The sequence below is a fragment of the Bufo bufo genome, chromosome 4 (genome assembly GCF_905171765.1).
Source record: "Bufo bufo chromosome 4, aBufBuf1.1, whole genome shotgun sequence".
NCBI lineage: Eukaryota > Metazoa > Chordata > Amphibia > Anura > Bufonidae > Bufo > Bufo bufo.
Genome location: NC_053392.1, coordinates 618,114,514 through 618,183,913, shown reverse-complemented (window position 1 = coordinate 618,183,913; position 69,400 = coordinate 618,114,514). Strand labels below are relative to the sequence as shown.

The following is a 69,400-nucleotide window of genomic DNA, read 5'->3' as shown; positions in this document are numbered from 1 at the left end:
AGAGAACTCACACAGGACAGAAGCTGTATTCATGTCCTGAATGTGGGAAAGGCTTTAACAATAAATTTAATGTTTCTAAGCATCAAAGATCTCATACAGGAGAGAAGCCATTTTCATGTCTTGAATGCGGAAAATGCTTTAGTTCGAAATCAAATCTTGGCGCCCATCAGAGAACTCACACAGGAGAGAAACCATTTTCATGTCTTGAATGCGGAAAATGCTTTAGTTCGAAATCAAATCTTGGCGCCCATCAGAGAACTCACACAGGAGAGAAGCTATATTCATGTCCTGAATGTGGGAAAGGCTTTAACAGGCAATTAAATTTTATTAACCATCAAAGAATTCACTGTAATATGTCTCCAAATGTAAAATATTTATGTATAAAAGATATATCAACCTGATTTGGTAATCCTCCAAATCTAGTGTATGCTTATTTGGAGTAAAGAACACCTGGAGGAGCTCATCACCAGGATTCAACAAAAGTTATATAAAAAAATGAATAATGCAATTTATTTTCAGTCTTCATAAGAGTTGATTACTTACAGAAATAGTTTAGGAAACGTCTTAATCTATTGTCTATGAGTGAATGTTGATAGTCCTTGAAGTATCAAGTATTGTTGAAGGTCAGGAATCCTCTTCTCAAGGCTCCATGTGTCTTCTCTTCTGTAGCCAGCAAACAACAACCCCCAACGGACTTGAGAGTGAGTGTAAGAAGATCACCCCTTGTCTGTCCCTGCCAGTCATTTATACCATAGATACAAGTGTGTCTTTACTAATGTATGGGCTAATACAATGTCATATATGGTAGACTTCAAATATAATTCTTGATGTTCCCATACAGATCTCCCATTGCCAAGTGTATTACTATAAATTGTGTCACTATGTAGTGTAATGTAAGGCTGGGTTCACACGGGCGTTGCGGGAAAATGTGCGGGTGCGTTACGGGAACACCCGCGATTTTTTTGTGCGAGTGAGAAAAATCGCACGTGTTTGGTACCCAAACCCGAACTTCTTCACAGAAGTTCGGGCTTGGGATCGGTGTTCTGTAAATAGTATTATTTTCCCTTATAAGATGGTTATAAGGGAAAATAATAGCATTCTGAATACAGAATGCATAGTAAAACATCGTTGGAGGGGTTAAAAAAATAAAAATTAACTCCCTTTAGTCCACTTGTTCGCGGCCCGGCATCTCCTTCTGGCTTCATCTGATCTCTGTGCAGGACCTGTGGTGACGTCATTCCGGTCATCACATGGTACGTCACATGATCTTTTACCATGGTGATTCACCATGGTAAAAGATCATGTGACGTACCATGTGATGACCGGAGTGACGTCATCAAAGGTCCTTGAACTATAATTAATGCTCACCACAGGTCCTATTTAGTAAAGGGGACAGAAGGAGATGCCGACATCGCGATCAAGTGGATTAAGGTGAGTTAAATGATTTATTTATTTTTTTAACCCCTCCAGCGCTGTTTTACTTTGCATTCTGTATTCAGAATGCTATTATTTTCCCTTATAACCATGTTATAAGGGAAAATAATAATGATCGGGTCTCCATCCCGATCGTCTCCTAGCAACCATGCGTGAAAATTGCACCGCATCCGCACTTGCTTGCGGATGCTTGCGATTTTCACGCAACCCCATTCATTTCTATGGGGCTTGCGTTACGTGAAAAACGCACAAAGAGGAGCATGCTGCGATTTTCACGCAACGCACAAGTGATGCGTGAAAATCACCGCTCATGTGAACAGCCCCATAGAAATGAATGGGTCAGGATTCCGTGCAGAAGCAATGCGTTCACCTCCCGCAACGCATCCGCGCGGAAAACTCGCTCGTGTGAAAGGGGCCTAAGTGTAAGTCAAACTGATCCGTCCTGACTTACATTAAAAGTCAATGGGGGACGGATTCGTTTACAATTGCACCATATTTGTGTCAATGTAAACAGATCCGTCCCCATTGACTTACATTGTAAGTCAGGACGGATCCGTTTGGCTCCGCACCGCCAGGCGGACACCAAAACGCTGCAAGCAGCGTTTTGGTGTCCGCCTCCAGAGCGGAATGGAGGCTGAACGGAGCCAAACTGATGCATTCTGAACGGATCCGCATCCATTCAGAATGCATTGGGGCTAAACTGGTCCGTTTGGGGCCGCTTGTGAGAGCCTTGAAACGGATCTCACAGGCGGAACCAGAAACGGCAGTGTGAAAGTAGCCTAAGTTAGACTAAAGTTTATTGTAAAAAAAAATTATAATATTGGGGACGTCAGTACTTGTCTCCGATTATAAATACTCAGTTTCAACCCCCCCCCCCCCATACCTACGAACCTCTATCTTCTATCTGTGACCAGTCCTTGTCACTGATTTTGTCAGCAGTGACAAATTTTTGTCACCCAGTGATGTAAAGCTCCGCTGCTTTTGGAGCACTTTAAAAAAAAAAAAAAATTCTGAATAAAAAAAAATATATATATACACTGCTCAAAAAAAATAAAGGGAACACTTAAACAACACAATGTAACTCCAAGTCAATCACACTTCTGTGAAATCAAACTGTCCACTTAGGAAGCAACACTGAGTGACAATCAATTTCACATGCTGTTGTGCAAATGGGATAGACAACAGGTGGAAATTATAGGCAATTAGCAAGACACCCCCAATAAAGGAGTGGTTCTGCAGGTGGTGACCACAGACCACTTCTCAGTTCCTATGCTTCCTGGCTGATGTTTTGGTCACTTTTGAATGCTGGCGGTGCTTTCACTCTAGTGGTAGCATGAGACGGAGTCTACAACCCACACAAGTGGCTCAGGTAGTGCAGCTTATTCAGGATGGCACATCAATGCGAGCTGTGGCAAGAAGGTTTGCTGTGTCTGTCAGCGTAGTGTCCAGAGCATGGAGGCGCTACCAGGAGACAGGCCAGTACATCAAGAGACGTGGAGGAGGCCGTAGGAGGGCAACAACCCAGCAGCAGGACCGCTACCTCCGCCTTTGTGCAAGGAGGAACAGGAGGAGCACTGCCAGAGCCCTGCAAAATGACCTCCAGCAGGCCACAAATGTGCATGTGTCTGCTCAAACGGTCAGAAACAGACTCCATGAGGGTGATATGAGGACCCGACGTCCATAGGTGGGGGTTGTGCTTACAGCCCAACACCGTGCAGGACGTTTGGCATTTGCCAGAGAACACCAAGATTGGCAAATTCGCCACTGGCACCCTGTGCTCTTCACAGATGAAAGCAGGTTCACACTGAGCACATGTGACAGACGTGACAGAGTCTGGAGACGCCGTGGAGAACGTTCTGCTGCCTGCAACATCCTCCAGCATGAACGGTTTGGCATTGGGTCAGTAATGGTGTGGGGTGGCATTTCTTTGGAGGGCCGCACAGCCCTCCATGTGGTCGCCAGAGGTAGCCTCACTGCCATTAGGTACTGAGATGAGATCCTCAGACCCCTTGTGAGACCATATGCTGGTGCGGTTGGCCCTGGGTTCCTCCTAATGCAAGACAATGCTAGACCTCATGTGGCTGGAGTGTGTCAGCAGTTCCTGCAAGACGAAGGCATTGATGCTATGGACTGGCCCGCCCGTTCCCCAGACCTGAATCCAATTGAGCACATCTGGCACATCATGTCTCGCTCTATCCACCAACGTCACGTTGCACCACAGACTGTGCAGGAGTTGGCAGATGCTTTAGTCCAGGTCTGGGAGGAGATCCCTCAGGAGACTGTCCGCCACCTCATCAGGAGCATGCACAGGCGTTGTAGGGAGGTCATACAGGCACGTGGAGGCCACACACTACTGAGCCTCATTTTGACTTGTTTTAAGGACATTACATCAAAGTTGGATCAGCCTGTAGTGTGTTTTTCCACTTTAATTTTGAGTGTGACTCCAAATCCAGACCTCCAAGGGTTGAAAAATTTGATTTCCATTTTTTTATTTTTGTGTGATTTTGTTGTCAGCACATTCAACTATGTAAAGAACAAAGTATTTCAGAAGAATATTTAATTAACTCAGATCTAGGATGTGTTATTTTTGTGTTCCCTTTATTTTTTTGAGCAGTGTGTGTGTATATATATATATGTATATGTGTATATATATATATATATATATATATATATATATATATGTATGTGTGTATATATATATATATATATATATATATACACACAGTACAGACCAAAAGTTTGGACACACCTTCTCATTCAAAGAGTTTTCTTTATTTTCATGACTATGAAGGCATCAAAACTATGAATTAACACATGTGGAATTATATACATAACAAACAAGTGTGAAACAACTGAAAATATGTCATTTTCTAGGTTCTTCAAAGTAGCCACCTTTTGCTTTGATTACTGCTTTGCACACTCTTGGCATTCTCTTGATGAGCTTCAAGAGGTAGTCCCCTGAAATGGTCTTCCAACAGTCTTGAAGGAGTTCCCAGAGATGCTTAGCACTTGTTGGCCCTTTTGCCTTCACTCTGCGGTCCAGCTCACCCCAAACCATCTCGATTGGGTTCAGGTCCGGTGACTGTGGAGGCCAGGTCATCTGGCGCAGCACCCCATCACTCTCCTTCATGGTCAAATAGCCCTTACTTTCAAAGTTTTGCCAATTTTTCGGCTGACTGACTGACCTTCATTTCTTAAAGTAATGATGGCCACTCGTTTTTCTTTACTTAGCTGCTTTTTTCATGCCATAATACAAATTCTAACAGTCTATTCAGTAGGACTATCAGCTGTGTATCCACCTGACTTCTCCTCAACGCAACTGATGTCCCAACCCCATTTATAAGGCAAGAAATCCCACTTATTAAACCTGACAGGGCACACCTGTGAAGTGAAAAACATTTCAGGGGACTACCTCTTGAAGCTCATCAAGAGAATGCCAAGAGTGTGCAAAGCAGTAATCAAAGCGAAAGGTGGCTACTTTGAAGAACCTAGAATATGACATATTTTCAGTTGTTTCACACTTGTTTGTTATGTATATAATTCCACATGTGTTAATTCATAGTTTTGATGCCTTCTGTTGAGGAAGGGTTGAGACGTATGCATATATACCCATGCATGCATGCAATCACGTGCGGCCATGTATGGTATATATGCATACATTTACTACCGCATCCTGGGATGATGTGCACAGATGTGCCCAGCATCTGTGCACGTTTGCCCATGGGTGCCCACAGGGACTCGTGGTGGCCCCTGTGGGAAATATATGCCCCCTTAACATATATACTGTGGCCCCTTGTTATATATATATGTATGTATTTCTATGATCCCCCTTTATAATATGTATAGGGCAGTGGCCCCTTGTATACATGTGTATACATGTATATAACTGGGCCCCTTATGCCCCCTGATGTGTATGTATATATATTCTTATGTTTGTCCCCTATGTTGGTGTATACATGTGTATGGATGTTCCCCATACATCCATACACATATATAGATATATATATTATATTCCCCCCCCCCCCCTCCATACATCTGAAACCAGATGCATCGGTGTGAATGTCCCCCAAGCATAAAGTCCGGTCATCCTGATAACTTCAAAGGACTCAGATTCCACAGAATCTGAGCCCTTTGATATAATTGTCACCAGCGCCGCTGGAGACAATTATACATGATAGAAGAAGGGGAGAAGCCTCCTCTCCTTCTATTATGCGCATTCCGGCAGCGAAATTAACATCTCGCTGGCCGGAATGCTGAATACCACAGGCGGGAGATCAAAGGCTTCCCCCGCCTGTTGGCATATAAGCGCGGCCCCGATGCGCGCGTTCAGGAGACGCACGGGCCGGCGCAGTGACATCATCTCACTGCGCCGGCCCACGTGTCTCCAATGGTGGTGTGCGCGCGTGCGCGCCACCCTGTGGGCGGTGCGGCAGTGCGGGCCGTGGGATATAAATATCCCACAGACCCAGCACTGGAAAAGAAGAGCCGTGCCGCCCCCCCCCCGCCGCTGAAGGAGATCCCCCTTAGACGAACGAGCGACCCCTGGACAACGAGCATTAATCCTAAGTATCATTATATCTATATACCCTCCAGACCCCCCCTGCATTATCTGTATACCCTCCGGACCCCCCTGCAATATACCCCACTACTCTCTCTCCCTATATACCCCCTACCACTCTCACCACTACTATATACCCCACTACTATATACCCCACTACTATATACCCCACTACTATATACCCCACTTCTATATACCCCACTACTATATACCCCACTACTATATACCCCACTCTGATATACTCCCCTGGTAACCCTATACTCTCCTGGTAACCCTATACTCTCCTGGTAACGCTATACTCTCCTGGTAACCCTATACTCCCCTGGTAACCCTATACTCCCCTGGTAACCCTATACACCCCTAATAACCCTTTAATGCTTTGAGGTCGGCTTACACCCTTGTAAGACCACCGTCAACCTTCGTCTACCCCATAGGGATAGTTTATAGTACTAGGTGGGTGGGCTGTTAATATTGAATGTGTGTATCGTATAGTTAGTTTATGGGTGGAATTGGGAACGTGTAGTGTAGTTGAGTACTGTATAATTAGTGCTGTATTGTTAGTGTATTGCGCAGTGTATTGTTAATAAATACTGTTATATTTTTCTATCTGTGTAACGTGTAGTTATTGGCGATAGTAAGGCGCATGCAGCTAGTGTAGCGATCAGTGTAAGGCATAGTGAAAATATTGTTATTGTTATATAAAGGCATAAATAGGTGGAGTTATCAATAGTTGACTCCTCCTGTTTATGAATATTAATTACCAATATTTGCATAAATATTGGTGATTAATATCCCCCCTTTACACCTTCAGTGTGAATCTACAATTTTCATAGTCATGAAAATAAAGAAAACTCTTTGAATGAGAAGGTGTGTCCAAACTTTTGGTCTGTACTGTATATGTGTATATATATAAAAATTTACTTTCCAAGTTAGTATTAGGGTTACAAAATGTCTCAACGGGTGTGCAGCGCCGAGGAGGCTTATGCCATACTAGCCTCAGAGTCTGACTCTGACAGTGGAGAAGAAGAATCTTTTCTTATGTATACCTCTTCTTCTGATTCATCAGTTGACAACCCCTCTCACAGACGCAGTAGAGGCGCATCAGCTTCTACAAATGACCCCAGCTGGACTTCTGCTACTAACTTTGTACCTCAGGTGCCGGACTTTACGGCCACTACAGGCATTCATGTGAACACTGCAGGGTTCACGGAAGCTGATTTTTTTCCACCTTTTTTTTCTCTGATGAATTGATAGACATGATGGTGGAGCAAACTAATCTTTATGCCAATCAATTTTTAGCTGCCCACCCCAACTCATACTATGCAAGACCCCTTCAGTGGACTCCCAAAACCCCTTTGGAAATGATTTTTTTTTGGGGTCTAATACTTAATATGGGGATAATTTAAAAACAATCACTACGGTCATATTGGAGTAATGACCTTTTACATCACACGCCAATATACCGCACCATTATGTCCAGGACCCAATTCAAAGTTCTCCTAAAATTTCTACATTCTAACAATAATGCAGATTGTCCACCCCCTAATGATTAGGAATATGATCGTTTATACAAAATTCGGCCCATTATAGATTATTATAATCTCAAGTTTGCCCATGTCTACACCCCCAAAAGCATCTGTCCATTGATGAATCCCTTGTGCACTTCAAGGGCAGACTGCATTTTCGCCAATACCTGCCAACAAACAGACCAGATATGGCATCAAAATTTACAAACTATATGAAAGCCAAAGTGGCTATACACATAAGTTTAGAGTTTATGAGGGACAATATAAAAAAATTTAACCACCAGAGTGTCCCCCCTCTCCTCGGAATAGCAGGCAAAATAGTATGGGACTTGATTCACCCCCTGCTAGTTCAAGGGTACAACTTGTACCTTGACAACTTCTACACAAGTGTCCCACTACTGAAATGCCTGTTTTCCAGAGACACTGTTGCATGCGGAACTATCAGACGAAACCAAAAACATCTGCCTAAAAATTTTATAGACCAAAGAATAAGAGTGAGGGAAAGCAGGGCAGTTTGCAGTGATAACATAATGCTTGTTAAGTACAAAGACAAGCGTGACGTCTTTGTACTTACTACCATACATGCAGACAGATCCACCCCTGTTCCAGTTCGTGGATCCACAGAATCAGTCCCCAAACCTGTGTGCATCCAGGACTATAATAAGTTTATGGGAGGGGTGGATCTGTCAGACCAGGTACTGCAACCATACACTGCCCTCCGCAAAACTCGAGCATGGTATATAAAATTGGCATTGCACCTGACGCAAATTGCTCTCTATAATAATGCTTTTGTAATATACAGAAGTGCAGGAAACAGAGGAAAATTCCTGCACTTTCAAGAAAAAGTAATAAAGACCTTTTTATTTGGGGAACAGGAAGAGGAAGGGAGCAGGGCCACAGGAAGTGAGAGCAGGATAATACGAGGACAGCATTTCCCTGGGGTAGTTCCCCCCACAGAGACACGGAGAAGGCCACAAAAAAGGTGTCGGGTATGCTCCAGAAATGGAAGCAGGAAAGACACAATTCATCATTGTGAGACGTGCCCCTCAAAGCCGGGTCTTTGCATAAAAGATTGTTTTAGAATCTACCACACCTCTGTTGACTTTTAACTAAACCTCCTTTGATCATTTTATAAAACACCCCCTTGAAACTGTATGCTGGTAAAAAATCTAATTTCCCTTTTCTCCACATTTCAATTGGCATTCTAATAAAACCCATAACAAAGCTAAAAATTCCCATTACACCGCTAAAAGAATACCTTGATGGGTGTTGTTTTACTGTATAAGGGCTCTTTCACACTTGCGTTATTGTCTTCCGGCATAGAGTTCCGTCGTCGGGACTCTATGCCGGAAGAATACTGATCAGGATTATCCTAATGCATTCTGAATGGAGAGTAATCCGTTCAGGATGCATCAGGATGTCTTCAGTTCCGGTACGGAACGTTTTTTGGCCGGAGAAAATACCGCAGCATGCTGCGCTTTTTGCTCCGGCCAAAAATCCTGAAGACTTGCCGCAAGGCCGGATCCGGGATCAATGCCCATTGAAAGGCATTGATCCGGATCCGGCCTTAAGCTAAACGTCGTTTCGGCGCATTGCCGGACCCGACGTTTAGCTTTTTCTGAATAGTTACCATGGCTACCGGGACGCTAAAGTCCTGACAGCCATGGTAAGTGTAGCGGGGAGCAGGGGAGCAGCATACTTACCGTCCGTGCGGCTCCCCGGGCGCTCCAGAGTGACGTCAGGGCGCCCCAAGCGCATGGATCACGTGATCACATGGATCACGTCATCCATGCGCATGGGGCGCTCTGACGTCATTCTGGAGCGCCCGGGGAGCCGCACGGACTGTAAGTATACCGCTCCCCCGCTCCCCGCTCCTACTATGGCAACCAGGACTTTAATAGCGTCCTGGGTGCCATAGTAACACTGAAAGCATTTGGAAGACGGTTCCGTCTTCAAATGCTTTCAGTACACTTGCGTTGTTACGGATCCGGCAGGCACCTCCGGCAACGGAAGTGCATGCCGGATCCCAACAACGCAAGTGTGAAAGAGGCCTAAAAGGGGACTAGAACTTTGTATGTTCTGGTAGCTCAGTGCCTCGGCAATGTGATGACATATTATACAACATATTTCTTTGATATAATTTGAGACACTTGTTTCTTTTATCTGCTATATTTGTCGACTATGCCCTACCATATAAAGTGTATGTATATATATATATATATATATATATATATATATAATTTGTAGGATACCGAATACATAAGCTGTTGCTTATCAGTACACTGAACTTTACAGTGTGCCCATACAGCAGTTTACGGCCAAATTTTAAGTGTTGCCATATTCAGGAGAGAATGGGTAACAAATTGTGGGTGTAGTTTACTCTGTTACCCCTTGTGAAAATAAATAATATGGTCCTAAAGAGACATTTTCTTGTAAAAAATAAAAAAAATTGTTTTCACAGTCAAATATTTCTAAATTCTATGAATCGCTTGTTGGGTCAAAGTGCTCGCTACATGCCTTGAAAAATTCCTTGGGGAGTGTAGTTTCCAAAATGAGGTCACTTCTTGGGGCTTTCCACTGTAGGGGTACCTCAGGGTGTCTTCAAATGTGATCTGGCACCTGAAAATTATTCCTGCGAATTCTGCCCTCCAAAAGCCATATGGCAGTCCTTGCCTTTTGAACCCTGCCGTGTGCCCATACAGCAGTTTACGGCCACATATGGGGTGTTTCTGTAAACTACAGAATCAGGGCAATAAATATTGAGTTTGGTTTGTCTGTTAACCCTTGCTTTGTTACTGGAAAAAATTGACTAAAATGGAAAATCTGCCAAAAAAGTTAAATTCTGAAATTTCCTCTCCATTTTCCATTAATTCTTGTGGAACACCTAAAGGGTTAACAACATTTGTAAAATCAGTTTTAAATACCTTGAGGGGTGAAGTTTCTAAAATGGGGTCATTTTTGGGTGGTTTCTATTATGTAAGCCTCACAAAGTGACTTCAGACCTGAACTGGTCCTTAAAAAGTGGGTTTTGGAAATTTTCTGAAAAATTTCAAGATTTGCTTCTAAACTTATAATCCTTCTAACGTCCTCAAAAAATAAAATGGCATTCACAAAATGATCCGAACATGAAGTAGACATATGGGGAATGTAAAGTAATAACTAATATATGAGGTCTCACTTTAAAAGCACAGAAATTTAAATTTGGAAAGTTGCGAATTTTTGGTAAATTTGGTATTTTTTTATAAATAAAAATGAAATATTTTGATTCAAATTTACCACTGTTTTCTCGTCACATATTGTACTTCATGACAATCTCAGAATGGCCTGTATAAGTAAAAGCGTTTTAAAGTTCTTACCACATAAAGTGACACATGTCAGATTTTGCAAAAATCAGTCCGGTCCTTAAGGTGAAAAATGGCCCGGTCCTTAAGGGGTTAATTTGAATTGTATCGTATTTTCCAATGATGTTCATGTACAAGATTTATCACCTTTTACTATTTGTGGTAACACAGCTTTCCTGGACACAGATTTTAACTTACAAACATATCAGGAATTCCTTGGTCTTCTTCAGAAGCATCTGTAAGCACCTATATATAACCAGTTATAATTTGGTACTTTATAAGGAATTTTAAGTAACTGTCCATTCAGCCTCATATGAAGAATTTCCCGCTCTCAGCATGATTGTTGACAATCAAGTAAAATGAATGTAGTCCTTTAACAAAGCTTTTAGCTTTAGTATTACAAGTAGCAGATTCCTGAACCCACAGAGGTGTTTATGGCAATCCAATGGAATAGGCTCTAAAATATCTCACTTCTGAAAACCCAAGCTAATCTAACTCTAAATTACTTACTGAAGCTCTTCAGCACTCGCTCTCCTTTGAGCTCAATTCTCCATTTTGGATGCCAGTCCTTCTGTCACAGACCTCCTTTCTGTGTGGACAGAACTTTCTTTCTATGAACTTTACCTCTGGAGTTGTTTATGGACAGGTGTGCTTCAGGTGCTCTTCACCCTTGTCTTGGGTCACTCTCCAGTGCCCCTTATCTTCACACCTTTCCCAGAATATAACACAGATTTCTTTACCTCCAAGTCTTTTCCTGGCACTCTGTGCACATCAGTCTTTATGTTTATAGACTTCATGAATATCACTCTAGACAACTTTACATTTCCTGTTGACTTTAGTCTTGATTGAAGATATCTTCTTCTTCTTCTTTCCTATTACTACACCAAAGTTGGTGATTATAGCTAACCTCTATTATCACAGTGTACCATGCCATTCATTTATTACCATATTATATTTCAACATAATATAGATGTTTATATATTATTGAAAATATTTTCCTAATATAAAATCCTTTATGTAAGTGTAATCTTTTTATCTTTATTCCTTCAGCCATATATCTTTGTGTATGTTTGTGTAATTTTTATAAATAAAAATTATATTGATTAATTTAATTGACCACACAAAATATGTCTTTCTACAGTAAAACAAAATATTTACCTTTTTTAATAAAGTAATATTCTGCATGATATGATATATTACTCTATTAAATATCATTGTATTCTTCTTCAACCACTTGCCGTCACGGTAACGCCGATAGGCGTCCGGACGGCAGCGCTCTCGGGTCTCAGTGACGCCTACTGGCGTCATCTCGTGAGACCTGAGATTTCCTGTGAACGCGCGCTCACAGGATTGCGCAGTATTCAAGTTGAACTACAGCCTGCCAGCGCTGATCATTGGCTGGCAGGCTGTAGATTTTTAAGAGAACCAATCAAATAGGTATATCAGACGCTATTTTGTAAATAGCGTCTGATATACCTGCTACCTGCTCCTCTGGTGGTCCCTTTTTGCTTGGATCGACCACCAGAGGACACAGGCAGCTCTGTAAGTAGCACCAAGCACCACACACACATTACACAACCCCCCTGTCACTTATTAACCCCTTATTAACCCCTGATCACCCCATATAGACTCCCTGATCACCCCCCTGTCATTGATCACCCCCCTGTAAGGGTCCCTTTATCACCGCCAGTTAGTTAGCTACTTGTTAGGTAGTTAGCGCCCAGCCCACCGCACCGCAGTCACTGATTAGTCGCTGATTAGCGTCATTGCTGTCGCTAATCAGCACTAGTACTATATAGTATCTGTAAGTGATCAAGACTGATCGCAATCAGATCTATATCAGTACATTAGGGTCACCTTAGGCTCTACAAAAAACGCAGTGTTCGCCCGATCAGGCCTGATCTTGTGCGCACACTTGCGTTCAGTCCGCCCCACCGCAGTGACAGAATTTTTTTTTCTGATCACTGCAAAAACACCGTAAAATCGCTGCGGCGCTATAAAGATCACTTTTGAGCTTTTTGGATCTTTATTAGCGATCGCAGCTTTACTTCGCAAGCACTCCTTGTTACTAGGCAGGTGTGCTCTTTTTCCTGGGTAGTCTCAGAGGAATACCCCCTAAATTTAGTTAGCCCATGTGGCGAAACCAACCTCGCCACTGGGTTTTGGAGGGGCCTGGCTACCAGCCTCTTGCCCCAGGATTATGGGCCCTCTCATCAGCCCATGCAAAACTTAAACCCCATGGCGATTTGACTGTGTTTGGGGCATCTGAGCGCTCAGATCCAAGCCATATGGGGACATGTGGGGTTTTGAGATGTGTGACAGAACCATCTGTCTGTGTAATTGTATTGTATGTTATGTGAGGGTACCCAGTTAGCTCATGTTATTGTATTCATGTTGTCTGAGTGCCATTCACCTAATAAGATGCACTCAGACTTGAGCTGTCTGGGAATGTGTTAAATGTCTATGTTTAATGTAAAGGGTGGGACATTGTATGTTTGAGTAAGTGATGTCTGTTCCATTGTCTCTCGGTGTGTATTGGCGATGTCCTTTGTCCTGAGAGATATTTGAATTACTTCTCGGTTGTCTCCAGAACAGAGGATATTGTGTATTCGTCTGTCTGTGATGATTGCATCAACCCAGTGTGAGGTAATTCTATCACGGACAGAGGGGAGGATTTTGTGTGGGAGTGTCTGAGTGTATTGTACGTGGTTATTGGCTGTTTTTACAAAACCCTGGGGTGGTAACTTTGTTGGAAGATGTGTATAAAATGCTTGTGTGTTAAAATAAAGGGAGTTCCTGTTTTATACCTTCATGAAGTCTTGGCTCATGTTTGGGGGATGGAATAACTACACTCTTGGGGATTGCTATATCACAATACTCCCCTGAGTATAAGCTCTTGTAAGAGCTTGCTCCTGGTTCCTGTGTCTGGATTTAGGAGAGGTTCACCCACTGGAAGCTGAAGCCCAGTCTTGGGTCCAGCGTGGGTGGAGGACGGTGAGACCCCAACCAAGCTGCGGCGGTTCGTGGGGTCTGCAGTGCTGACGGTGTCGAGTGGAGTGCTTGGAGTCCTCTGGAAGCACAAGGAGCATCTATCGACGGAGGTACCCGGTCGGGGTGCTAGGCGTTCCGTTACAGCCCAAAATGTCAAAAAAGGGGTATTCTGCTGAAGAGGCCTACAGGATTCTGGCCCTGATGGATGAAAGAGATGGGGACGCCTCACCCGCTGAATTCAGTGGTTCAGAATATGAACCTGTAGACAGCAGTGGCACTCTAACCGCTAGTGAAGATGACGAGGTTGAGGTCCCTGCTATGGTCAGGCGTACCCGACCCCATGTCAGTGTTCTGCATACCCCGCGTTATGAGCCTCATTTGCAGCAGAGTGGTGCTAGCGCTGATCTTTTTTATGGTGCGGCATACACCAGCAGCGCAGCACATCCTGGACCTTCTACCAGCACTGCCGTATTCCCTGGTGAAGTGGTGAGTACTAGAAGGGCAGTTCGAGCTGGTGCGGTGGCACGTGCAGTAACTCCCCCGCCGCAGCCACCACGTTCACAAGCCCGTAGAGCCCTTAGTCTCCCAGAGGTGCTGGCAAACCCAAATTGGCAATTCCCTGGTTCCGCCGCACCCGTATTGCCCCCTTTCACCGCCCAGTCTGGAGTTCGCATGGAGACAGCTCATTTAGGATCAGCCCTTGAGTTTTTTGAGCTGTTCTTCACCACGGATCTCTATGAAGATCTCTAGAAGAGGGGATACTGTCATGCCCCGCTCTGATGATGTGCGGAGGTCGGCTAGGATAGCAGCACGAGTTTAGTGTTTGTTTTGGAGCTGTGCTGGATCCGCCTCTCATCAGGTGCACTGGGTGGAGTCATTAGTTTAAATAGCACACCATCCAAGTGCTCTGAGCGGATTATAGGAATCATTGTGGTCTTGGAAGCTAGGAAGGAAGGAAGGTTGTCTGTTCCAGCTCAGAAAGATAAGTGTGATTTCAAGTTTGGTTGTTTTGTGTCATCTTTCCCATCCAGGTTCTGTGCGAGCAGGCTGCTCCTATTTCCCCTCTTCACCATCTTAGGGAATTTAGGGTATTTCAGCCCAGGCACGGGGACACATTATACCTACCATTAAGGTCTACATGTGGGCTGAGCAGTGCAGGGAAAGAGGTCAGGGATTAGCTAGGAGGTGGCCCTTCCTCTGTCTCTCGTCCAGAGCCTGGTTGGTGGGTTATCTGTGAGTCTGAGCGTGTGGCGGATAAGAGACGTGTGCCTGGTCCAGACCTGAATGTGGGGGAACTGGTGTGGTTGTCTACAAAGAATATCAAACTGAAGGTTCCCTCCTGGAAGTTGGGTCCTAGGTTTATTGGGCCTTACAAGATCTTGTCCGTCATCAATCCTGTTGCCTTCCGTCTTGATCTTCCTCAGACTTGAAAGATCCATAATGTTTTTCACAGGTCCCTATTAAAACCTTATGTCCAACCCACTGTACCCTCCTCTTTGCCTGCTCCTCCGATTGTTGTTGATGGTAATCTTGAATTTCAGGTCTCTAGGATTGTGGATTCTCGCATTATTCGCGGTTCTCTCCAGTACCTCGTTCATTGGGAGGGTTATGGTCCTGAGGAGAGGATGTGGATCCCAGTGGCGGACATTAAGGCCACTCGTCTCATCAGGGCTTTCCAAAGGTGGGCTCTTGCATGACGTTCTTTGTTTTGGTTTCACTTTGTCATCTCCTTTCCTTCTCCCAGCTGTCACCTTTGCACTGATTGTCTCCCTTTATATTCCCTCCCATACTGCCTCACTTTGCGGTTTATACTTCTTCCTGGATGATTTGTTCACTGCTGGATGCTACTTCTGCTGATTCCTCAGATAAGTCTGTTTCCTTTATTTGTGTGTTCGTTGCTGGCTTGATTGTAGGTGACCCTGACTCCGTCCGTATTAAGTGCAGGGAGCCGGTGGTCGTGTCCCCTCACTATTATAGGGTTTTCAGGTGTCACATAGTATAAGGTACGTGGGCATGCCATCGTCTACCATAAATACCTTTGCATGGGCATAGCAGTCAGGGAGAGCTCTAGGGGTTTTATAGGGCTCACCCATATGCTCCTTAGTTTGGGATCAGTGTGCCCTCGACACCAACAATTGCCTAACAGACACGCACATTACACCGACCTGCTGATCCGTGAGGAGCAGCGTTTACTGCTACAAGGGGACTCCCTGTACAATGCTTTAACCCCTTCCTGACCACCCAACGTAAATATACCTCGGTGGGTGGGTATTTAAATATGGCGGCTGCTCGCGAGCACCATAGCTGCTTTGTGCTGTTTTAACCCCTTAAGGACCCATGACGTACATGTACTTCATGAGGTCTGCGGGTCTTTGGGGGAAGATCGGGGTGGAATCTCTGCACCATGGCTGCTCTTATCGGCAGGCAGCCATGCCAGGAAAGAGCAGCATGGTGCCGATCCACCCCCTTGCAGCTCCAAGCGCTGTGATTGGCTGATCAATGTGTTAGTCACATCGCAGCGCAGGAAGCTGTCAGCAGCTGCGGGGAGGGGAACAGGGGCCAGTGGCCGGTGCTGAACTGGTCAGCACCAGTCACATCCAAGGTGAGGCAGGGGACACCAATATTTTGGGTCCCCTGCCAGCGCTGCGATTGGCTGGAACAACGCTCCAGCCAATGGCAGCGCTATAGCTGCACAGGAAGAGGCTGAACTTCCCTGCAAGCAGCCATTCTAGCTGGTGACTGCGTGCAGAGAGGTTCTGTGCTGCTGTGGCTTGCTGGGACTTGTGCTGTACCACCACTACGAATTTAACCCCTTTGCTGCTGAAAAGAAGAAAGAAGAACAGCATCTGGAATAGCTGCACAGACTTTTTTCATTTGCAGCTGTTCCAGATCCTCCGTCCCTGTCCCTTTCCACCCCCCGCATCCTTTTTTTACGGACACCATTTGGTCCGTGCACTTTTTTGGGTATTTTATTTTACTTTTTTTTACCATTTTCCAGCTCTGCATCACTTTTTCTGCGTGCGAGCTGTGACCGCCAAGTGCTTTTCAGTGCGTACCTGCCTGATCAGCACCTGCGGATTATTTGTGCTGATATTTTTTGCCAATTTTTCATATATATTTTTTTTGTTGAAAAAGAACTGGTAGTTAGGGCTTTATATAAATATATATATAGAGTTTTACATATATATATATATATATATATATATATATATGTGTATATATATGTATATGTGAAATTTTTTGCCAATGTAGTAAAGTTTTATTCGGTCTGTGGTGCACACACAATCAGTAGTGTGCTCAGTAGCATCTGCACATTTGAGTTGTTGTTTTTTTCACATTTGTGTGTGAAAAAAAAAAACTGCAGTTAGTGGTAGTTAGTTTTAGTTAGTTAGATATATATCTATCTCAATTTCAGTTAGTGTCAGTTTAGATTTTTGCACGAACGCACAATCTGCGTACGTGCATTTTGCAACCACTGAGCACCGATCAGTAGTGTCCATTACTGATCGCGTCTGCTCAGTTTGCGCTGCAAGTTTTTATTTTACAACTTTTCTTCTAAATTTCTAATTTATTACAAGCCCCTTCACGTGTGAAAACACTACATACACATCCCTCACACTAAATAAAGGTTTACACGTTTCACACATCACACACCAATAAAATAAAAATGTCCCATTCATCCCAACGACTATACTCAGCTAAAGAGGCATACGCCATGCTTGCCTCCGATACCGAGTCTGCCAGTGAGGAAGGCTACGAGCACATATGGGGTGTTCGCAAAATGGGGAACGTATACTGGGGTGCATTTTCTCCTTTAACCCCTTGTGAAAGTGAAAAATTGGGGTCTGCTAGTAATTTTTTATTTTACAAATGTGTGCTTTGAAATCCTCTCTCTAGTATTTCTGCCTTCTGTGAGACACCTGTTTGGTAAAAAGTACCCTTTCCACACTTAAAATGTTTGTACGGGGGTGTAGTTTCCGGAATGGGGTGACTTTTGGGGGTTTCCACTCTAAGGCCAAACCTGGGTGTCTTCATATGTGACATAGCTCCCAATTACCATTCCAGCTAAATCCTCCGTGCACCCATACATCATTTTTTGAGCACATATGGGGTATTGGCGTATTCGGGGCGAAATGGGGAACAAAATGTGGGGTGCATTTTGTCCTGTTACCCCTCGTGAAAGTCAAAAATGTGGGTGTAAAGCAACTTTTTGGGGATTTTTTTTAAAAAAATTTAATTTTCACAGCCAAGCGTTTCCTAATTCTGTGAAACGCCCGATGGGTCAAAGTGCTCACTACACACCTTGAAATATTCATTGAGGGGTGTAGTTTCCGGAATAGGGTCACTTTTTGGGGGTTTCCACTGTAGGGCCACCTCAGGGTGTCTTCATATGCGACATAGCTCCCAATTACCATTCCAGCTAAATCCGCTCTCCAAAAGCCATATGGGGCTCCTTCCATTCTGAAGCCTGCTGTGCGCCCATACTTCGGTTTTTGAGCACACATAGTAGTTTCTGTAAACTCCAGATTCAGGGTAATAGATTTTGAGTTTTGTTTGGCTGTTAACCCTTAACGTGTTGAAGAAAAAATTTATTTAAATGTAAAATCTGCTAAAAAAAAAGGTAACATTTTGAAATTTCATTCCTATTTTCATTTATTCTTGTGGGGCACCTAAAGGGTTAACAAAGTTTGTAAAATATGTTTTGAATAGCTTGAGGGGTGTAGTTTCTAAAATGGGGTGAATTATGGGTGGTTTCTAATATGTAAGAAAAAGTATGTGAACCCTTTGGAATGATATGGATTTCTGCACAAATTGGTCATAAAATGTGATCTGATCTTCATCTAAGTCACAACAATAGACAATCACAGTCTGCTTAACTAATAACACACAAAGAATTAAATGTTACCATGTTTTTATTGAACACACCATGTAAACATTCACAGTGCAGGTGGAAAAAGTATGTGAACCCCTAGACTAATGACATCTCCAAGAGCTAATTGGAGTGAGGTGTCAGCCAACTGGAGTCCAATCAATGAGATGAGATTGGAGGTGTTGGTTACAGCTGCCCTATAAAAAAACACACACCAGTTCTGGGTTTGCTTTTCACAAGAAGCATTGCCTGATGTGAATGATGCCTCGCACAAAAGAGCTCTCAGAAGACCTACGATTAAGAATTGTTGACTTGCATAAAGCTGGAAAGGGTTATAAAAGTATCTCCAAAAGCCTTGCTGTTCATCAGTCCACGGTAAGACAAATTGTCTATAAATGGAGAAAGTTCAGCACTGCTGCTACTCTCCCTAGGAGTGGCCGTCCTGTAAAGATGACTGCAAGAGCACAGCGCAGACTGCTCAATGAGGTGAAGAAGAATCCTAGAGTGTCAGCTAAAGACTTACAAAGTCTCTGGCATATGCTAATATCCCTGTTAGCGAATCTACGATATGTAAAACACTAAACAAGAATGGAATTTATGGGAGGATACCACAGAGGAAGCCACTGCTGTCCAAAAAAACATTGCTGCACGTTTACAGTTTGCACAAGAGCACCTGGATGTTCCACCGCAGTACTGGCAAAATATTCTGTGGACAGAAGAAACCAAAGTTGAGTTGTTTGGAAGAAACACACAACACTATGTGTGGAGAAAAAGAGGCACAGCACACCAACATCAAAACCTCATCCCAACTGTGAAGTATGGTGGTGGGGGCATCATGGTTTGGAGCTGCTTTGCTGCGTCAGGGCCTGGACGGATTGCTATCATCGAAGGAAAAATGAATTCCCAAGTTTATCAAGACATTTTGCAGGAGAACTTAAGGCCATCTGTCCACCAGCTGAAGCTCAACAAAAGATGGGGTTTGCAACAGGACAACGACCCAAAGCATAGAAGTAAATCAACAACAGAATGGCTTAAACAGAAGACAATACGCCTTCTGGAGTGGCCCAGTCAGAGTCCTGACCTCAACCCGATTGAGATGCTGTGGAATGACCTCAAGAAAGCGATTCACACCAGACATCCCAAGAATATTGCTGAACTGAAACAGTTCTGTAAAGAGGGATGGTCAAGAATTACTCCTGACCGTTGTGCACGTCTGATCTGCAACTACAGGAAACTTTTGGTTGAAGTTATTGCTGCCAAAGGAGGTTCAACCAGTTATTAAATCCAAGGGTTCACATACTTTTTCCACCTGCACTGTGAATGTTTACATGGGGTGTTCAATAAAAACATGGTAACATTTAACTCTTTGTGTGTTATTAGTTTAAGCAGACTGTGATTGTCTATTGTTGTCACTTAGATGAAGATCAGATCACATTTTATGACCAATTTGTGCAGAAATCCAGATCATTCCAAAGGGTTCACATACTTTTTCTTGCAACTGTATATATAAATCAAATTCAAATCACACTATTTTCCCAAAATTAAAATACATAATAAAAAAAAATGAACATCATAGCTATCACTGCATGCAAAAACACCCATACTATTAAAATATAAAAATATCCCATTTGGCGAATGGTATAATGGGGAAATAAAAACATCAAAATGACTTTTTGACATCTCACCTTCCCAAAAGAACAGGTCAGTTTTATCTCATAGGGAACGCCGTAATAACAAAGCCCAGAAAACTGTATAAATGTGGTATCGCTGTAATTGTACTGACCCGGAGAATGAAGAGAACAGGTCAGTTTTATCTCATAGAGAACCTTGTAAATAGAGATGAGCAAATTTCCGCTTATGAAATTCGTTCACACTTCGTTTGGTAGTAAAAGGTGAATTGCGTTATGGATTCCATTACCACGGACCATAAGGCAATTCTATGATGGAATGCATTTAGAGGCATTCCGTTATTGCTTCCATCATAATGGGATTCTATGGGCTGCAAAACGGGTCCGTCCTTTCATTTTCCAAAGGAGCGGTCAAAAATGAAAGGTGGAATCTGATTGCTATGGGCGACTGAGCCAGTTCTACTTTACACCAGATAAATGACCCCAAGTGTTAGGGAGAGAGGGGAGTCTCAGTCATTTACACTGTCACCCCTGCAGTTTCTGCACAGTGTGCCAGGCAGGGTCATAGCAGCCATTTACACAGGCTGTGTGTCACTGACTGCTCTGCATCAGTCACAGATTCCCGCACAATCTATCTGCGCAAAAGAAATCTCACCCTGTACTGACTGCGCGCGCTGTATTTAGTGCAGTGCCGGACAACATTGGCTTTTTCTAATTTTTTTTTGTACATTTTATACAGCAGGTAATCATCACACGCTATTTTGGTGAGTATTTGAGAAAACTTACATTTCGAAATTGTATTTTCAGTAGTAATTAAATTTCTTGCCTCAGGCTGTGAACAAACCCCATTTATGTGTGTATTTAAAAAAGGCCCACGTCTTGCATCACAGACAGATTTGGTGTGTGGTAGACAGAGGTATATTTGGTTAGCAAATGTTTGGCAAAAGAAAATGACAGTCATTTCTAGGTTAATCAACTAGTAACATGTCCGCTCCTGCCGCCACTGCAAACCCACCACAGCCAGACATCTCCTGCACCTTGTCCATCATGTTCCATACTGTACTGCCACCAACTACTACCACCACAGCCAGACATCTTCTGCACCTTGTCCATCATGTTCCATACTGTACTGTCACTGCTGCTGCCACCAACTACTAGCACCACACAGCCAGACATCTCCTGCACCTTGTCCGTCATGTTCCATACTGTACTGCCACCAACTACTAGCACCACACAGCCAGACATCTCCTGCACCTTGTCTGTCATGTTCCATACTGTACTGCCACCAACTACTAGCACCACACAGCCAGACATCTCCTGCACCTTGTCTGTCATGTTCCATACTGTGCTGCCACCAGTTACTACTATCACCACAGCCAGACATCTCCTGCACCTTGTCCGTCATATCCCATACTGTGCTGCCACCAACTACTATCACCACAGCCAGACATCTCCTGCACCTTGTCCGTCATGTCCCATACTGTACTGCCACCAACTACTATCACCACAGCCAGACATCTCCTGCACCTTGTCCGTCATGTTCCATACTGTACTGCCACCAACTACTAGCACCACACAGCCAGACATCTCCTGCACCTTGTCCGTCATATCCCATACTGTGCTGCCACCAACTACTAGCACCACACAGCCAGACATCTCCTACACCTTGTCCGTCATGTTCCATACTGTACTGCCACCAACTACTAGCACCACACAGCCAGACATCTCCTGCACCTTGTCCGTCATGTTTCATACTGTACTGCCACCAACTACTAGCACCACACAGCCAGACATCTCCTGCACCTTGTCCGTCATATCCCATACTGTGCTGCCACCAACTACTACCACCACACAGCCAGACATCTCCTACACCTTGTCCGTCATGTTCCATACTGTACTGCCACCAACTACTACCACCACACAGCCAGACATCTCCTGCACCTGTAGTGTACGGGAACTGTAATACCCGTCACTACCAAAGTGTCACTTGGTGTGCTGTCGTCCCTCCTTAATTATGGAGAAGTTGGTATATGTCAGTTTTATAAAATGTCATGTAATGTAATGTTATGTATTTCCCTGTTACTTGAAACTTGCATGTACAGGCCTGCTAGGGGTGTCATTCCAGCTTCTAGTCACTAGAGGGAGCTAGGGAGCCCTAGTTTATATAAGGCCCAGTCAGGGAAGTAGAAGTGAGATGGAGTCTGGTGTCTGTGATCTGCAGTTGGAGATTAGACAATGTCAGAAACCAGTCCAGGCCTGAAGCCTGCCATCAGGAGAAGGTTCTCCTCCTGAATTCCCTTATGCAGAAACAGGAATACTTAAAGGAAAGAGCCTAAGGAAGCCGAGAGAGACCGAGGCAAAGTGCAGAGAAGCAAGAGGTACTAAAAATAACAGAGGAGGTACTTTCTAAAGCTATAGCCAAGGATATAAAGCCAGAACTAGGTTATTGGGCCTTGGTGAAGATTTGCTATATTCCAGGATCAGACAGAAATAGAGTGCAAGCTCCTGTACTGCAAGTCCTGTGTTCAACACTCTGTAATCACCTTGCTCAAGCTGTAATTGCCTGCATCAACCGTATTACAAAATCGACTGTATGCCAAGGAACTGCGATTCCAATATTGTCTCTGCATGAAAACTACTAAAGTTGGAGTTCTGCTTTAATACCACGTGTTCCTCAATTTATTCCTGCTATCCGCAAACGGCGTGCCACCGTTTACTTGGCACTGGCGTCACGAACTATCTATATCATCACCTGCCCTTGCAGAGAGTCAGCCGTACCAGGTTAGTGTCTATTGCACTACATCACCCAGAAACACCTATTACACACAACTTGAGTACGCTGCACACCTTGTCCGTCATGTCCCATACTGTGCTGCCATCAACTACTACCACCACAGCCAGACATCTCCTGCACCTTGTCCGTCATGTTCCATACTGTACTGCCACCAACTACTACCACCACAGCCAGACATCTTCTGCACCTTGTCCGTCATGTTCCATACTGTACTGCCACTGCTGCTGCCACCAACTACTAGCACCACACAGCCAGACATCTCCTGCACCTTGTCCGTCATGTTCCATACTGTACTGCTGTCACCAACTGCTACTACAACTGCAAGGCCAGACATCTCCTGCACCTTGTCCGTCATGTTCCATACTGTACTGCCACCAACTACTACCACCACAGCCAGACATCTCCTGCACCTTGTCCATCATGTTCCATACTGTACTGCTGTCACCAACTGCTACTACAACTGCAAGGCCAGACATCTCCTGCACCTTGTCCGTCATGTTCCATACTGTACTGCCACTGCTGCTCCCACCAACTACTAGCACCACACAGCCAGACATCTCCTGCACCTTGTCCGTCATGTTCCATACTGTGCTGCCACCAGTTACTACTAGCACCACACAGCCAGACATCTCCTGCACCTTGTCCGTCATGTTCCATACTGTACTGCCACTGCTGCTCCCACCAACTACTAGCACCACACAGCCAGACATCTCCTGCACCTTGTCCGTCATGTTCCATACTGTGTTGCCACCAGTTACTACTACCACTAGTGCCTCTACCATTCTCACTACACAGCCAGACATTATTTGATATTCAAATCCAGCCTTGTCCATGATGTTCCATACTGTGCAGCCATTTATGTTGAAGCACCACTGCTGCTTCCACCACTACACAGCGAGACATCGGCTGCTTTGCCCGCATCATGTTCCAAACTGTATTGTTGCTGATGACAACTCGTCACTGCCGCTATCACCATCACACAGCCAGTTATCTGTCACAGTTATGTCTGCCCTGATCTCTTCTGTATTGGAAATGTAGCCAACACCCATTTAGCACCTGCGCCTCATAATTGAATACATTTTTAAAGGCCATTTAAAGAAAAAAAAAAAAGGCACTTCTTTTTTACATAGAAAATGTCCGTCTGGTGTATGGGAAATAGACAGTTTACTGTGAGCAGGCTAAACTCCATGTCTGAAGAGGACCTCACTAGCAGGAGAACCTCTCTATAACACATAGAAAAGGTCCATCTGGTGTATGGGAAATAGACAGTACACTGTGAGCAGGCTAAACTCCATGTCTGAAGAGGACCTCACCAGCAGGAGAACCTCTCTGTATATAACACATAGAAAAGGTCCGTCTGGTGTATGGGAAATAGACAGTTCACTGTGAGCAGGCTAAACTCCATACCTGAAGAGGACCTCACCAGCAGGAGAACCTCTCTGTAGATAACACATAGAAAAGGTCCATCTGGTGTATGGGAAATAGACAGTTCACTGTGAGTAGGCTAAACTCCATACCTGAAGAGGACCTCACCAGCAGGAGAACCTCTCTGTAGATAACACATAGAAAAGGTCCATCTGGTGTATGGGAAATAGACAGTTCACTGTGAGCAGGCTAAACTCCATGTCTGAAGAGGACCTCACCAGCAGGCGAACCTCTCTGTATATAACACATAGAAAAGGTCGTCTGGTGTATGGGAAATAGACAGTTCACTGTGAGCAGGCTAAACTCCATATCTGAAGAGGACCTCACCAGCAGGAAAACCTCTCTGTATATAACACATAGAAAAGGTCGTCTGGTGTATGGGAAATAGACAGTACACTGTGAGCAGGCTAAACTCCATGTCTGAAGAGGACCTCACCAGCAGGAGAACCTCTCTGTATATAACACATAGAAAAGGTCCGTCTGGTGTATGGGAAATAGACAGTTCACTGTGAGCAGGCTAAACTCCATGTCTGAAGAGGACCTCACCAGCAGGAGAACCTCTCTGTATATAACACATAGAAATGGTCCGTCTGGTATATGGGAAATAGACAGTACACTGTGAGCAGGCTTAACTCCATGTCTGAAGAGGACCTCTCCTGCAGGAGAACTTCTCTGTAGATAACACGTAGAAAAGGTACATCTGGTGTATGGGAAATAGACAGTTCACTGTGAGCAGGCTAAACTCCATGTCTGAAGAGGACCTCACCAGCAGGAAAACCTCTCTGTATATAACACATAGAAAAGGTACATCTGGTGTATGGGAAATAGACAGTTCACTGTGAGCAGGCTAAACTCCATACCTGAAGAGGACCTCACCAGCAGGAGAACCTCTCTGTATATACACATAGAAAAGGTCCGTCCTGGGGTATGGGAAATAGACAGTACACTGTGAGCAGGCTAAACTCCATACCTGAAGAGGACCTCACCAGCAGGAGAACCTCTCTGTAGATAACACATAGAAAAGGTCGTCTGGTGTATGGGAAATAGACAGTACATTGTGAGCAGGCTAAACTCCATATCTGAAGAGGACCTCACCAGCAGGAGAACCTCTCTGTATATAACACATAGAAAAGGTCCGTCTGGTGTATGGGAAATAGACAGTTCACTGTGAGCAGGCTAAACTCCATGTCTGAAGAGGACCTCACTAGCAGGAAAACCTCTCTGTATATAACACATAGAAAAGGTCGTCTGGTGTATGGGAAATAGACAGTACACTGTGAGCAGGCTAAACTCCATATCTGAAGAGGACCTCACCAGCAGGAGAACCTCTCTGTATATAACACATAGAAAAGGTCCGTCTGGTGTATGGGAAATAGAGAGTACACTGTGAGCAGGCTAAACTCCATACCTGAAGAGGACCTCACCAGCAGGAGAACCTCTCTGTATATAACACATAGAAAAGGTCCGTCTGGTGTATGGGAAATAGACAGTACACTGTGAGCAGGCTAAACTCCATGTCTGAAGAGGACCTCACCTGCAGGAGAACTTCTCTGTATATAACACGTAGAAAAGGTACATCTGGTGTATGGGAAATAGACAGTTCACTGTGAGCAGGCTAAACTCCATGTCTGAAGAGGACCTCACCAGCAGGAAAACCTCTCTGTATATAACACATAGAAAAGGTACATCTGGTGTATGGGAAATAGACAGTACACTGTGAGCAGGCTAAACTCAATGTCTGAAGAGGACCTCACCAGCAGGAGAACCTCTCTATAACATATAGAAAAGGTCCGTCTGGTGTATGGGAAATAGACAGTTCACTGTGAGCAGGCTAAACCCCATGTCTGAAGAGGACCTCACCAGCAGGAGAACTGATAGGGATCATGCTGAGCTTTCCTTTGACAATGATGACGGTGAAATCACAGGTTACCGGCAAAGTCCTGCAATCTGAATGTATACTTTGGTGGGAGCAATTCACGGATAACTGTTGATAAATAGAAAATTTGAGCCGATACTTTATTTTTCTCCTGCACTGAAAGGCGGACATTTCTCAGTGATTAGAGGCTCCTCTGCAACATCATCTGAGCTCAGACCCTGTTCTCACAGGTCTCGGGGTGAAGTGCGTCCAGGGGCGGGCTGGGCCGGAGGGCAGGGAGGTAATTGCCCCCCAGGCCGCCCTAAAAAAATGGCTGCTGGGCCATCTTTAACAAATATTTTTTTATTTATTTTTTATTCCTCGGGGCCGCACCACCAATCACCACAGGCGGCGCGGCCCTGGATGTAATTGCGGCGGGCAGTAGGAGATGAGCGCTTCCATTGTGGAAGCGCTCATCTCCATATCCATCTGTATCGCCGTCCTCAGGACAGCGATACAGATGGCTGTGCTGTGGGGCAGGGGAGGGAGAGGCGTGTCCCTCCCTGTTCTTCTGATAGGCCGCAGGCACTAATGCCTGCAGCCTATCAGAGGCCGTCTCAGGCAGTGCAATGACGTCATTATCATCGCGCCGCCTGAGCCGGGCAGCACACAGCAGGGACACAGGGATAGGCCTGCATCGCTGCTGATGGAGGTAAGTATTAGTGTTTTTTTTTTTTCTTTCTTTGCGGGGGGAGCTGTCACTATGGCTATGGGGGGGGGGAGCTGTCACATATGGCTATGGGGGGGGGGGAGCTGTCACTATGGCTATGGGGGAGCTGTCACTATGGCTATGGGGGAACTGTCACTATGGCTATGGGGGGAGCTGGCACTATGGCTATGGGGGAGCTGTCACTATGGGGGGGAGCTGTCACTATGGCTATGGGGGGAGCTGTCACTATGGCTGTGGGGGAGCTGTCAATATGGCTATGGGGGAGCTGTCACTATGGCTATGGGGGAGCTGTCACTATGGGGGGGAGCTGTCACTATGGGGGAGCTGTCACTATGGCTATGGGGGGGAACTGTCACTATGGCTATGGGGGAGCTGTCACTATGGAGGGGAGCTGTCACTATGGCTATGGGGGAGCTGTCACTATGGCTATGGGGGATATGGCACGAAGGCTATGGGGGGGGGGGCTGTCACTATGGCTATGGGGGAGCTTTCACTATGGCTATGGGGGAGCTGTCACTATGGCTATGGGGGAGCTGTCACTATGGCTATGGGGAGCTGTCAATATGGCTATGGGGGAGCTGTCACTATGGCTATGGGGGAGCTGGCAACTATGGCTATGGGGGAGCTGTCACTATGGCTGTGGGGGAGCTGTCCACTATGGGGGAGCTGTCACTATGGCTATGGGGGGAGCTGTCCACTAAGGCCTATGGGGGAGCAGTCAACTATGGAGGGGACTGTCACTATGGCAAGTGGGGAGCTGTCACTATGGCTATGGGGGATATGGCACGATGGCTATGGTGGGAGCTGTCACTATGGCTATGGGGGGGGCTGTCACTATGGCTATGGGGGGGCTGGCACTATGGCTATGGGGAGCTGTCACTATGGCTGTGGGGGAGCTGTCAATATGGCTATGGGGAGCTGTCCCTATGGGGGAGCTGTCACTAGGCTATGGTGGGGGAGCTGTCACTATGGCTATGGGGGAGCAGTCCCTATGGGGGGGAGCTGTCACTATGGGGAGCTGTCACTATGGCTATGGGGGGGAGCTGTCACTATGGCTATGGGGGAGCTGTCACTATGGAGGGGAGCTGTCACTATGGCTATGGGGGAGCTGTCACTATGGCTATGGGGGATCTGGCACGATGGCTATGGGGGGCTGTCACTATGGCTATGGGGGAGCTGTCACTATGGCTATGGGGGAGCTGTCACTATGGGGGGGGGGAGCTGTCAATATGGCTATGGGGGAGCTGTCACTATGGCTATGGGGGGGGCTGTCACTAATGGCTATGGGGGGGGGGCTGGCACTATGGCTATGGGGGAGCTGGCACTATGGCTATGGGGGAGCTGGCACTATGGCTATGGGGGGAGCATGTCACTTATGGCTATGGGGGAGCTGTCAATATGGCTATGGGGGAGCTGTCACTATGGGGGGGGAGCTGTCAATATGGCTATGGGGGAGCTGTCACTATGGCTATGGGGGAGCTGTCATATGGGGGGGGAGCTGTCACTATGGCTATGGGGGAGCTGTCACTATGGCTATGGGGGGGGCTGTCACTATGGCTATGGGGGGGGCTGTCACTATGGCTATGGGGGAGCTGTCACTATGGGCTATGGGGGGGGGCTGTCACTATGGCTATGGGGGAGCTGTCACTATGGCTATGGGGGGGGGGGCAGTCTCTATGGCTATGGGGGAGCTTTTCACTATGGCTATGGGGGAGCTGTCCTATGGCTATGGGGGAGCTGTCACTATGGGGGGGAGCTGTCAATATGCTATGGGGGAGCTGTCACTATGGCTATGGGGGGGGCTGTCACTATGGCTATGGGGAGCTGTCACTATGGCTATGGGGGAGCTGTCACTATGGCTATGGGGGAGCTGGCACTATGGCTAATGGGGGAGCTGTCATATGGCTATGGGGGAGCTGGCACTATGGGGGGGAGCCTGGCACTATGAGGGAGAGCTGGCCTGGCACTATGGGGGCTTGCACTATGTGGGAGATGGCACTATAGGGGGGGCTGTCACTATGGGGGGGCACTATGTGGGGCATTACTTACTGGCACATTATGGGGGGGCACCATGGGGGAGAGGAGCACTATGGGGTATCTGGGGGGCTCTAAAGTTTTTTTATATTATTATTGGCACATTATGTGGGGCACTATAGGGGAGAGTGGCACTATGGGGCATCTGGTGTCACTATAGGGCATTATTTGGGGGCACTATGGGGAAGTGGGGGCTCTAAAGGGGCCTTTTTTATTGGCATATTATGGGGGGCACTATGGCATTTGGTGGCACTGGGGGTATTTTTTACTGGCACATTATGGGAGGCACTAAAGGGGAGAGCGGCACTATGGGGCATTATTTGGGGGCACTAGGGGGGAGTGGAGCACTATTAGGGCATATGGAGGCACTAAGGGGCATTTTTTACTGGCACATTGTGGGGGAGAGGAGCACTATTAGGGCATATGCTGGGGGCACTAAGAAGGGGCATTTTTTTACTGGCATATTATGGGGGACACTATGGGGAAAGGGGGAGAGGAGCACTATGAGGGCATTTACTGGGGCACTATATAGGGGTATTTTATACTGGCATACATTATGGGGACATTAGCTCAACTGCGGGCACTAAGCGGGGGTATTTCATGTACTGTCATATTATAGGGAGAATTATTACTACTAGGGGGTATTATGGGGAGCTTTACTACTATTGGGGGCTATGAGGAACATGATTACTAGTATGGGCACTATGGGGGCATTATTACTACTGAGTGTGCTCTGGCAGAGAATTATTTCTATTGGTGGGATTTTGGGGAGCACTGTTACTTTGGGGGGCACCCTGGCATAGTATCAGCTTAGCACAATATTTTTGGGGGACATTATCTGTATATTAGTGTCTGGGCGCGCAGTTATTTTTTAGAGCACTGTGTGCCAATAATTGTTGAAGAGGGCACTATCTGTGTGGTAGTATATTCCCAGGGGGACTGTTTCTGCAGTATAGTATTGGGGGCACAGCGGGCACAGTATTAGGGCACTATCTGTGTGGTAGTAGTATTCCCAGGGGGACTGTTTCTGCAGTATAGTATTGGGGGCACAGCGGGCACAGTATTGGGGGTGGCAGGAAAGGGTGTTCAGAAGATGATGGAAATGTGGGAAACTAATGTCTGTTCTCAATCTCTGCAGAGATGGAGATGGCTGAAAAATCATCATGGCGGTCTGGTCTGAATGGAGAAGATGAGGAAAGAGAACATCTACATCAGAGGACGTCACTGGATATAAGAGGTATAGGGCGCTATGTAGGAGAGGAGATGCTTCGCCCCCCGCCCCCCCCCCCCCCCCCAGCCATTTGCAGGAGGAGGATTCAGAGTTGGGTGAGGACGGCCAAGGGGCAGAAGGCCACGGGCGGGTGGCAGATGGTGGTGGGAACCACAGGCCTTGAGCAGGATCTGGGGAGGGAGGAGAGCAGAGGAGCTTCCTGGCTGTAGTCGGCTGTCTATTGTATATATGTGAAGCAGGCATTGCAGCCAGGACAGACCTCCCCCTCTCCGTATGATGTGTAGACAGGCCTCAACCATAGAATGTCAGCTGCACAGTGTGTGTGGGAGTGGCCTATTATATGTAGGAGGGGCTTTCAATAATGGGGCGGGGCTACAATTGGCCACTTGACTGGATTTGCCCCCAGGACTAAGGCTGCCAGCCCTCCCTGAGTGCGTCCATGATATGGATTCATGTTTTAGGTGATATTGGGGGGGCTAATGGATTAATATTATTGGGGGCACTATTATTAATGGGGCATTACTGTTACTGGAGGCACTAATGGGAGCCTTAATAATTCTGGGGCACTAAGGCTACTTTCACACTGGCGTTTTGGCTTTCCATTTGTGAGATCCATTCAGGGCTCAGCGGTCCAAAACGGATCAGTTTTGCCCTAATGCATTCTGAATGGAAAAGGATCCGCTCAGAATGCATCAGTTTTGCCTCCGTTCAGTCTCCATTCCGTTCTGGAGGCCGCCTGCAGCGTTTTGGTGTCCGTCTGACGAAACTGAGCCAAACTGATCCGTCCTGGCTCACAATGTAGTCAATTGGGACGGATCCGTTTTTCTATGACACAATCTGACACGATAGAAAACTGATCCGTCCCCTATTGACTTTCAATGGTGTTCAAGACGTCTTGGCTATGTAAAAGATAATAAAAAGGGATCCGTTCAGAACAGATGCAGACGGTTGTATTATCTGAACGGAAGCATTTTTGCTGTCCCCTTAGTAGTGCCCCCTCACAATAGTGCTGTCCCCTTAGTGCCCCCTCACAATAGTGCTGTTCCCTTAGTGCCCCCTCACAATAGTGCTGAACCCTTAGTGCCCCCTCACAAGTGCTGTCCCCTTAGTGCCCCCTCACAATAGTGCTGTCTCCTTAGTGCCCCTTCACAATAGTGCTGTCCCCTTAGTGCCCCCTCAAATAGTGCTGTCCCCTTAGTGCCCCTCACAATAGTGCTGTCCCCTTAGTGCCCCTTCACAATAGTGCTGTCCTCTTAGTGCCCCCTCACAATAGTGCTGTCCCCTTAGTGCCCCCTCACAATAGTGCTGTCCCCTTAGTGCCCCCTCACAATAGTGCTGTCCCCTTAGTGCCCCTCACAATAGTGCTGTCCCCTTAGTGCCCCCTCACAATAGTGCTGTCCCCTTAGTGCCCCTCACAATAGTGCTGTCCCCTTAGTGCCCCCTCACAATAGTGCTGAACCCTTAGTGCCCCCTCACAATAGTGCTGTCCCCTTAGTGCCCCCTCACAATAGTGCTGTTCTGGTACTCCCTTAGTGCCCCTTCACAATAGTGCTGTCCCCTTAGTGCCCCCCACATCAAATAGTGCTGTCCCCTTAGTGCCCCTCAAATAGTGCTGTCCCCTTAGTGCCCCTTCACAATAGTGCTGTCCCCTTAGTGCCCCTGACAATAGTGCTATCCCCTTAGTGCCCCTCACAAAATGCTGAACCCTTAGTGCCCCTCACAATATCATTGTCCCCTTAGTGCCCCCTCCCAATAGTGCTGTCCCCTTAGTGGCCCCTCACAATAGTGCTGAACCCTTATGCCCCCTTGCCCCCTCACAATAGTGCTGTCCCCTTAGTGCCCCCTCACAATAGTGCTGTCCCCTTAGTACTGCCCCTCACAATAGTGCTGTCCCCTTAGTAGTGCCCTCACAATAGTGCTGTCCCCTTAGTAGTGCCCCTCACAATAGTGCTGTCCCCTTAGTAGTGCCCCTCACAATAGTGCTGTCCCCTTAGTAGTGCCCCCTCACAATAGTGCTGTCCCCTTAGTAGTGCCCCCTCACAATAGTGCTGTCCCCTTAGTAGTGCCCCTCACAATATGCTGTCCCCTTAGTAGCCCCTCTAGTGTCCCCCTCACAATAGTGCTGTCCCCTTAGTAGTGCCCCCTACAATAGTGCTGTCCCCTTAGTAGTGCCCCCTCACAATAGTGCTGTCCCCCTTAGTAGTGCCCCCACACAAGTGCTGTCCCCTTAGTAGTGCCCCCTCACAATAGTGCTGTCCCTTAGTAGTGCCCCCTCACAATAGTGCTGTCCCCTTAGTAGTGCCCCCTCACAATAGTACTGTCCCCTTAGTAGTGCCCCCCCTCACAATATGTCTGTCCCCTTAGTTGCCCCCTCACAATAGTGCTGTCCCCTTAGTGCCCCCTCTCACAATAGTGCGTCCCCTTAGTGCCCCCTCACAATAGTGCTGTCCCCTTAGTGCCCCAGTGCCCCCTCACAATAGTGCTGTCCCCTTAGTGCCTCCCCTCACAATATGCTGTCCCCTTAGTAGTGCCCCCTCACAATAGTGCTGTCCCCTTAGTAGTGCCCCCTTACAATAGTGCTGTCCGTGAATGGGTCCATGAACCGTTGTCCGTCAAAAAAATAGGACAGGTCCTATTTTTTTGACGGACAGGAAACACGGATCACGGATGCGGCTGCAAAACAGTGCATTTTCCGTTTTTTTTTTTCACGACCCATTGAAAGTCAATGGGTCCGCGAAAAAAAACAGAAGACGGCACAACGGCCACGGATGCACACAACGGTCGTGTGCATGAGGCCTAAGGCTGTCCCCTTAGTAGTGCCGCCTCACAATAGTGCTGTCCCCTTAGTAGTGCCGCGCACAATAGTGCTGTCCCCTTATGCCCCCTCACAATAGTGCTGTCCCCTCAGTGCCCCCTCACAATAGTGCTGTCCCCTTAGTGCCCCCTCACAATAGTGCTGTCCCCTTAGTGCCCCCTCACAATAGTGCTGTCCCCTTAGTGCCCCCTCACAATAGTGCTGTCCCCTAGTGCCCCCTCACAATAGTGCTGTCCCCTTAGTGCCCCCTTACAATAGTGCTGTCCCCTTAGTAGTGCCCCCTCACAAAAGTGCTGTCCCCTTAAAAGTGCCCCCTCACAATAGTGCTGTCCCCTTAGTAGTGCCCCTCACAATAGTGCTGTCCCTTAGTAGTGCCCCTCACAATAGTGCTGTCCCCTTAGTAGTGCCCCTCACAATAGTGCTGTCCCCTTAGTAGTGCCCCCTTACAATAGTGCTGTCCCCTTAGTGCCCCCTCACAATAGTGCTGTCCCCTTAGTAGTGCCCCCTAACAATAGTGCTGTCCCTTAGTGCCCCCTTACAATAGTGCTGTCCCCTTAGTAGTGCCCCCACAATAGTGCTGTCCCCTTATAGTGCCCCCTCACAATAGTGCTGCCCCCTTAGTAGTGCCCCTCACAATAGTGCTGTCCCCTTAGTAGTGCCCCCTCACAATAGTGCTGTCCCCTTAGTGCCCCTACAATAGTGCTGTCCCCTAGTAGTGCACCCTCACAATAGTGCTGTCCCCTTAGTTGCCCCCTCACAATAGTGCTGTCCCATTAGTAGTGCCCCCTCACAATAGTGCTGTCCCCTTAGTAGTGCCCCCTCACAATAGTGCTGTTCCCTTATGTGCCCCTCACAATAGTGCTGTCCCCTTATAGTGCCCCCTCACAATAGTGCTGCCCCCTTAGTAGTGCCCCCTCACAATAGTGCTGTCCCTTAGTATGCCCCCTCACAATAGTGCTGTCCCCTTAGTAGTGCCCCCTCACAATAGTGCTGTCCCCTAGTAGTGACCCCTCACAATAGTACTGTCCCCTTAGAAGTGCCCCCTCACAATAGTGCTGTCCCTTAGTGCCCCCTCACAATAGTGCTGTCCCTTAGTGCCCCCTCACAATAGTGCTGTCCCCTTAGTGCCCCCTCACAATAGTGCTGTCCCCTTAGTGCCCGCTCACAATAGTGCTGTCCCTTAGTGCCCCTCACAATAGTGCTGTCCCCTTAGTGTGCCCCTCACAATAGTGCTGTCCCCTTAGTAGTGCCCCTCACAATAGTGCTGTCCCCTTAGTAGTGCCCCCTCACAATAGTGCTGTCCCCTTAGTGCCCCCTCACAATAGTGCTGTCCTCTTAAATTAATGTTGCCTTGTTGGGTTTTTTGGAGGATTATTGGATTACTTCATGAGAGGGAGAATAAAGCGTATGATTGCGGTTATTAAATAAGACCGTCCTGGAATAAAGAGAACGCCGCTGGAGTTGAATGATGACATTTCCATCTTAAAGGGGTTGTGCAGGGGTTTTATATGGATGACCTTTCCTCAGGATAGGTCACCAGTATCAGATCTGTGAAGGTCCGACACCCGGCACCCCCGCCGATCAGCTGTTTGAAGAGGAGGCAGCGCTCCATGTGAGTGTTACTTCCTCTTCATTAGACTGCCCGCTGTCTCGGAGGAGCAGTATAATTACTAGAACTCGCTCCATAGACTTGAATGAAGCCAGTAATTGTAATCGCACTACACCGCCGCTACAGGGGGGAGGATGGGCAGTGTAATACAGAGGAAGCAGGGCTCGCAGGGGGCACAGCCCCCTCTATAAACAGCTGATCAGCGGGGGGCAGGTGTCGGACCCCCACCGGTCAGATATGATGTCAATAAAAAAGTATATAAAAGAAAATGGGAGTTTAGTAGGATACCCTGAGGTGAAACTCAGAGAGGGGGGAGGGAGAAGGACGCCAACAGGATAGAATAAGGTACCTGGAGGAGGATGGATGTGGAAACTGTAAGCAATCTCTTATAGATGTAAAATAATTACAAAAGATAATAATAATAATGTAAATTTCTAAAAAAAAATAAAAAAACAGAGGAGGCAACAGCAGGACAAAAAAATAAATAAATAAAGGAGGTGAACAGTAGTATTAAGAAAAAATAATAATAAAAACAATAATTTGGGGAAGGGCCTGAACTCTCCCTAATCACACAGGGAATGTACATAGAACGGATATACCAGGACATTGTGCACAGGTGCTTGATGGGGACCCGACACTTTATTTCTTTTTATTTCCCTTTCAAAGTTCTTTTTATTGTGATTGAAATAAAGGACAGGAACAGCAGGACATCGGTACAACTGTCTTATAGGTTACATCTTGAGTTAGCAATAACAGAAGTATATATTCCAACCGCAAGATCCGAAAAAGAGGCAAATATATCGTAAAACAGAGAGCTGGATATTGATGTGTAAAAATCCCTTCTGTACAAAGAACTAGATAGGTGGACAACGTAGACCATTATTCAGTGAGCGATGGAAACAGTACTAGGCCAGAACATTATGTTCTCATCGGAGGGAAGGGGAGGAATGAAAGAGAAAGTGAGGGGGGGGGGGGTGAGAGCTACTTCTTTATGACTCTTTACCAACGGATTCATGTAAGGCCCCTTTCACACGGACGAGTTTTCCGTGCGGATGCGATGCGTGAGTTGAATGCATTGCACCCGCACTGAATCCCGACCCATTCATTTCTATGGGGCTGTGCACACGAGCGGTGATTTTCACGCATCACTTGTGCGTTGCGTGAAAATCGCAGCATGCTCTATATTCTGCGTTTTTCACGCAACGCAGGCCCCATAGAAGTGAATGGTTGCGTGAAAATCGCAAGCATCCGCAAGCAAGTGCGATTTTCACGCACCGTTGCTAGGAGACGATCGGGATGGAGACCCGATCATTATTATTTTCCCTTATAACGTGGTTATAAGAGAAAATAATAGCATTCTTAATACAGAATGCATAGTAAAATAGCGCTGGAGGGGTTAAAAAAAAATGTAAAAAAATTTAACTCACTTAATCCACTTGATCGCGGAGCCCGACATCTCCTTCTGTCTGCTTTGCTGAACAGGACCTGTGTGAGCATTAATTACAGAAAATTACCTGTGGTGACGTCACTCCGGTCATCACATGATCCATCACATAACGCCTCCAGCCCTATTATACTATGTATTCTGTATTCAGAATGCTATTATTTCCCTTATAAACATGTTATAAGGGAAATAAAACAATCTACAGAACACCGATCCCAAGCCCGAACTTCTGTGAAGAAGTTCGGGTTTAAGTACCAAACATGTGTGATTTTTCTCACGCGCGTACAAACGCATTACAGTGTTTTGCACTTGCGCTGAAAAATCGCGCATGTTCCCGCAACGCACCCGCACCTTTTCCCCCGCAACGCCCGTGTGAAAGAGGCCTAACTGTGGACCAGCAGAAGGAGTGAGAGGAGTAATCAGCAGATTATAGTGATTGGAAGGGCATGTACCTCTCTCTTTGTGATAGCAAAACTGTTAGTTCCAATTAGGGAAGTGTCAGAATTTGCCCAAGGATACCAGATCTTCTGGAAGGAGGAGAGTCTTGGGGACCCAACACATCTTTGTCTGACTCCAGTTGAGTGGGTGCCACAATCTTATCAGCGCCTCTGTAGAAAAGAGATGGATCTTCCGGTTTATCTCCCTGACACCGCAGGGTCTGAATGAATCCCTGGAATATACTAGTTATTAATCCAGTTATTTCACATTAAATCCCAGTGACGAGATACAATCAAAGAAATTAGGAGTCATTATACAGAAACATTACCCAGACCCAGAAGACGGATGAGAGGAAGTGGGGGTGTCAGAGCCGGCTGAGATCCTGACCCTGATAAAATACCTGCTTCTACGAAGCTTCTGAAGATCACAGGAGCCTCCTGCCTTTCTGTAAGTGTGATTTATCCCTCTTTATCAGCTTTCTGAGCTCCTTAGAAAAAAACATAGTGGGAAGTGAGGTCACTACGTACAGTACTGTAGAAGGGAGACACCCCCTGCTTCTGAGTGAAATGCATCTAGCTGTGCCGCTGAAACGAGATAATATGGCTGAAATAAACTTAAGGTAAGCCCAAACATAACAGTTCCTTCACAGACTGTACAAAGAAGCACTGCCATTATCCAAACCTTTTTTGAAGACTCAGGTACACTTTAAACACAGTCCTGAGACCAAATGTGAGTCATTACATTGGAAAACTTTCAAATTCTCAAAGGCTGCAGAAAGCATGTCAGATCAAGTGTCTGTGAACTTCCTATCAGTCATCCCATTAATAAAGACATTTACAGTAAAAATAAGATGAGAACTGTCTGCTGTATGTGGTAGACTGCGATGTGTATCCTGTGTAACACTGTATTCACTGTATAGCAGGAGGCCGGCTGACTGATTTATTATGGTCACCAGTCTGGTATGTATAAGACACCTCAATAGCCAAGTCACCTCCATTGTACAATATTGGTAGACTTTTGTCATTCCTAATTTTTGAGACACTTTAGTTCATGTAAGATGTGATTTTGCTCCAATCCTCCTTCTTTCCCTCAGGTTTCTTAGGTGCAGGACTCTCTCTTTTTAGAGCCAATGGTCCTTTCCATCAAGGACCCACCAAGGATGGAGAAGGACAGAGACCACATGGCTGCAAGGATATTAGACCTCACCCTGGAGATCATCTCCTTGATAACTGGAGAGGTGAGAGTCTCACATGACATCACTCTTATCTCTAGTAATAAACCAGGGAAATGTCTGGAAAGGTGAAGGATTCTTAGAATCTCTGTAGTGATCGGCGTCTCCCCATACACAGGATTACACAGTAGTGAAGAAGTCGTCTGGTGAGTGTGTGACACCCCGTGTGTCAGGAGGACGGAGCAGGACCCAGAGCCCCATCACCGAGCCTCCACCTCATTCCCTGATACATGAGCAGAAGATCCTAGAACTTACCACCAGGATCACTGAGCTGCTGAGCGGAGAGGTGAGCGCTGCTGGGAATGCTGGGACATTATACAATAACGCCAAGGGAGGGGTCTGGTAATGACTGTGTCCTTGTGTTGTCAGGTTCCTATAAGGTGTCAGGATGTCGCTGTCTATTTCTCCATGGAGGAGTGGGAGTATTTAGAAGAACATAAGTATCTGTACAAGGACGTCATGATGGAGAATCACCAGTCCCTCACACCACCAGGTAAGAGGAGACCTTCCGTGACTGTAGACGAGAGAACAGTTTTGAATCAGAGTGCGGATGTAGATGTGCTGTGCCACAGATTTGGCTGGGGCTACTGCTAAAGGAGCAGCTAGATTACCCCCCCCCCCAGTCCTTACCCTTAATCCATATGGACATCACTGCAGGGGAACCACCAGGCCACTACCTTTGGAAGTAGTCTCTGTTCAGTGGCTGCTGACCCACTGGGATCAAGAGATACAATGAAAAGCACCAAGGGATCAGTCAGAACTGTAGCCACAAGACAAGCAAAGACAGGGAGCGTTTGCGCAATGCAGTAAACAGTGCAAAGATCAGAGTAGGCAGCACAGGGTAATACTAGAAACAGGCAGAGGTCAGGTCAGGCAGCAATAAGTTAAATCCAGTTAACAGGCAGAGGTGAATAAGACCCTTTCAACGAGCAAGTGTCACCCGTCCTGACCTCCCAGCACTGCCGGGGTCACATTATACTGATTTATGACGCTATGTAACGCTTACAGTTCTGGAACGTATTGGATAACACTGACAGCATTATGTCAGTGTTATCCAATACATTCCAGCATCATAAATCAATATAATGCTATGCGACCCTGGCAGTGCTGGAAGTTCAGGACGGGTGACACTTGCTTGTCTGAAAGCGGCCTAAATGTGCAACTGAACTCAAGAGTGGATCTCCTTGGTAGGAAACTAGCAACTAGAACCTCTTACTCAGGCTCCATTCCACGGGGAGGGTGCCTTAAATATCCCAGGGAGGCTAGCCATAGAGTGGACGGATTAGGGCCACACATGCTGGCCCTTTAATAACCAGAGGAAGCACATGCCCTACAGGCGGACAAAGCCACTGCAGGCCAAGAGCTGGCCACAGATCAGCACGCTGTGGACAGAACAATGAAATGCCAACAGGTATGGACCACCGGAGCAGGGAGTTGGGTAAGAGCTCCAACGGCCTTCAAGGAACAAGGAGATGTCAGCAGCCACGGACCGGCCGGCATCACCGATTCACTCATCATTGGATATAGACAATGGGCCAGATTTATCATTAGCTCAGGTCAGAATAATGGAGTGAAAAAGTCCCAAAAAAGTCCCAAACGCTAAAACTGCGCACAAATTTGCGACTTTTTTCTGCTCTGCACTATGCTCGCCAGTTTTCTGAAAGTGGGCGTGTTTTCTTATGTAAATGAATCTCTAGACAGATTTACTATTGGGACTATTTAAAAAAGTCGCAAAAAAGTCCCAATTTCACTCCATTGAGGACCATGCTTATCTTATGAGACTTTTTAATAGAACATGCGACTTTTTCATAAAAACATGCGACTTTTTCGTAAAGATGTGCGACTTTTGTAAAGCTGCTTATTGACGGATAAACTGCTACCGTCAAACCACATTTATTACAGTCTTAAAGGGCCGATCATAAATCTGACTTGGCTAAAACTGACTTTAGCCATATGTGAAAGTGGAGTGAGCTGTCAGAGTAATGATAAATCTGGCCCAATGTATTCAGTTACTGTGTGTTTTTCCTACAGATGGATCCAGTCAGAGAAATCCACCAGAGAGATGTCCCAGTCCTCAGTATTCCCAGGACTGTCCAGAGGAGAAACCAAATATCCCACTGGATCATCAGGTAGGTGAAGCTGAGGTTTCTACAAATCCTCTATAGACTGATGTAATGGAGCTTTCTACTGACCTCCCCCAGCAGCAGTGGAGTATACTGTACTCTGTATTTCATGTTATTGTTGTTTGCAAATGGTTTCTGGTGTCATAAAAGATTGTATTAATTGTAATTAATTGGAACTTGTCAGCAGAAAAATGACCCCTAAACTGTCCCCTTTAACCCTTTCCTGACATCCGCTATACATGTACGGCGGATGTTGGGTCACTAAAGATGGTGTCTGCCCCGGAACAAGCGCCTTAGCCGCCGGATGCTTGCAGTTCCATACAGTAGACATACGGGGCTAATGTCTGTGATCAGTGATAATGCCGTTCACAGACATTAATCCCCTCAGATGCTGTGTTCAAATGTGACCGCGGCATCTGACGGTAAAAAACCCAGAAGCACGCACTTTCTGGGCAGGAACACTTTTCCCTGGCTGAAATCAGGGAAGGCGTCCCATAGTAGTAATAGGCCAGAAGCTGTAGAAGGCTTTTAGGACTATTACTTGTATATTCCAATGCGGGTGGCAGCATGTATTGTAATATACTGATCTTTATATTCTGTAATGGCTAAAACTCCAATACTTAAAGGGGTTATCCGAGTTAATAAAAAAAAAAAATAAAAAACACTTAAAATCCATCAGGATATACATATAATTTGGTTAAGCTAGATTTCATCAAGTTAAAACCCATATTTGCACCTTTTCATGGTTCTGTCATTGCTTTGTTTACATGCTGAAGTACATGCTGAGGGGGCGTGTACCAACAAAGCCTGAGCTCTGCCTCATGAATATTTCTGGGCGTGAACAACCTGACCTTTCCTTCACCCTGCTCTGCACTTTGCAAAAAAAAAATAAAAAATACACACTTGTCATGCGGATGGACGGATCCCTCTGTCAGTCTTTTTCACAGTAGTCCTGGTTTGTGCATGCGCAGACCAGAAGGACGGATCCGTCCTTCAGTTGTTTTGCAACGCCGGATCCGCAAGGCAGCTCCATCGTCGGAGCTGCTTGCCTGCTGCATTCGCCGATCAGTGTGACAACTGACAGCATTTGTAGACGGATCCAGGTGCGGATCCGTCTAGAAATGCATTGCAATAACGGATCCGTCCAGCGGCACGGCCAAATAGCGGCAGGGTGGATCCGACAGGGTGAACAGCCTGTCGGATACGTCCTGCCGCTAGTGTGAAAATATCATTAGCATTATCTGTATCTAAGCAATATCTATATTATTCAAATATACACTCACCTAAAGAATTATTAGGAACACCTGTTCTATTTCTCATTAATGCAATTATCTAGTCAACCAATCACATGGCAGTTGCTTCAATGCATTTAGGGGGGGTGGTCCTGGTCAAGACAATCTCCTGAACTCCAAACTGAATGTCAGAATGGGAAAGAAAGGGGATTTAAGCAATTTTGAGCGTGGCATGGTTGTTGGTGCCAGACGGGCCGGTCTGAGTATTTCACAATCTGCTCAGTTACTGGGATTTTCACGCACAACCATTTCTAGGGTTTACAAAGAATGGTGTGAAAAGGGAAAAACATCCAGTATGCGGCAGTCCTGTGGGCAAAAATGCCTTGTGGATGCTAGAGGTCAGAGGAGAATGGGCCGACTGATTCAAGCTGATAGAAGAGCAACGTTGACTGAAATAACCACTCGTTACAACCGAGGTATGCAGCAAAGCATTTGTGAAGCCACAACACGACAACCTTGAGGCGGATGGGCTACAACAGCAGAAGACCCCACCGGGTACCACTCATCTCCACTACAAATAGGAAAAAGAGGCTACAATTTGCACGAGCTCACCAAAATTGGACTGTTGAAGACTGGAAAAATGTTGCCTGGTCTGATGAGTCTCGATTTCTGTTGAGACATTCAAATGGTAGAGTCCGAATTTGGCGTAAACAGAATGAGAACATGTATCCATCCTCTGATGGCTACTTCCAGCAGGATAATGCACCATGTCACAAAGCTCGAATCATTTCAAATTGGTTTCTTGAACATGACAATGAGTTCACTGTACTAAAATGGCCCCCACAGTCACCAGATCTCAACCCAATAGAGCATCTTTGGGATGTGGTGGAACGGGAGCTTCGTGCCCTGGATGTGCATCCCTCAAATCTCCATCAACTGCAAGATGCTATCCTATCAATATGGGCCAACATTTCTAAAGAATGCTATCAGCACCTTGTGAATCAATGCCACGTAGAATTAAGGCAGTTCTGAAGGCAAAGGGGGTCCAACACCGTATTAGTATGGTGTTCCTAATAATTCTTTAGGTGAGTGTATATACGTATATAGAAATATACTGATCTACAGGGTGGGCCATTTATATGGATACACCTTAATAAAATGGGAATGGTTGGTGATATTAACTTCCTGTTTGTGGCACATTAGTATATGTGAGGGGGGAAACTTTTCAAGATGGAGGCCATTTTGAATCCAACTTAGTTTTTTCAATAGGAAGAGGGTCATGTGACACATCAAACTTATTGGGAATTTCACACGAAAAACATTGGTGTGTTTGGTTTTAACGTAACTTTATTCTTTCATGAGTTATTTACAAGTTTCTGACCACTTATAAAATGTGTTCAATGTGCTGCCCATTGTGTTGGATTGTCAATGCAACCCTCTTCTCCCACTCTTCACACACTGATAGCAACACCGCAGGAGAAATGCTAGCACAGGCTTCCAGTATCCGTAGTTTCAGGTGCTGCACATCTCGTATCTTCACAGCATAGACAATTGCCTTCAGATGACCCCAAAGATAAAAGTCTAAGGGGGTCAGATCGGGAGACCTTGGGGGCCATTCAACTGGCCCATGACGACCAATCCACTTTCCAGGAAACTGTTCATCTGGGAATGCTCGGACCTGACACCCATAATGTGGTGGTGCACCATCTTGCTGGAAAAACTCAGGAACGTGCCAGCTTCAGTGCATAAAGAGGGAAACACATCATCATGTAGCAATTTCGCATATCCAGTGGCCTTGAGGTTTCCATTGATGAAGAATGGCCCCACTATCTTTGTACCCCATATACCACACCATACCATCAATTTTTTTGTTCCAACAGTCTTGGAAGGATCTATCCAATGTGGGTTAGTGTCAGACCAATAGCGGTGGTTTTGTTTGTTAACTTCACCATTCACATAAAAGTTTGCCTCATCACTGAACAAAATCTTCTGCATAAACTGAGGGTCCTGTTCCAATTTTTGTTTTGCCCATTCTGCAAATTCAGTGCGCCGATCTGGGTCATCTTCATTGAGATGCTGGAGTTTGTAAGGGTGCCATTTGTGAGTAGCTTATATCCGCCGAAGGGATTTTCGAATAATGCCACTCTCCAGTGACATGCGGCGAGTGCTACACTGTGGGCTCTTGCTGAATGAAGCTAGGACAGCCACTGATGTTTCTTCATTAGAGACAGATTTCATGCGTCCACATTTTGGCAAATCCAACACTGAACCAGTTTCACGAAACTTAGCAAGCAGTTTGCTAACTGTAGCATGGGAGATGGGTGGTCTCGTAGGGTGTCTTGCATTGAAATCTGCTGCAATGACCCGGTTACTGCGTTCACCAGACATCAACACAATTTCTATCCGCTCCTCACGTGTTAATCTCGGCGACATGTCAATGGCTGTAAACAAAGAGAAACTTGTAAATAACTCATGAAAGAATAAAGTTACGTTAAAACCAAGCACACCATTGTTTTTCGTGTGAAATTCCCAATAAGTTTGATGTGTCACATGACCCTCTTCCTATTGAAAAAACAAAAGTTGGATTCAAAATGTCCGACTTCAAAATGGCCGTCATGGTCACCACCCATCTTGAAAAGTTTCCCCCCTCACATATACTAATGTGCCACAAACGGGAAGTTAATATCACCAACCATTCCCATTTTATTAAGGTGTATCCATATAAATGGCCCACCCTGTATATCACTATATACACACCCCTGTTAAAATGTCTGTTTTCTGTGATGTAAAAAAATGAGACAAAGATCATTCATTTCAGAACTTTTTCCACCTTTAATGTGACCTATAAACTGTACAACTCAATTGAAAAACAAACTGAAAACTTTTATGTAGAGGGAAGAAAAAATGAGTCTATCAGCATGGCACATTTTGACTTGGCTAGATTTGCCCACTCTTCTTTGCAAAAACACTCCAAATCTATCAGGGCATCTCCTGGGCACAGCCCTCTTCAGATCACCCCCCTGCTTTTCAATCGGATTCAGGTCTGGGCTCTGGCTGGGCGATTCCAAAACTTTAATCTTCTTCTGGTGAAGCCATTCCTTTGTTGATTTGGATGTATGCTTTGGGTCGTTGTCATGCTGAAAGATGAAGTTCCTCTTCATGTTCAGCTTTCTAGCAGAAGCCTGAAGGTTTTGTCCCAATATTGACTGGTATTTGGAACTGTTCATAATTCCCTCTAGCTTAACTAAGGCCCCAGTTCCAGCTGAAGAAAAACAACCCCAAAGCATGATGCTGCCACCACTAGCTTCACTGTGCCGATGGTGTTCTTTTGGTGATGTGCAGTGTTGTTTTTGCGCCAAACATATCTTTTGGAATTATGGCCAAAAAGTTCAACCTTGGCTTCATCAGACCATAACACCTTTTCCCACATGCTTTTGGGAGACTTCAGATGTGGTTTTGCTAAATGTAGCCTGGCTTGGATGTTTTTTTTCGTAAGAAAAGTATTTCGTCTTGCCACTCTACCCCATAGCCCAGACATATGAAGAATACGGGAGACTGTTGTCACATGTACCACACAGCCAGTACTTGCCAGATATTCCTGCAGCTCCTTTAATGTTGCTGTAGGCCTCTTGGTCGCCTCCCAGACCAGTTTTCTTCTCGTCTTTTCATAAATTTTGGAGGGACGTTCAGGTCTTGGCAATGTCACTGTTGTGCCATATTTTCTCCACTTGATGATGTCTTCACTGTGTTCCATGGTATATCTAATGCCTTGGACACTCTTTTGTACCCTTCTCCTGACTGATACCTTTTAACAATGAGATCCCTCTGATGCTTTGGAAGCTCTCTGTGGGCCGTGGCTTCTGCTGTGGGATGCGACTAAGAACATTTCAGGAAAGACCAACTAGAGCAGCTGAACTTTATTTGGGGTTAATCAGAGGCACTTTACATGATGGCCGGTGTATGCTGACTCCTATTTAACAGGATTGTGAATGTGATTGCTTAATTCTGAACCGCTACATCCCCAGTTATAAGAGACAAAGACACTATGCAACCACGCATATTTTAGTTTTTTTTTGTTTGTTCTTCCCTCCAACCTAAAAGACTTCAGTTTTGGTTTTTCAATTGAGTGTAACAGTTTTCTAGGTCACATTAAAGGTGGAATAAAGTTCTGAAATGATTTATCTTTGTCTCATTTTTTTTACAGCACAGAAACCTGACATTTTAACAAGGGTGTGTAGACTTTTTATATCTCCAGTGTATATAACAGTACAGACCAAAGTTTGGACACACCTTCTCATTCAAAGAGTTTTCTTTTATTTTCTATGAAGGCATCAAAACTATGTATTAACACATGTGGAATTATATACATAAACAACAAGTGTGAACAACTGAAAATATGTCATACTTCTAGGTTCTTCAAAGTAGCCACCTTTTGCTTTGATTACTGCTTTGCACATCTTGGCATGCTCTTGTTGAGCTTCAAGAGGTAGTCACCTGAAATGGTCTTCCCAACAGTCTTGAAGGAGTTCCCAGAGATGCTTAGCACTTGTTGGCCCTTTTGCCTTCACTCTGCAGTCCAGCTCACCCCAAACCATCTCGATTGGGTTCAGGTCCGGTGACTGTGGAGGCCAGGTCATCTGGAGCAGCACCCCATCACTCTCCTTCATGGTCAAATAGCCCTTACTTTCAAAGTTTTCCCAATTTTTCGGCTGACTGACTGACCTTAATTTCTTAAAGTAATGATGGCCACTCGTTTTTCTTTACTTAGCTGCTTTTTTCTTGCCATAAAACAAATTCTAACAGTCTATTCAGTAGGACTATCAGCTGTGTATCCACCTGACTTCTCCTCAACGCAACTGATGGTCCCAACCCCATTTATAAGGCAAGAAATCCCACTTATTAAACCTGACAGGGCACACCTGTGAAGTGAAAACCATTTCAGGGGACTACCTTTGAAGCTCATCAAGAGAATGCCAAGAGTGTGCAAAGCAGTAATCAAAGCAAAAGGTGGCTACTTTGAAGAACCTAGAATATGACATATTTTCAGTTGTTTCACACTTGTTTGTTATGTATATATTCCACATGTGTTAATTCATAGTTTTGATGCCTTCATAGTCATGAAAATAAGAAAACTCTTTGAATGAGAAGGTGTGTCCAAACTTTTGGTCTGTACTGTATACACACACACACCATCTATATATATGTATATGGACAATGAATAAGAATTTGGCAGCACTGCAGACAAAATAGAAAAACGAAGCAGTGCCAGCGGCCGTGGAAGCTTGTTGCTTGAAAAAGGTTCATTGAGAGGACAAAACGTTGCAGTTAGTATAACACACTGACTTTTTGGAAGTTTTTTATATTTGTATTGGAGATATATATTTACCGATCTATATCACTATATAAATATATACAGTCAGGTCCATAAATATTGGGGCATCGACACAATTCTAACATTTTTGGCTCTATACACCACCACAATGGATTTGAAATGAAACGCACAAGATGTGCTTTACCTGCAGACTGTCAGCTTTAATTGAGGGTATTTACATCCAAATCAGGTGAACGGTGTAGGAATTACAACAGTTTGCATATTGCCTCCCACTTGTTAAGGGACCAAAAGTAATGGGACAGAATAATAATCATAATAAAACTTTCACTTTTAATACTTGGTATGGCAATTCCTTTGCAGTCAATTACAGCCTGAAGTCTGGAACGCATAGACATCACCAGACGCTGGGTTTCATCCCTGGGTGATGCTCTGGCCAGGCCTCTACTGCAACTGACTTCAGTTCCTGCTTGTTCTTGGGGCATTTTCCCTTCAGTTTTGTCTTTCAGCAAGTGAAATGCATGCTCAATCGGATTCAGGTCGGTGATTGACTTGGCCATTGCATAACATTCCACTTCTTTCCCCTTTTAAAAACTCTTTGGTTGCTTTTGCAGTATGCTTTGGTGTCATTGTCCATCTGCACTGTGAAGCGCCGTCCAATGGGTTCTGAAGCATTTGGCTGAATATGAGCAGATAATATTGCCCGAAACACTTCAGAATTCATCCTGCTGCTTTTTGGTCAACAGTCACATCATCAACAATAGAAGGAACCAGTTCCACTGGGCAGCCATACATGCCCACGCCATGACACCACCACACCATGCTTCACTGATGAGGTGGTATGCTTAGGATCATGAGCAGCTTCCTTTCCTTCTCCATACTCTTCCCTCCCTCCCATCACTCTGGACAAGTTGATCTTTGTCTCCTCTGTCCAATAGGATGTTGTTCCAGAACTATGAAGGCTTTTTTAGATGTGTTTGGCAAACTCTAATGTGGCCTTCCTGGTTTTGAGGCCTCACCAATGGTTTACATCTTGTGGTGAACCCTCTGTATTCACTCTGGTGAAGTCTTCTCTTGATTGTTGACTTTGACACACATACACCTACCTCCTGGAGAGTGTTCTTGATCTGGCCAACTGTTGTGAAGGGTGTTTTCTTCTCCAGGGAAAGAGTATATACATAGGTAAATAAATATCTCTATAAACATACATATAAATCATTTACATATATATAAAAGATACGTTAGCCTACATGTTTTTGCTGGACTTGTAGGATGGATAAACATGGCACACTACACTTTCCCATCCAGAGTCCTCCAAAAAACGTAATTTATTTATTTTTATTTTTTATTCTTTTTTACTCCATGGTGCTGGATGTCACAGTATGGCATCTGTTGTGTTGTTGATCGTTATGACAAAAAACCAGCCTTAGGGTACTTTCACACTTGCGGCAGAGCATTCTGGCAGGCAGTTCCGTCGCCGGCAATCCGGCAATCCTGATGCAAACTGATGGCATTTGTCAGACGGATCCATCTGACAAATGCATTAAAATAACGGATCTGGTATACACTGCGTGCAGAATTATTAGGCAAATGAGTATTTTGACCACATCATCCTCTTTATGCATGTTGTCTTAACTCCAAGCTGTATAGGCTCGAAAGCCTACTACCAATTAAGCATATTAGGTGATGTGCATCTCTGTAATGAGAAGGGGTGTGGTCTAATGAGATCAATACCCTTTATTAGGTGTGCATAATTATTAGGTAACTTCCTTTCCTTTGGCAAAATGGGTCAAAAGAAGGACTTGACAGGCTCAGAAAAGTCAAAAATAGTGAGATATCTTGCAGAGGGATGCAGCACTCTTAAAATTGCAAAGCTTCTGAAGCGTGATCATTGAACAATCAAGTGTTTCCTTCAAAATAGTCAACAGGGTCGCAAGAAGCGTGTGGAAAAACCAAGGCGCAAAATAACTGCCATGAACTGAGAAAAGTCAAGCGTGCAGCTGCCAAGATGCCACTTGCCACCAGTTTGGCCATATTTCAGAGCTGCAACATCCTGGAGTGCCCAAAAGCACAAGGTGTGCAATACTCAGAGACATGGCCAAGGTAAGAAAGGCTGAAGACGACCACCACTGAACAAGACACACAAGCTGAAACGTCAAGACTGATTTTTCCAAGGTTTTATGGACTGATGAAATGAGAGTGAGTCTTGATGGGCCAGATGGATGGGCCCGTGGCTGGATTGGTAAAGGGCAGAGAGCTCCAGTCCGACTCAGACGCCAGCAAGGTGGAGGTGGAGTACTGGGTTTGGGCTGGTATCATCAAAGATGAGCTTGTGGGGCCTTTTCGGGTTGAGGATGGAGTCAAGCTCTAACTCCCGTCTACTGCCAGTTTCTGGAAGACACCTTCTTCAAGTGAGTGGTACAGGAAGAAGTCTGCATCCTTCAAGAAAAACATGATTTTCATGCAGGACAATGCTCCATCACAGCGTCCAAGTTACTCCACAGCGTGGCTGGCAAGAAAGGGTATAAAAGAAGAAAATCTAATGACATGGCCTCCTTGTTCACCTGATCTGAACCCCATTGAGAACCTGTGGTCATCATCAAATGTGAGATTTACAAGGAGGAAAACAGTACACCTCTCTGAACAGTGTCTTGGAGGCTGTGGTTGCTGCTGCACGCAATGTTGATGGTGAACAGATCAAAACACTGACAGAATCCATGGATGGCAGGCTTTTGAGTGTCCTTGCAAAGAAAGGTGGCTATATTGGTCACTGATTTGTTTTTGTTTTGTTTTTGAATGTCAGAAATGTATATTTGTGAATGTTGAGATGTTATATTGGTTTCACTGGTAAAAATAAATAATTGAAATGGGTATATATTTGTTTTTTTATTAAGTTGCCTAATAATTATGCACAGTAATAGTCACCTGCACACACAGATATCCCCCTAAAATAGCTAAAACTAAAAACAAACTAAAAACTACTTCCAAAATATTCAGCTTTGATATTAATGAGTTTTTTGGGTTCATTGAGAACATGGTTGTTGTTCAATAATAAAATTAATCCTCAAAATACAACTTGCCTAATAATTCTGCACTCCCTGTATATAAATATTATTTATTTTTTTTAAATATTATTTTTATTAAGTTTCCAAATTATTTTCAATAGCATACAGTTTGTACATAAATACCAATACTTTGGTGGTCAAGACAATTGTATAATACAAATACAAATCGTTCAATCAAAGTGTAAGCAAGATATTCATAAACAATACAGTTCTCCCCCCTCTCTCTCTACTTCTCTAATGTAACAACATTGCTTTTAATCAATCTGAAGTCTCCCCAGAGTTTGGGTTAATTTTTTCTTTAAGTACCACTCTGAAAGGATGAATGGGGCCATTAAAGTGCGCATGTCCCTATCTGAATATACCACTCCTATAAAAGACTCCCATCTCCTGAAGAAAGAGTTTATAGATCGCTCTCCCATTTGTTCCGCTTCAATTCTCTCCATATCCAGGCAAAGCTTAGCATGGTTAAGAACCTCTGTCATTGATGGCAATTGAGGTCTGAGCCAGTGCTTAAAAATACAGCGTTTGGCTGCCAATAGTAAGATGTGAATAACTGGTTGCATATTAGTCCCATGAAAGAGCATTAAGTCAGGAGACAAAGGTATTAAGATTTTCAGATAACGTTTGATCTGAGATCTGACTAACCTCCAAAATGTCTGGGAAGCTGGACAGGACCATACTCCATGACTCAGATCAGATTTGTCCAAATGACACTTAGGGCATCTAGATAATCTATCAGAGGACGGAAGGGGTGACGAGAACTGGAACCCATAAATGGCTTTGTGAATAAATCTAAAATGTGATTCTCTCCAGACTTGGTTAATTTTCACTTTATTGACTGTATTCCATCCCTGAATTACTAAAGTATCTGCATCTAGTGAGGGGAACATTTTTTTCCAATGGGAAAATATATTGTCTGCCAGACACTTTTGCTTGCTATCCCGCAACTCGTAATAAAGATCAGAAAGCGATCTTTTTTTGGAACCATCTCCCACCAAACGATCAAAAGCATTGACAGAAAACTCCCCACTCATGTTTTTCACCCTAAGTCTGAGAAAGCTCATCAACTGGGCATGTGCCAGAAAGTGTTGTGGTTTAATTTGTGGAAATCTATTCTGCATTTTTGTAAAAGACAAATAGGTATTCGTTTGTCTATCCCAGAAATCTTGAACCCTCCTTAACCACCTCAGCCCCCCTAGCTTAAACACCCTGAAAGACCAGGCCACTTTTTACACTTCTGACCTACACTAATTTCACCGTTTATTGCTCGGTCATGCAACTTACCACCCAAATGAATTTTACCTCCTTTTCTTCTCACTAATAGAGCTTTCATTTGGTGGTATTTCATTGCTGCTGACATTTTAACATTTTTTGTTATTAATCGAAATTTAACGATTTTTTTGCAAAAAAATGACTTTTTTTTACTTTCAGTTGTAAAATTTTGCAAAAAAAACGAGATCCATATATAAATTTTGCTCTAAATTTATTGTTCTACATGTCTTTGATAAAAAAAAAAATGTTTGGGTAAAAAAAAAATGGTTTGGGTAAAAATTATAGCGTTTACAAACTATGATACAAAAATGTGAATTTCCGCTTTTTGAAGCAGCTCTGACTTTCTGAGCACCTGTCATGTTTCCTGAGGTTCTACAATGGCCAGACAGTAGAAACACCCCACAAATGACCCCATTTCAGAAAGTAGACACCCTAAGGTATTCGCTGATGGGCATAGTGAGTTCATAGAACTTTTTATTTTTTGTCACAAGTTAGCGGAAAATGATGATTTTTTTTTTTTCTTACAAAGTCTCATATTCCACTAACACATTCCTCAACTTCTCCTGAATACAGAGATACCAGATGTGTGACACTTTTTTGCAGCCTAGGTGGGCAAAGGGGCCCACATTCCAAAGAGCACCTTTCGGATTTCACTTGTCATTTTTTACAGAATTTGATTTCAAACTCCTTACCACACATTTGGGCCCCTAGAATGCCAGGGCAGTATAACTACCCCACAAGTGACCCCATTTTGGAAAGAAGAGACCCCAAGGTATTTGCTGATGGGCATAGTGAGTTCATGGAAGTTTTTATTTTTTGTCACAAGTTAGTGGGATATGAGACTTTGTATGAAAAAAAAAAAAAAATCATCATTTTCCACTAACTTGGAAAAAATAAAAAATTCTAGGAACTTGCCATGCCCCTCACGGAATACCTTGGGGTGTCTTCTTTCCAAAATGGGGTCACTTGTGGGGTAGTTATACTGCCCTGGCATTTTCCAGGGGCCCTAATGTGTGGTAAGTAGGTAAATGACCTGTGAAATCCGAAAGGTGCTCTTTGGAATGTGGGCCCCTTTGCCCACCTAGGCTGCAAAAAAGTGTCACACATGTGGTATTGCCGTATTCAGGAGAAGTTGGGGAATGTGTTTTGTGGTGTCATTTTACATATACCCATGCTGGGTGAGAGAAATATCTTGGCAAAAGACAACTTTTCCCATTTTTTTTATACAAAGTTGGCATTTGACCAGATATTTATCTCACCAGCATGGGTATATGTAAAATGACACCCCAAAACACATTCCCCAACTTCTCCTGAATACGGAGATACCACATGTGTGACACTTTTTTGCAGCCTAGGTGGGCAAAGGTGCCCAAATTCCTTTTAGGAGGGCATTTTTAGACATTTGGATACCAGACTTCTTCTCACGCTTTGGGGCCCCTAAAATGCCAGGGCAGTATAAATACCCCACATGTGACCCCATTTTGGAAAGAAGACACCCCAAGGTATTCAATGAGGGGCATGGCGAGTTCATAGAAAAAAAAAATTTTTGGCACAAGTTAGCGGAAATTGATTTTTTTCTCACAAAGTCTCCCTTTCCGCTAACTTGGGACAAAAATTTCAATCTTTCATGGACTCAATATGCCCCTCAGCGAATACCTTGGGGTGTCTTCTTTCCAAAATGGTGTTATTTGTGGGGTGTTTGTACTGCCCTGGCATTTGAGGGTCTCCGCAATCATTACATGTATGCCCAGCATTAGGAGTTTCTGCTATTCTCCTTATATTGAGCATACAGGTAATGAGATTTTTTTTTTCCGTTCAGCCTCTGGGCTGAAAGAAAAAAATGAACGGCACAGATTTCTTCATTCGCATCGATCAATGTGGATGAAAAAAAACTCTGCCAAAAAAAGAAAAAGGAGGGGAAAGGCGTCTGCCAGGACATAGGAGCTCCGCCCAACATCCATACCCACTTAGCTCGTATGCCCTGGCAAACTCGATTTCTCCATTCACATCAATCGATGTGGATGAATAAATCATTGCCGGGATTTTTTTTTTAATATATACAAAGTGTTTGCCAAAGTATATGAACACCGCCACCTCCTCAGCTCATATGCCTCGGCAAACGTATCTTTTACTGCAGAGGAGAAATCTCGTCTTGCAGCGCCGCATACACCGACTTGCGTGTAATCTGACAGCAGCGCAATGCTTCTGTCCGAATGCACATCAGTGCTGCAGCTAGTCGATCGGTTGGTCCACCTGGAAGGTAAAAAAAACAAAAGAAAAAAGAAAAAACCAGGCCGCAACGCAATAAATTTATTAACTGTTGAACAGAACATAGAAACTTTTTTTTAACTTTTTTAACTGAACGTTTAACTTTTTTACTTATCGGTAATTTTTTTTTTGTTTAGTTTTTTTTAGCTTTATAGAACAAACCTCTCCTTCCCCATGGGACAATGTGCAAAGCGCAAATCGCCCAAAGATGTGGCGAAGTACGTTATGCACTTTATCCCAGGTGAAAGGAGAGGTTTGCAGCAGCTGTGAGTAAAAGGGCCCTAATAGCCCTGTGTGCCTGTCCTGTGAGATGCAATCCCTATGCTAGGTGTACCTGTGTGTGGTACTTCCGGAAACACTCTCCTAAGCATAGGGCAGGGTGGTCAGGACAGTCAGGACAGAAATAGCGGGTGTCACGCCTTATTCCACTCCTGCTACAGACACAACATCTTTTTCGGGGTGACGGTTGGGTTGAGGTACCAGGAACGACACTGGGGAAATGTCGCTCGTGTAGACGGCTAACTACACTGGTGGATGGGGCCACGGAACCTTCTGGATACAGGAGGTTCTCGATGATCTCTTCCTGGAATTTGAGGAAGGATCGTGTTCTCCCAGCCTTACTGTAGAGAACAAAACTATTATACAGCGCCAATTGAATTAAATATACAGACACCTTCTTATACCAGCGTCTGGTTCTGCGGGAAACTAAATACGGAGACAACATCTGGTCATTGAAGTCCACCCCTCCCATGAGCGCATTATAGTCATGGACCACAGAGGGGCTTTTCAATGACACGGGTTGCTCGCTCAATTTGGATTGTCGTGTCTGCGTGAATGGAGGAGAGCATGTAAACGTCACGCTTGTCTCTCCATTTCACCGCGAGCAGTTCTTCGTTACACAAGGCAGCCCTCTCCCCCCTTGCAAGACGGGTGGTTACAAGCCGTTGGGGGAAGCCCACGCGACTAGTTCGCGCGGGCGCCACAGGTGCAAATCCGTTCTAGAAACAAATGCCTAAAGAGGGCCACACTTGTGTAGAAATTGTCCACATAAAGATGGTACCCCTTGCCGAATAAGGGTGACACCAAGTCCCAGACTGTCTTCCCACTGCTCCCCAGGTAGTCAGGGCAACCGACCGGCTCCAGGGTCTGATCTTTTCCCTCATAGATCCGAAATTTGTGGGTATAGCCTGTGGCCCTTTCACAGAGCTTATACAATTTGACCCCATACTGGGCACGCTTGCTTGGGATGTATTGTTTGAAGCCAAGGCGCCCGGTAAAATGTATTAGGGACTCGTCTACGCAGATGTTTTGCTCAGGGGTATACAAATCTGCAAATTTCTGGTTGAAATGGTCTATGAGGGGCCGAATTTTGTGGAGCCGGTCAAAAGCAGGGTGGCCTCTGGGACGGGAGGTGGTGTTGTCGCTAAAATGCAGAAAACGCAGGATGGTCTCAAATCGTGTCCTGGACATAGCAGCAGAGAACATGGGCATGTGATGAATCGGGTGCGTGGACCAATATGACCGCAATTCATGCTTTTTTGTCAGGCCCATGTTGAGGAGAAGGCCCAGAAAAATTTTAAGTTCGGAAACTTGGACTGGTTTCCACCGGAAAGGCTGGGCATAATAGCTTCCCGGGTTTGCGGTTATAAATTGTGTGGCATACCGGTTTGTCTCTGCCACGACTAAGTCCAAGAGCTCCGCAGTCAAGAACAGCTCAAAAAATCCCAGGGCCGAACCGATTTGAGCCGTCTCAACCCGAACTCCAGACTGGGCGGTGAAAGGGGGAACTACTGGTGCGGCTGAAGTTGGTGACTGCCAATCAGGATTTGCCAGCACCTCAGGGACTCTAGGGGCTCTACGGGCCTGTCTGTGCGGTGGCTGCGACGGGGTAACTATTGCACGTGCCACCGTACCAGCTTCAACTGCCCTTCTGGTGCTCGCTACTTCACCAGGTTGTACGGCAGTGCTGGTACTAGGTCCAGGAAGGGCTGCGCTGCTGGTGTATGCCTCACCACAAGATCCGGCAGCGACAGCCCCACTCTGCTGCTCTTGAAGCGGATCCTGCGCAACCTGTGGTCTAGCGACACGGGGCCTGGTACGCCTGGTGCTATCAGGGACCTCCACCTCCTCGTCCGAACTTTGGGTCAGAGAGCCACTGCTTTCCACAGGTTCATATTCTGACCTGCTAGATTCGTCAGATGAGGGTTCCCATTCCTCATCCGACTGGGTCAGAATCCTGTAGGCCTCTTCAGAAGAATACCCCCTGTTTGACATTTTGGACTACTAAATTTAGGGGTATTCCCTGAGACTACCCAAGAAAAAAAGCAAGCCTGTCTTACAAAGGGGAGGCTAGCAAAGTACCGGAGGCCGCTGCGGTTGATAAAAAATATCAAAACTGATTTTTTTATCGCCGCAGTGCGTGTAAAGTGAATGTGCAGTGATCAAAAAAAAATAATTTTTTGTCACTGCGGTGGGGCGGGCGTGGGTGAACGCACGTGTGGGCGACCGATCAGGCCTGATCGGGCAAACACTGCGTTTTGGGTGGAGGGCGAGCTAAGGTGACACTAATACAATTATAGATCTGACCGTGATCAGTTTTGATCACTTACAGATACTATAAAAGTACAAATGCTGATTAGCGATACGCTAAACAGCGAATAAGTGACTGCGGTGCGGTGGGCTGGGCGCTAACTGACGCTAACTACCTAACCAAGGGGCCTAAACTATCCCTAAAACCTAACAGCCAATACTAGTGAAAAAAAAAAAGTGACAGTTTACACTGATCACTTTTTGTCTTTCACTAGTGATTGACAGGGGCGATCAAAGGGGTGATCAAAGGGTTAATTGGGGTGCAGGTGGGTGATCTGGGGCTAAAGTGTAGTGTTGGTGCTACTCACTGTGAAGCCTGCTCCTCTGCTGGATCCAACCGACGAAAAGGACCAGCACAGGAGCAGACAAGCCATATAACAGATCATATTTACTAATATGATCTGTTATATGGCTTGTGATTGGATTTTTTGAAAATCGCCAGCCTGCCAGCCAATGATCGTTGCTGGCAGGGTTGTGACGAACTTGTTCTTTAACTTTTGCCGGCCCGCGATGCGCATGCGCGGGCCGGCTTTGAGCGAAATCTCGCGTCTCGCGAGATGACGCGTATATGCGTGACTGTGCGCAGCGCTGCCACCTCCGGAACGCGATCCTGCGTTAGGCGGTCCGGAGGTGGTTAAACCATCTCGCTTCCATGGTTCAAAATGTTTTGCTTGAATGCCTGCAGGGAACTCCGGGTGTCCCCAGATTGGCATAAATTTTGAAATCATGAATGGGAGCTTGAATATTTTGCGCACCCCTTTCCAGGCCGCTATAGTGTCTGTCTACAGAGTGCTTCGTTTGGCCACAAGGGGTAGAGTGAAGAACTTCGTGTGGAGGAGTGCCCCCAAAGACCACGGTCTAGCTAGTTGAGACTCTAACAGTGAAAAGCTATGCAGGGTTTGCGCCCCCTCCAAATGAAAGCCCTGAATGCAGATTCTAGATCCAATATATCCTTGTGTTTGATCAGAATGGGGATTGTTTGCATCAGATATAGGAGCTTTGGAGTGCACATAATTTTTTATTAATTGTATCCTACCCCCCAAGGACAGTGGGGATTTCATCCACCTCTGTAAGTCTCCTTTGATCTTTTGGATAATGGGTGGATAATTTAAAGAATAAAGCGACCACGGGTACCTTCCTACCTGAATACCTAGATATCTAATTGACTTAGTCGCTATTTGAAGGGGGACTCCCAGTGGCCTCTCAACAGTATTTGGAATAGTGGGGCCTAGAAATAGGATCTCAGACTTAGTTGCGTTAACTCGATATCCTGACATAGCACCAAATTCAGATAGCAATTGATACAAATGGGGTAAATCTCTGTATGGATTTTCCAAAAAAAAACTAATAAGTCATCAGCGAATAGAACTTGTTTAAGTTCCCTATTCCCTATTCTAATCCCCTCAATCTTGCTATCTCCAGCTAACTTCCTGGACAGGGGTTCTAAGGCCAGGTTGAATAGAAAGGGGGACAGAGGACATCCCTGTCTAGTACCCTTGCCCAACCTAAAAGGCTGCGACAAAAACCCTGGGGTATGGATCCTGGCCCACGGGTCTGAGTATAATGCCCTTATGTATTGACGAAAGGCTCAGTCGAATCCCATCACCTCCAGTACCTGCTCCATCCACCCCCAGTGTACGTTGTTAAAAGCTTTTTCAGCATCTACTGTAACTAATTCTGGGGATGGATGGACATCAGGTCGGAGCTAGATTTAGTCTAAGACCGTGAGTACCTTACGGACATTAGTGACCGCAGCCCTACCTTGCACAAAACCCACCTGCGCTGGAGAAATTAATCTTGGTAATATTTTTGCTAATCTGTCCGCTAGAATTTTGGATACTATCTTCAAGTCCACATTAATTAGGGAAATTGGGCGGTACGATGATGGATAGGCTGGGTCCTTCCCTGGCTTTGGTAAGACTTTTATATGGGCCGTATTCGTTTGATTCGGAATTCCCTCCCCCCGCATGTAACTCGTATATACTTGTTCCAATAGAGGTGAGATCTCTGGGGACAGGAGGTGAAAAAACTCGCCTGTGAACCCGTCGGGGCCTGGAGCTTTCCCCAAGGATAGGTTTTTGATAGTAAACTCGATTTCTCCTTTGGAAATGGGGGCATTGAGAATACTTTTCTCTTCCTCACTGATTTTAGGCAAAGATACTTTCCCTAGCCACTGACTGTTATCTAAAAGAGGGGCGCTTGGGGCCTTGTACAGGTCTTCATAGAAGGTTCTCATGACTGCATTTATTTCCTTGGGGTGTGTCTGTAAGTGTCCCAGACTATTCTTAAGGGGAGGGATGACCGTAGTAGATCGTTGTCCTTTCGCTAGCCCCGCCAGTAATTTCCCCGACTTATTACCATGCCTATACAGACGGGCTTCCCATTTGGATTGAGAGATCATTTCCCATCTGTGTAGCCATTGTTCATTTTCTTCTTTCATCGACTGCCAAATTTTCTTTAAGCTGGGGAGTGGATTATTTAAAAAGTTAGTGTAAGCTATCTTCAATCTGTCACTTAAGTCTGTTATTTTGGCTTTGATGTTTTTCTTTTTGTTACCCACAAACGCCATAATCCTACCACGTAAAACCGCTTTTCCCGCGTCCCAGAAACTCTGAGGTCCTACAGAGTCCCTATTATCTTGGAAATATTCCAGCCACCATCCCCGTAACCGGTCCTTAAAGTCTTCATCTGTATACAGATTAGAGGGAAACCTCCAGATATAGTCAGTGCCCCTCAGGATACGGTCTCTAAGCAGGATTGAGACTGGAGAGTGATCAGAAATAATCATCTCCTCTATCTGAGGATCAGATACAAGAGAGAGACCGTTCCTGCTCACCAGTAGGTAGTCCAGACGGGACCAGGAATAATGCGCGTTCGAGAAGTGTGTGAATTCCCTGCCTTCAGGGTTAAAGACCCTCCATGTGTCAGTCAATTGAGCATCTTGGAGTAATGAAGACAGTCTAGGATCTCGTGCATCTAGACTCGTGCCCCTAGGTCGACTTCTCCCTCTGTCCTCCTCTGGGTTTACCATTGCATTTAGGTCACCCCCCAAAATCTTCAGCTCTATAGGATCACCCGTAATACGGGCACCCAAGGAGTTGAAAAACCCAGCATCACGGTCATTCGGGCCATATACGATATATAGGCTTAAATCTCCTAAGTGCGAGGTGAGATGGATATGAGCAATTCTACCCTGCGAGTCATGAAAATGTTGCGCCACATTGTATGGAAGCCCTTTCTTTAAAAGCGTGAGTACGCCAGCCTTATTCCCTACTGCTGGGGACCCAATCACCTCTCCTACCCACAGTCGCTTCATCCTAAATAAATCTTCCTGATCTAAGTGGGTCTCTTGGAGTAAGGCGATATCTGCTTTCAGGCGTTTCAAGTGCTTTAAGACCATAATACGTTTGTGAGGAGATCGGAGACCCTTTACGTTCCAGGTTATTATCTTTAAAGTGTTAGCCATGAGGGTAATTCCAAGATGGAACCTTGAGAAGCAATGCTGAGAGAGATAACCCGTGCCCCAAAACCCATCCCACCCTCCGCCCCCCCCCTCTAACCTGCCTAATCCAACATATTCTAAAACTTAATAGTCTAATCATAGACCTAAACAAAGGGCTTTCACCCCTACACATAGTGTTGAAGGCTTCACTTCTTCCCAACACTCTGGTCACGCGTGCACAAATCATTATAAAATGACAATAAATCGCATCCCTCCTCCTCTTTCGCACAGGGACTCATTACATAGATAACCATGCAGCCACGTTAATGTTAACAATCGAAAAACAACAATAATCGCCATTAGCAATGGTAATTTGAGTTCTATCGGAACGTCCGATGCAGGAGGCATATTGAGCTTGAACAAAACAACTGCTCAGGACACTAGCATGTGCATATGAACTATTGCTACTCATCTTTTCCTAGTGATAGCGATATGTCCCTCATCCAGCTTCTTTTGGGATAGCTGCTGGGGCGCGCCATTCCCATGCAGATGGACCCGAGGCACCATTCGAGACTCTCGGTGCCACAGTCTCAGGTAGTTCCGATGCGCTGTCTGAGCTGCTTCGGTAGGTGATCGCTGGTAATGGGGTTCGTTCCACCGAGGCAATCTTTAAACGACGACTTGCTTCTATCGACGAATCAAAGGTTTCCACAGTTCCATCTGGCTGTTGCACCCTTAGAAGTGCCGGATACAATAAAGAGAAGCGGATCTGGGCTTTAAATAAAGCAGAGCAGAGAGGAGCAAAGGCTCTTCGGCGCCTGGTGACATCTGCGGAAAAGTCCCCAAAAATAAGCACACGTTGCCCTCGTAACTGCACACTACCGCCTTGTTGTTTATAGGCCCGTAGTATGGCGGTCTTGTCGGCATAGTCCAGATATTTCACTATTACTTGGCGAGGTCTGTTTCCTCGTACTTGATTCGGGCGTGCCCTTCGGGGTCTAGCGGTGTCGTCTGGTTGTATTCCCAGGCCCACCCGATGGGCTCTTTCCACCTTGCACTTGACCCCTATACCCAGCACCTCAGGCAGTTCGAACTCACAGATGGCGATGAGCTCCCGGGCCGGTATGTTTTCAGTCAGACCCACTAGACGGAGGTTGCTCCTTTTGGAGCGATTTTCCAGATCATCTAACTTGCTCCATAACTTTGCATTCTCAGTCACCACCTGGGTTAGTTGGTTTCTGAGCATTTCATTATCAGATTCTATGTCTGACACTCTGGACTCTAGCTCTCCCAGGCGGGTCCCATGCTGCGTGACCTCTGCTTGTAATGCCGCAAAAGATTGTGACACCGTAGAAGAGAGCGCTTCTTGTAGGTCAGGCAATATCCGAGCTGCTACCTCCAGTGCTAACTGTTTGTAGTCCACTGAGGGGAGATCTTCTTCCTTTGCGGGAACTGAAGTCTGCTGAGGTGGATCGATCGGCAAGGTAGGAGCCGTAGGTAGTCGCCATTTTAGATTCAGCTGGCGCCTTTTCTGGTTTGGCCAGATTTTTCTTCGATTTACTCCCCATGAAGATTAGATAAACGGTCCATAGACCGCCCGGTATACATGGAAGTAGATTGTCCCAGCTGCCGGTGAGTAATAGGCAGTTGGTTTGACTGGGAGGATGTAATCGCTGTGCTGCAGGGACAGAGCTTCTCTCACACGCGACCAGTCATGTCGGCGCCGGAACCGGAAGTGGTAGATATATTTTTTTGCATTTTTATAGGTCTGCGCATCCGGAAAGCCGGATCCGTTTTGCCGGAACACTGAATGACGGATTCGACACTAATGCACTTAAATGTAAATTAATGCCGGATCCGGCATTACGGCAAGTGTTCTTTATTTTTGCCGGAGAGAAAACTGCAGCAAAAACGCAAGAGGGACTGAACTGATGCATCCTGAACGGAATTCTCTCCATTCAGAAGGCATTAGGATAAAACTGATCAGTTTTTTTGGGTATTCAGCTCCTGTGATGGAACTCAACACCGGAAAACAAAAACGCTAGTGTGAAAGTGCCCTCACGTGCCCGATCCAGCACTTCCGTTATTTTCGTTATTCTGCTCCATTAGATGAGAAGAACAACAGAAATTAATAGCGCTGGTGTGAATGGGGCCTAAGAGGTGGGTATTTATGCAGGGAACCATTACTGGTCTAACAGCAGCCAAGTGATAAAGTCCAGTCCAATATGGCAGATCTTCCCTGTACTTTATCACTTGGCTATAATAGCCTGTCTGCATTCACTACATACTGCACCACATACATGCTTGCGATGTGTATGGTGCAGCGTGTGATGTATGTAGTGCAGCTTGTGATGTGTGTGGTGCAGCATGTTATGTATGTAGTGCAGCTTGTGATGTGTGTGGTGCAGCTTGTGATGTGTGTGGTGCAGCCTGTGATGTGTGTGGTGCAGCATGTGATGTGTGTGGTGCAGCTTGTGATGTGTATGGTGCAGCATGTGATGTGTGTGGTGCAGCTTGTGATGTGTATGGTGCAGCGTGTGAGGTATGTGGTGCAGCTTGTGATGTGTGTGGTGCAGCTTGTGATGTGTGTGGTGCAGCTTGTGATGTGTGTGGTGCAGCATGTGATGTGTGTGGTGCAGCTTGTGATGTGTGTGGTGCAGCTTGTGATGTGTGTGGTGCAGCTTGTGATGTGTGTGGTGCAGCTTGTGATGTGTGTGGTGCAGCGTGTGATGTATGTAGTGCAGCTTGTGATGTGTATGGTGCAGCGTGTGAGGTATGTGGTGCAGCTTGTGATGTGTATGGTGCAGCTTGTGATGTGTATGGTGCAGCTTGTGATGTGTATGGTGCAGATTGTGATGTGTGTAGTGCAGCTTGTGATGTGTGTGGTGCAGCTTGTGATGTGTATGGTGCAGCTTGTGATGTGTATGGTGCAGATTGTGATGTGTGTAGTGCAGCTTGTGATGTGTGTGGTGCAGATTGTGATGTGTATGGTGCAGATTGTGATGTGTATGGTGCAGATTGTGATGTGTGTAGTGCAGGGTGTAATCTATATGTGTAATGTATGTATTGCATTGTGTATGTTTTTGTTTTTCTTCAAGAAATCAAGCTTAACTAATGCATATGAAAGCCCTGAGGAGGTACCACCGCTCTTAGTTCAGCACTGTATCCGGGCACTGGCGCTGCACTGTGTCCTGATGTCAGTGTCAGGTCATATTGCGTTCACAGCATTCCTCCTGCTCTCCTCCTTGCGGCGTCAGAGAAGCTTTTCATTTTCATAATCTCTGTCTCTTAATTGCGCTCTTCTAATGAAGGACCTTCTTGTTTCCTAAGAAGAGGCAACAAAACCCCATGTGCTGTGGAAGATAATCCAAATAGTCTTCCTGTTAATGACTTGTGTGAGAAGTGTCAGAGTTAGGACTGCCATAAGGAGGAGGTTCAGGCAGAGGCAGAGGATCCAATGCATAGCTGTTTTGGTGGTGGTGGTGGTAGCAGTAGTAGTGACGGTAACAGCAATAGTAGCTGTGGTGACAGTGTGACTTTGGTCAAATGGGCAATTCCAGAACAGGGAATCGGGTTGGGGGGGGGGGGGGGGGTAAGGATCCCACGATGACATATCACTTTCTGATAAACGTGACGGGAAGGGTTAGGACTATGATGATGATGATTTTGTGTTGGACAGGACATGGGAGCGGGATCTGTGTGCTGAGGAGGAGGCGGCATCAGAGGAGAAGGGTGATGGCGTGGCTGCAATAAAGAGTGGAGGCAATGTATGGCCAGAGCCAGATCTACTTCTATTTTGTAGAGCTCGAGAACTGGTGATGCCACTGAAAACAAGTTTGGCTGCCGCTAGCTCTGTGCGAGCAACTCATGTTTGGCTGTTTTTCTCCACAATGCCAACAGACAAAACTGATCTGCAGGATTGAAATATGTAATTGACATTCAAACACAAGCATTGGCAACAGAGCTGTATTGCAGCACATGAGACAGCATCACCGAATCCAGTGGGAAAATTGAACTGCCCAGCATTCGATAAAGTCTGTCCTCTTTCGCTCAGTCTTCTTTGTGACAGCCAGGCCACATCCCCAAGCAGTACAGTGACCTTATCATCATCATCATCATCATCAGCTTCTTCTTCTCCTGCTCCTACTCCTCCTTGTCTTCTGTTCCATCAAGAGACATCGATAACAGAATGTGCGGCCATGGGAAATCTATTCGCAACCAGCAATTAGCTTGTGTGCAAAGTGAACTCCCACGTGGCCAAGTTTGCTGGCAGTGCAGTTGCTGCTGTACCACTTAGTTGTGGTAATTGCAGTGCAGTTCCATTCCTTCACCAAAATTCACCACTCTCCCGCTCTCTCTGCTACAACAAGTAGCAGAAGCTGCTGCCCCAAACCTGATGCAGTAAATGGACATGCACTGTCTGAACAGGTAGGTTCAGTTGTACCTGGCCTATGCCCTTTCTCTGGCACACACCCTGTTCCCTGACCCTATGGACTTCTGGGAATGCAGATTGGAACAGTGGCTGGAAATGGCCAAGTTTGCTATCACAGTACTATGTTTTCCAGCCTCTTGTGTCATCTCAGGGAGGGTTTTCCTCATGGCAGGTGGCATTTTCCCACCCAAGCAGGCAAAATAGTCCTACTGTCATGGTGTGGAGTAGGGGAAAACTCCACACCATATAATGTAGGTAGGCAGGATAGCAACTAGGCATGGAAGCCCGGATAAGGGAGCAGATAACCTCCTAATGCAACTCTAATTCTATGCCTGACCTCCTAAACGTATGAGCGAAACCAGATGATAGGAGGGCTCATACACCGGAACCTCGGGCCCTAACGCGCCCTGATGATGCCTGGTGGTAAGGTCAGGACCTAGAGACGGCCTGTTCCTCCACGTAACGGACGAACAGGAGTCTCCACAGGCCTAGCAGCAAGGAGAGGAGAAGACAGTGAGCAGCAACTGAACGGCAGGTAAGAACTCAGTGTTACACACCGGACAACAAGCACTTACCTGCCGCAGCAAAGGATGGAACACCGATACCAAAACTACCTGGATCCCCATGCATATACCGGATGCATGGTCGCTCAAGGCAGAGCTGCTAGCTGACTTATGGTTCCCCCTCCGGGGAACCCCGGAGCCCTCTCACCGAAGGCACAGACAGGGGAAATGTCTAGCAAACATACTGGACAACAACCACAAACAGACCAGACATGTTACAGCAACTAGTTATAAAACAAAACCCCAAATCAATCCAGACCATATAGTGAGACATATAAGGAGAGGTAGAGGACAACAGGAGAAATAGGAGAGACATTGATGTCTAACTAGTTGACCCTCACACTGGACAGATGGAACATCCAGAGAGGAGCAAAGCTCCTTCACAAACCAAGGCAGGAATACCACTGACCTCAGGCGCACAGCTCCATAATAAGTAGAGCCATGAGGCCACACCCAAAAAACACCTAGCTCCACACCTTAACCCCACACACACCAGACTGGGATGGAGCCAAGAGAAAGGATGCAGTGCACAAACATGCAAAACAGCAGGCGTGTCACAGCAACTACACCAAGACTGACCAACAGATGACAATGAATAGATCTGCCATTTCTGGCTATTTATGATCAGCCAGTGATGCGACTGCCTGCCTGTTCGTGGTGTTCCATACTGTACTGCAGTTGCTGCTCTGCCTGGTGCCATTACTACTACCCCTAAATGGCTGCACATTGCCTGCCTTTTTTGTGAGGTTTCTCATTGCACTGCTGCTCCAAAAAAAGGGAGGCATCTGCCTCCAGTACGGGATAACTATAGGAATGTTTTTAATTTTAAAAAGCATAACACATGCGACGGCACAGTTTCTTTTTAAACAGGCTGCTTCTTAACACTGTCAATAATGCTTCCAAATGTGTGAAAGGGTTAAAAAGACACTGTGCCGTCGCATGTGTTATGCTTTTTAAAAATTAAAAACATTCCAATAGTTGTCCCGTATTGGAGGCAGATGCCTGCCCAAATACCCAGAGCTATACATATCAGTGTCATTCTGACATTATTTAATGTTAAAGGGCTTAAAAGGGGGAGAGAAGAGAATAAGAAAGAAACACAAGAAGTCAATGGGGACGGATCCGTTTTCTTGGACACAATAGACCTTTGACTTTCAATGGTGTTCATGACGGATCCAGCAAAACCACTGGTGTGAAAGTAGCTGAATTAATTTCTTGTAAAAGTGTTTCATTTGAGCCTGGAAATAAGCAGCGGGGTATATTTTTCTCATGTCTTTCATCTTGCAGGAAAGTTCTCGTGAAACTACGAGTGGACTTGAAAAACCCATCTCAGTGTCTGTGAAAGGTAAGAGCCTTTCATCAATCTTTTTTGATTGTAAATGCCTTTATTAATATGACAATAATAGGAAGTTCAGAGAAACCTCCTCTTCATCATCATTAATGATACAATTAATATTAATAATTAATTTATAGCCATACTATCCCTTGATCTTCATTGGCACCGGTAAAATGTGACACAATGTGAATAGATTCAATAACAAACAAAAATTATTGGAGGGTAAATGCCGATTCAGTATAAAGGTCACATGATACGATAGGCCAAAGAACCTGTAGTATGTGGACCCATGGGGTCCTTCTCGAGTCAGAGTGCTCCGGTTGTCCATATGCCCTCTCAGACAGGTTCCCACCTTGCAGGGGAGGTCAGTAGTACAGGACATAAGCATTCGGTCAGATTAGGGCCTGGTCCTAAAGATGAAGGGTAAAAAGCTGTTGAAATATTAACTGGAAAAGTGAAGGCATCTAATGATGATAAGAGAAATAAGGGGAGGAGGACACTTGCAAATTAGCTGGTAAAAACTGATAAAACCAACCCAAACCTGCTGAGATGAAATTACTTGTAATTTTAAAAACCTGGTTTCCATATCACAAGACCATCAATGATAAGGACAAGGTAGCAATTATATATAGACCAATCAAAGGCAATTTAAAATAGGTGAACCTTTTAAACAAGAGGGAGGCTCTGCAAGAAAAAGTAAATGTGTAAATTACTTTTACCAGTCTCCGTTCAGTACAGGCCAGCATCACAGGAGATGTTGCAGGAAGCCCAGCAGGGTAGCAGGGGAAGGTGGGGGAGAAGGCAGTTTTGCAGATCCGAGGAAACCAAAGGATTTCTAGACTGATGGGATCCAGATAAGAAGGAAGTTTCCAAGGAGGGCCAGGCAGCCAAGATCACAAGAGGTAGATCTTGATCCTGAAGGAATCTTGGGTCTGATAATAGATGAGCCTCACCTTTTTCTGACAAAAAGGCCAAATGGAATTGCCAGTCATAGGAGATCCCTCAATCCTGAAACAAGTCAACCAGTGGTTTTAAAATGACACATTCAACGATATGTTGTAGGGAAAAGATTATATCAGTGTGTTTATGCAGGGGATGCTACAGGTAATTGAAGATGGTAGTGATCACATTTCCTGGCTTGCAATTGTCTCAATAAAGCTGCGAAAATAATATAATTTTGTTTAATTTTTTTGGAAGACGGGATGAGCGACTTCTATGGACATCTCCATTTATCTTCCCATCATGAAGCAGAAGATAACAATACCACACAAGATGACCCTCAGTCCTTCACAGCGGAGATCTATCCACTGATACCTCTGGTCACAAGAAACCTTCATCTAAGCAATTACTGATTGGTAAAACAAGAACTAAGCAGAAATGTGGGAACATTTTTTCTAGTGAGAAACGTAAAAAGAAATCTAATCTTTTTTTGCATGAGAGCAATTGCAGAGATAACGGGTCATTTTCATGCTCAGAATGTGGAAAATCTTTTAGCATGAAATCCATTCTAGTTAGACATCAGAGAACTCACACAGGGGAGAAGCCATATTCATGTCCTGAATGTGGGAAATGCTTTAATCAGCAATCATGTTTTATTCAGCATCAGAGAACTCACACAGGGGAGAAACCATTTTCATGTCTTGAATGTGGAAAGTGCTTTATTCAGAAATCAAATCTTGTTGCACATCAGAGAACTCACACAGGGGAAAAGCCATTTTCATGTACTGAATGTGGAAAGTGCTTTATTCAGAAATCAAATCTTGTTGCACATCAGACAACTCATACAGGGGAGAAGCCATATTCATGTCCTGAGTGTGGGAAATGCTTTAATCAGCAATCAAGTTTTAATCTGCATCAGAGAACTCACACAGGGGAGAAGCCATTTTCATGTTTTTAATGTGGAAAGTGCTTTAGTCGGAAATCGCATCTTGTTTCACATCAGAGAACTCACACAGGGGAGAAGCCATTTTCATGTCTTGAATGTGGAAAATCTTTTAATCATAAATTCATTCTAGTTGCACATCAGAGAACTCATACAGGGGAGAAGCCATATTCATGTCCTGAGTGTGGGAAATGCTTTAATCAGCAATCAAGCTTTAATCGGCTTCAGAGAACTCACACAGGGGAGAAGCCATTTTCATGTCTTGAATGTGGAAAGTGCTTTAATAATAAATCACATCTTGCTAAACATAAGAGAACTCACACAGGGGAGAAGCCATTTTCATGTTTTGAATGTGGGAAGTCTTTTATTCCGAAATCAAATCTTGCTAGACACGAGAGAATTCACTTAGAAGAGAAGCCATTGTAATGCTCAGATTGTAAGAGATGTGGAGCTTCATTGTGAGACCTGCTGCCTAATCATGTCTTCTGTATAACTTAAAACGGTTGTCCAGTTTCCCATATTAATGACCTATCCTCAGGAAAGTGAGTTGACCAGTATGCACTGACATTGAGAACATGTAGAAGAGATCTAGGAACAGATTTCAGTCGAGACATGCTTGAATTTGATCTATAGCGTGCCCAGTACTGACAGATTGCAGAAGGAGAGACATTTCTACTCTCTCCCTGTTAACTGTGCATGGCTCCAGAGGCAGGGTATCATGGACATCTTTGCATGTGATCAAGCCCCCTTCCACCATCAATCAGACAGCATACTTGCAAAACGGTTAAAAGGAACTCTATTGGCAATATTGTTCCTATGAGGTCTGGACTAAAGGAAATGCAGCCAGTGGGGATGCTGTATGTGGTCCTGAAGCGAAGTGAGCCAGGCTCGGACTGGCCCACAGAGGTACAGGTGAATCCACCGGTGGGCCCCTGAGCAAGGTGGGCTCCTAGTCTTCCACCGCTTGCACAATTTGCACATAACACAGTAGACTTGCTGCACTACATACATCTATTCAATGTACAGCACCTCATCCAGCCTATGTTCATATAACAAACTTCATAGATAATTAAATAAACTCCCCAGTTTATTATTATAGACAGGATCAGATAGCTGAGATGTCTTCTAGGTGTAGAGGAAAGCTAGCCAGTATCCTCTTTTCCCCAGGACCTACCTTCTCAAAGTTGATGCAGGGACCCCCATATTCAAGCATCTGGTAGCATCTTGCTGCTGTGTGAGAACGTAATATTTGAATGTATTCGTACGGTAGACCCCAGTCCGACATTGAACTGTGCGTACACTATAAACCCTCCCAATGTGTTGATTGCTGCTAAATGCGGTGTCATCGTGGCCATAACAGTAGACAGTTAAAAATACTTGTGCTGGATGTGATTTATCAGTTGCTACTTGAAATGTGGATATGATCCCTAGAGCTAAAGATGAGGAGAAGATAGCCCAAGAGTGTTGTCTCCATCTGAATACATCCTCTACTAATGGGGGATATTACTGGTGTAATATGGGTCACATTTCACTTCTAATCTTTCATAAAATATACTTACATTTTCAACCTAACATGGAAATTTATTTGCTGAGTTGCTACTACCATGGAATGGACAAACTCTAGGATTCAGTTTGCCTATTAATGTGCCTTATAGTGTGGATTGTTCGCTATTAATAATAGAGCTTCACTCTGCATTAATCATCCTGTTCTCTTCCTATGGCATAATATCATAATGAGGAGCACGTTGGCTCAGTGGTTAGCACTGGTGCCTTGCAGAGCTGGGGTCCCAAGGACAACATCTGCATGGAGATTGTACGTTCTCCCCGTGTTTGCGTGGGTTTCCTCCGGGTAAAGCGTGATGATAATGTCTGTAAAGCACTGTGGAATATAGTAGTGCTATATAAGTGCATAA

The 69,400-nt window shown here is 45.3% G+C and overlaps 1 long non-coding RNA gene and 1 pseudogene across 1 annotated transcript; both read left to right on the top strand.

Moving 5' to 3' along the window:
• Positions 1 to 37,062: 37,062 nt before the first annotated feature.
• Positions 37,063 to 38,132, top strand: LOC120999729. The gene is made up of 3 exons (XR_005778589.1): positions 37,063 to 37,170; positions 37,817 to 37,960; positions 38,073 to 38,132. It is a non-coding gene; the product is annotated as an uncharacterized LOC120999729 (long non-coding RNA).
• A 198-nt stretch (positions 38,133 to 38,330) lies between these two features.
• On the top strand, positions 38,331 to 69,058 carry LOC120999379 (annotated as a pseudogene).
• The last annotated feature ends 342 nt before the right edge of the window (positions 69,059 to 69,400 follow it).